This window comes from Canis lupus, chromosome 30 (assembly GCF_011100685.1).
Source record: "Canis lupus familiaris isolate Mischka breed German Shepherd chromosome 30, alternate assembly UU_Cfam_GSD_1.0, whole genome shotgun sequence".
In the NCBI taxonomy this organism is placed as follows: Eukaryota; Metazoa; Chordata; class Mammalia; order Carnivora; family Canidae; genus Canis; species Canis lupus.
The window spans coordinates 33987060-34057867 of NC_049251.1; the positions used below are offsets into that span (position 1 = coordinate 33987060).

At 49.2% G+C, this 70808-nt stretch overlaps 4 long non-coding RNA genes across 8 annotated transcripts in view; all 4 read left to right on the forward strand.

Moving 5' to 3' along the window:
- Positions 1-5278: 5278 nt before the first annotated feature.
- LOC111093385 lies at positions 5279-15304 on the forward strand. 5 transcript variants are annotated; one of them, XR_005381823.1, is made up of 3 exons: positions 5279-5420; positions 13766-14756; positions 14881-15303. It is a non-coding gene; the product is annotated as an uncharacterized LOC111093385 (long non-coding RNA). The 5 variants fall into 5 exon arrangements; XR_005381824.1 differs by lacking the exon at positions 5279-5420 and adding an exon at positions 9447-10536 and having other exon boundaries at positions 14881-15304; XR_005381827.1 differs by lacking the exon at positions 5279-5420 and adding an exon at positions 9447-9848 and having other exon boundaries at positions 14881-15304.
- Positions 15305-29593: 14289 nt separating this feature from the next.
- On the forward strand, positions 29594-38659 carry LOC111093341. The gene is made up of 3 exons (XR_005381384.1): positions 29594-29768; positions 30022-30102; positions 37985-38659. It is a non-coding gene; the product is annotated as an uncharacterized LOC111093341 (long non-coding RNA).
- A 26079-nt stretch (positions 38660-64738) lies between these two features.
- Positions 64739-66468, forward strand: LOC119866842. Its single transcript, XR_005381385.1, has 3 exons — positions 64739-64910; positions 65372-65615; positions 66362-66468. It is a non-coding gene; the product is annotated as an uncharacterized LOC119866842 (long non-coding RNA).
- Positions 66469-66696: 228 nt separating this feature from the next.
- LOC119866843 overlaps positions 66697-70808 on the forward strand; it is a 5788-nt gene continuing 1676 nt past the window's right edge. Inside the window, exon 1 of the long non-coding RNA XR_005381386.1 lies at positions 66697-66785. This is a non-coding gene — a long non-coding RNA (uncharacterized LOC119866843). The remainder of the gene's footprint in view (positions 66786-70808) is intronic.

Below are 70808 nucleotides of genomic sequence, written 5' to 3' on the forward strand. Positions count from 1 at the left end.
GGTTCTAATGAGTAAACTCCCCTCCAGGAAAGAAGTTACTGTGATGAAAGACATGTCTTTGGGATGGGGAAGTCCTTGAACCCCCGATGGCTGATGTTCAGGAGGAAAGACACTTGGGATTCCTAGGGCTGGTTCTGGCTCTGACACTAGAAAGCATCACTATGTGACATTGAATAAGTCACTTCCTATCTCTGGGCTTGCACGTTCTCAAACAGAAAATTAAGGGCTTAGGTTGTATGGAATCTAGGATTTTGATTAGCTCAAAAGATCAACTCTGAGATTCCTGGTGGGTTCCAAAGAGGTGTGATCCAGATGGGTCGGTTTGGTGAAGGCAGAAGCAGGGGGCATGGGGAAGGGGCGGGCAGGGGTGGCCTGCCTGAGTATGGCACCTGTGCTTACACGAACCTACCCAACTTGGTGGTTCAAATCAAGGCCTACTCATGGATTGATTGATGCATTGATTGATTCATTGTCTTTATAAGGCTTCCTCTGACCCCTACCAGCCCAAAGTGCTCTCTCTCTTCTCTGACCTTCTGGGGCCCTTCCATGTGGCTTCACTCCATCTCTTGTGACATCTCCCCACTATTTCTTGCTGGCCCGACCAGGTGACCCCATGCCTGCTGTTCCATGCCCTGGCTCACTCACTGCCTTCTCACTGGAAGGCTTTACTTTTTATCTCTACCCCTCAATGTTCTGGCTTAAGGACCTGCTCAAAAGCCACCTCCTCTAGGACGTCTTCCCAGGCATCTAATTCAAAACTCTCTCTCCATGTGCTCCTTATTAGCACACTTCAGTGTCTGTCCATTGACATAAGGCCAAACCTTTAGCTTAGGTCCTTAGCCTTTTCTCTCATCACTGCCCTCCCACCTACCCAGCTCCAGGTAGGCCAGGGTCTCTCTTACCTCCACGTGGAACTGAAGCTGTTCCTCCTGCCTGGAAAGCCTGTGCCCCACCATGTCCCCATGATGATGACACCCTAGAATTCTAAGACTCAGCCTATGTCTCCTGTACTACTAAGAGTTTCTTGAACCCACCGTTTGGTCTGTATTCTAAGCTGTGTCATGAGCCAGTATCGTACATGAGTCTGGTGACCCTGGGGTATTTGTCTCCAAAGTCACAGCGCCTTGTGTAGGGCCCGGCACACAGCAAGTGCTCTGTGAACATGGCATTGAAGAGTGTTCTTGCATGCATCCATCGCAGTACCCAGCAGAGGCTGGGACCCAGGCAGGTGTGCGGATGGGATTGTAGCTTCAAAGCTTTGTGTGTAGAAACCCTGGACTCTGGGATGGAGCCTTGGAGCTGATGGAGCTGAGGAAATGACTCCCATTGAGTGTGTGTGTGTGTATGTGTGCGTGCTCTGTGGACATGCCTGCTGGGACCTTGGTGATCTGCCAAGTGTGGGAGGAAACTAGCTCCCCAGAGACTGCTGCCTCTCCCTTGACATCCTTCCCTCCTAGGCACCAGGCCTACCGACTCCAGGGTCAGCACCAGAGATGTTCCTGGAGGGCCCTCCACGGTCGTGTACAGACAGTGTCTGCAAAGGCCTGGGGCACAGTCTTGGAGCTGCATGGTCCTGCACTGGATACCTTAAGCAGGTTTCTGACACCTCACATCCTCTGGGGGAGCTCCTCACGCTGGTCTTCTCATGTGCCAGGTCCTGGGTTAAGCCCTTGTGTGAAGGACCTGATTTAATTTTCATCACCACCCTAGTTGCAGAGGGGGAAACTGAGGCATGGGGACATTGAGTTACTTGTCTTAGAGCCCAAAGCAGCTGAAGGGAGAGCGGGGAGTGGGGGGTTGGATTCCTAGGGCTGGGTCTGGCTCTGAGACTAGAAAGCATCACTATGTGACATTGAATAAGTCACTTCCTATCTATGAGGTCGAGTAGACTTAGCCACTGCACATGCTCCGGAGGGTTGCACCTGCTCCCTCTCATGTAATAATGCCTTCTTGAGCGACTGGATTAGTGTAAACATGTGACACTTGTGACGTGACTGGCAGGCTGACATCATCAATCTCTAACTCAAGCTTTCATTATAAAGATAAGGAAACCAAGGCACAGTTCATGTGAGTGACTTGATGAGCACCTGGTGAGTTGGGTGGACTCAAAGTCAGGTCACCTAAGGGCTGGCTATTTTCATTTCTCATTATGCTGTGCCCTGCAGGACGAAAAGAAGGAAAGAGAATGTAACATTTTGGAGGAACTGAGGCGGGGGGGTGGCGGGGGAGAGTGGTTGAGGACACAGGGGGAGCCAGTCCATCGCCGTCAGTTCTCCAGCCACCAGTGAGGGTAGTCCTGTTATGGTCCCAATTTGCAGTCCTGTAGATCTGATCACAGAGGGATGGGTGACTTGCCTGAAACTGGTAGCTGGTAAAAAAAAAAAAAAAGAGTGGAATTTGGATTTAGGAGTGTCTTTTTCCAGGTTTTGTGCTTTTTTCCTGCATTGCCGGCCCAGGAGCGGGGCCAAAGATCAAGGTCTGGAGAGCTGCAATGTAGGCCCTCGACTGTGCCAGAGAGCGAGCTGGATGCTGGGGATGTCCCTTCTGACCACCAAGAGAGCTCCTGGGGCTGGGGAGAGGGTGGTGTGGGCAGCAGCGTGGCCCAGGGGCAGAGGCAGCTCTTGAAACACAAGGTGGCTAGACTTCTTCCTTGGGAGTGCTGAGGGAGCCAAAAAGTGCCATTTCGTCTTTGTGAATCCAAATAGCCTCTTGGGCTCCTTTGGTCTAGTAGGGTCAGCTTTCAAAGGGCAGAGAGTGACTTTGGACCAGCAGGTTTGAGGATCCTATGCTAGTGGTTGGTAGATAGGAAAGAGCTCAGAAATCTTAAGATTTGTTTTGAAAATTCAAGCAGAATTGGCCTTTCCCCCACCATATAACCACATGTGCAAGCAGAACGGATGAGTCTAGCTACATGAGCCCCGCTGAGCAGCCTAGCTGGGGTAGGCCAAGGGACCCTGTCTTTGGCCACATCCTGTTCAACACTTACTAATAACTAGAATGGAATTACCACTCACAGCCGCCCCGTAAGATAGGCTGTGGTACCCCTTTTACAGACCAGGGGAGAGTGAGTGACCTGCCCCTTTCCACAGCCATTGATATCATGAGATTTGGAAGCCAGATAGGTCAGACTCTGAAACGTGGGGCACTGATTCACCCATGGCGCTGAGCTGCCTCGTCATCGAGGGGCATGTGGCAAGTGGGGAGGGTGGACGTTTCAGCGCAGGGGGGAGGCAGGATTTGGAAAGGACCCACCCAGCAGGGCCCTAATGAACACTGGGCCCAAGTTAACGCATACCTAGATGAAGGGCAATAGAGACCTTGGCTTGCACCGGGCTCAGAATCCCACGAGACACACACAGGATGTGGGATAGTTGGGTCAACAGCACAAGTGAAAGATGCTGGGTTTCTAGTTGACAGGAAGTCTCGGATGAGTCAACAGGGGGAGGTGGCAGCCAGCAAAGCTAATGTCACCGTAGCTTCCACAAGCGGAGGTGCAATGAACAGAGGAGGGAGGAGATACCCCCAAGACAGTTTGCATCCAGGAACTGGAGTGTAAGCTGGGACCCTAGTCCAGGTCAGGGACAAGGGTGCTGACAACCTCCAGGCTCTCTGACACAGGGCTTTGGTTGGGGGAGCAGCTCCTGGTGGCTGCTCTACGCGATCCCCGTCCTCTGGCATCACCAAAGCGTAGTGGTGCATTTCTGAGGGATTATAACCCCCTCTTGACCTTCATGCAATTGCCTTACCTGCTTCAGAATATACTACTCATTCAACTTTGATTTTTTTATTCATGTAACCTGAGTAAATGTGGGGATTCCTCGTGACCCAGTTTCTACATGAAGTCACATGCAAAGAAGCACAATCCAGCGAGCAAAAGAAAGGGTTTTCAGACTCCCTGCACATCTCTCAGAGAGATGAAAAAGGATGAAGTCCCTGTTTACTTCTCTATGTTGGTGTCTTATGCTTTGAATCTTCTTTAGAAATATTCACTCTTGGGGATCCCTGGGTGGCTCAGTGGTTTAGCGCCTGCCTTCAGCCCAGGGCATGATCCTGGAGTCCCGGGATTGAGTCCCACGTCGGGCTCCCTGCATGGAGCCTGCTTCTCCCTCTGCCTGTGTCTCTGCCTCTCTCTCTCTCTCTCTGTGTCTCTCATGAATAAATAAATAAAATCTTAAAAAAAAAAGAAATATTCACTCTATCCAGGTGCCATGAACCCTCCCGGCATCCAGTCAACCAGATATGCCAACGCTCTCGACTTTGTGCATCTCCATTGCCCACATGGACTGAACATCCATGTCTTCTTCTTCTCATCCCTCCTTCTCTTCCCCCTCTTCATTCTTCTTTAGTTCTCTTTCCACTTTACCGCTGACCCAAATGCCTCCCTACAAAGTGGGGGGCTCAGGACTTGATTGAGCAAGGCAGGATGCTCATTGGTTGCTTGGGTCTCTCCAGCGTTGCCTGTTCCTTCCTGTCCCCCTGGGAAGAGAGGCGGCCAGCATGGAGCTCTGACGGGGGCTGGCAGAGGAGAAGCAGAGAGGACCAGGGCCACAGTTTTGGAGGGTGTACATGGCCAGTGTGGCAGTGGGAGGGGTGAGGGGGCAGCTGGGAACGTTCCACATGCAACGCCTGTCCTCATCACATTAGCATGTGGTCACTGTGGGGCAGAGAGCTTGGCCACCCAGGCATATGGATCCCACCTCGCTTTGCCACGTGATGGCTACTTGCAGTGAACAGCAGGAGCTAGAGCTCTTCCCCAACAGTGTTCCCTCACCCATGTGGCTCATTCCCATTGCTCTGGGCTCCATTGCACAGGGTTGACTTTCATTTCCTTCATGGGCTATTCCGAGATGTGCTGGGGGGAGCCAGGCCAGAGAGACAGCGCTTGCCACACACTCCATGAGCCTCCCCGACTTCCCCCTCCCCGACCGTGTTCCAGACGGCGGTGTGCAATCTGGGGAAGGGTCTCCCAACTCCCACCACACCTAATATGAGCGAGAACCCAACTCCCCTTCTACGGGGCCCCTGGATGTCATTGTCACTGCCGCATAGCCTGTCCTGTCCCAGTGAATACTCAGAGCATCAGAATTAACTGAGTAATTGCTATTCTTGAGTTCTTTAACGTGATGAAGGAAAAAGCTGTCTCTGGAGCCACCCAGGGCCGCTGATTGACGCTTTCCCTCACTGTCATCATCCAGCACAGATGGCACTTCCTGTTTGGTAACACCTCACGTGGGCTTCTTCATCCCCCGCTGACTCTGCCACTCACCATCCTACACAGTCAAGTGTGCACAGTATTAGAGGTTTGCCAAGAACACATCCTTGTGGCTGCCAAGGAGTGTCTGTTGGAGGAAGAGTATTCTAAAGACAATGTTCAGAGGAGGAAAGGACCGTCCCAGGAGGCAGAAAACTCTGTTTCTAAAGTGAGCAAGTAGAGGTTAGATGCCCATCAGGGATTTGGGGGTGTGTGAGGGGGGCGGGGAGGGACGAGGCATGAAGATGACATGCCACCTGAATGGGGAGGGATCAGGGAGGGCTTGGTGTGAGACAGCAGGGTGGACCAGATGATTAAGTCTCATCCAACCCTGAGAGTCTCCAGCATGGAGTCTATTATTTCATTTTTTTTTAAAGATTTTATTTACTTATTCATGAGAGAGACACACAGAGAGATACAGAGACACAGGCAGGGAGAAGCAAACACCATGCAGGGAGCCCGATGTGAGACTCGATCCCAGGACCCCAGGATCACGCTCTGAGCTGAAGGCAGATGCTCAACCACTGAGCCACCCAGGCATCCCGACTCTATCATTTCCTTTTTCTCTTTCTTTGGAAAGTGGATGAGTGGATAAAGTTTGATCACTAAGAAAGTGAAGAATTATGAAATAAAATAGCCTTGCTTAATGAGCAGGTATCAGAACACTAACATTGCCCTCTCTTAAGGGTACGTGGCGATGAGGTCAGCATTCCCAGCCGTCGAGGGGCTGCCCAGTGGTGACCCGTGGGCTCGAAGGCAGGTGAAGCATGTCTATAATTTACACGGCAGCCACACGGAGGGCTGAGCCGAGGGAGGAGTCACGGCCTCGAGACAGACCAAAGTCATCATGATAACAGCCCCGTAATAAGGACAGCAGTGTTTTATCGCGCACAAAGTGTTCTCCCTGACATCCTGAGTGCTTCGAGATTACTATCTCTGAGCTTATTGTCATATATCATATATTATCATATATCTCTGAACTTATTATCACAGCCCCTGGAGGAGAAGGCCTGCCATTCTCATGGTATAGATGGGCGGGGAGATTTTCAGAGATTTTTCCCACCCAGGAGCCCACACACAGCCAAGCTAAGGGGGGAATCCAAGGCTTGAACCCAGATCCTTTGATTGGAAGTGATGGATTTTCAGCTAAAAGAGCATGTCTACTCCGGCACTAGCTGTGGGGCCAGGCTCAGTTCAGCTCAGTTCACCTGCTCCTTGGTTCCTGAGGCACTTCCACTTTCTGTGTGGTGTGTGTGGGGTAAGGTATACCGAGGGTGGAGATAACCCTGAGCTGCTTACAGGCAAGAAGGATTTTTTTTTTTGGGCGGGGGGAAGTGATGGACTGGGGCTCTGACGCTTTGTCCGACTCATTTCACCATATCCACGGAGCCTGTCTCATCATTTGAAAATGGGAAGAAAGACACTGATCCACTTTGCAGAATTTCCGTGAGAACCCAATAGGAAGATGGGGTGAAAACATTTTTAAAAACCCTACAGAATTACAGTTCTTGTTTAGGAATACATTGAGGGGCAAGTAACAGAACCACCAGCTATAGTGGTTTTAACAGCTAATGTTTTCTCTGTCCCTTGACAGAAGGAGCCCAAGGTAGCACAAGGCAGGGCAGGAGGTGATGTCATTACATCATTGAGGGCCTGGCCTCTTTTGGTTTTCTGCTCTACCTTCATCCTCAAGCTGCTACCCTATACACCCAAGATGGGGGCTGCATCTCCGAGCTTGTGTTCAAGTCCCAGTCAGGACAAAGCAGAGAGACAGAGGAAGAACTTGGCACCTCTATTAGGAATGGAGAAGTCGGGGCACCTGGGTGGCTCAGGGGTTGAGCATCTGCTTTTGGCTCAGATCATGATCCCGGGGTCCTGGGATGGAGTCCCTCAGGGAGCCTGCTCCTTCCTCTGAGCATGTCTCTGCCTCTCTCACGAATAAATAAATAAAATCTTAAAAAAAAGGAATGGGGAAGTCTTCTTGGAAATTCAGGAGCTCAGTGGTCAGGACGGCAATCAGGTGGTCAGCCTCCAGATAGCGCGGGAGGCTGGAGGTGTGGGTGCTTGTGGCCAGGTTGTGATGGAAAAGAGGCCAAGACCTGCAGTGCAGGTGGCCGGGCAGCACCTGCCACGGCTCTGCCACCAAGAGGTCACCTGAGACCCACACTCAATTCATGGGGATCCTTTAAATTCAGTCTCTGGACTGAGTGAAGGCAAATTGGGTTGCCTCATCCATGGAAGAAGAAATGGAGCCATAGGCCCCACTGTCAGAAGGGGAAGTGGAGGCCGGCCAGGGCCTAGGGGAAGGGTGCGGGCTGCTGCAGGTCTGGGCGCTCCCGGGTGTGTGTCCTGCCCGCCCCCCACCACCGTGCGTTGGGCTTCATCAGCCTCCTGCACCACCGGGCAGGGCGGGCTGAAGGCAAGGAGCTCTTTTCTGGCCGCCGCGTTTGTGTACGTCTCCACCCGAAGATGTCTAACCACAGACTTCCTCTTGACTCCTGGCAACAGAGAAAACAAAACCGCAGCAGCTTTCATTGCTGAAAACACAAAACTGACTCGTTTGCCTAATAGGCCCAGACGGAGGAGCTTTATTTCTGGGAGGAAATGCCCAGGACTGCAGCCCCAGGATCTCTCGGGTGGGCAGTCACATCGCCGGGCCGTGCCAGGCACTGGCCAGGTGGAAGGAGCTGCCCGCCCAGGGGCTGGGCCCTGAACCCCGGGAGCCCGCTGCAGGGCATCGGGGCATTGAGGGGACACACGTGGAGCGGCCACCCCCCCCCCAGCCACCCCCAGATACCGTTGGCCTCTCCTGCCAGCTCCGGTTTCAAAGCACCTGTTCCATGTGTTTTGTGTCCCTTTCTCTTATTTCCCGTGTTATTAATTGTAGCTATTGATCAATTTCCATTTTGTACTTTGTACTTTGGTTTTTTTTTTTGTTTGTTTGCTTATTCTGTCCCATTTCTGTTTTTTTTTTAATATTTTATTTATTTATTCATGAGAGATACACAGAGAGAAGCAGAGAAACAGGCAGAGGGAGAAGCAGGCTCCATGCAGGGAGCCCGACGTGGGACTCGATCCCGGGACTCCAGGATCATGCCCTGGGCCGAAGGCAGGCGCCAAACTGCTGAGCTACGCAGGGATCCCCTGTCCCATTTCTTATGATGTGTTTTCAGCTCCTTTATTTTCAGTCTTCCTTCTTCAATAAAGGAGGCATTTCAGGCCATAATTCCACCCCCCTCTGAGTTGAGCTTTTTTGGGGGATCCCAATAAAATGTTCCCCTTTTCATCTGTTTCTAGATATTTTTGATTTTCATTTTTTAAAAAAGATTTATTTATTTGTTTGAGAGAGTGGGGTAGACAGAGGGAGAGAATCCCAAGCAGACTCCCCACCGAGCGTGGAGCCCAACACAGGGCTCGATCTCACGACCCTGAGATCACGACCTGAGCCAAAACCAAGAGTCAGATGTTTAACCAGCTGAGCCACGCAGGCGCCCCTAATTTTTGCTTTAATATTTCTTTTGATCCATGGGTTGTCTAGAACTGTTTGTTAATTCCCACACAGTTAAGAATACTGTCAGCCTCGTTATTTTTTTGTTTGAAAAATCCTAGATTGGGATCTCTGGGTGGCTCAGCGGTTTGGCGCCTGCCTTTGGCCCAGGGCATGATCCTGGAGTCCTGGGATCGAGTCCCACGTCGGGCTCCCTGCATGGAGCCTGCTTCTCCCTCCTTCTGTGTCTGCCTCTCTCTCTCTCTCTATGTCTATCATAAATAAATAAATAAATCCTAAAAAAAAAAAGAAAAAGAAAATCCTGGATTACAGTAAGATGTTGTGACCTATAAAATATCTAATTTTGAACTAAAAAAAAACTTTGCCTTTGTGTCCAAGGATGCGATCCAATTTTTATAAATATTCTATAGGAAAGGAAATGCTGAGCTGGTCGGATTGATGTCTGCAGATAAATCGCCCAGTTTTAGGTCTAGCATCTATCTGTTTCCACTGGTGTGTCCACAGATGAAACAGAATTTTTTTGAGAATTTATTTTCCATCTTTAAAATGGGAACAATAGGAATACTCACCTGTCAGCATTTCTGTAAAGATGAGATTGTGGAAGTAAAGATGCCTAGAGCAGCGTCCGGCACAGGGTGAGCACTTACTAAATAGAAATATGCTATTTTTATTGTTGGTTTGTTATTTTTGCAGAAAGGGAGGAAACTTTACTGTTAGTGCCCCAAGCTTCATACCTGCCCCAGCACTGTAGTTTCTGGTTATCGAGAGGCCTGGAAGATAAGAGGAAATGCAGAGCTCTATGAAGCCACCACCCTCCCTGTGAGGGGAGCCACCTGAAGCCCGGAGGAATGAGGACATTCGCCCAAGCAAACACAGCAGTTTGGTGGCAAAGCCAGGCTTCACACCCAGGTCTTCAGTGGCCAGTCCCTCTCCCTCTGCCGGCAGCCACTCTAGTGTCTCCCTTGAGAGAAGAGGCAGCTGATGGAAGGTTGGCCTCTGTGATGAGGGAGGGCTGGAAGCTCCTGGTGTGTGGCCACCACTGAGCTTTGTCGTGTTCCACCTTCACCATCTGGGAAGGGCAACTCTGAGGTCAGTGAATTCCAGGAGAAGCTAGAAAGAGAGGGTTGGTTGGGAGTAGTTGGATGCTCTGGACATTGCTGTTTCCTTGCTCAGTGGGAGCAGGGGTCCCCCAAAGGTGGCTGCACCCCTCTCGGCCTCAACCCTTTGTGCCCATCTGCCATGCCTCCCTAGCCCTGGGCTGACCTGACAAGGGCAGGTGCTCCTGGGGACCCCATCTTCATCTCTCTGGCAGCTCTCTGGAGCAGACCTCAGGGGCAGTAGCCCTGTGTTAATGATTGGGGTGGCTCGGCAGCATGGATCCGTTCATGGACACTGGAGGGGCTGAGGTGACAGCTGAGTAGCCCTGTGGAGGCCTAATAGAGAAGTAAAGCAAAAGAGGATGTGGTACTGGCTTGCCTGCCAGCTGACATCTGAGAGGCACTGATGCTACACTCTGGTTCACAAAGAACCATGGGACCTTCTCTGCAGTGGGAGGCTTGGGGGGAGGGGAAGAACCACTGAACAGAATTACAAGGCAGAGGGTGGCCGAACTAGCTGATTTGGACCATTGATCTTGGGAGCAAGACCACTGACCGGCTAAGGATTTCCTGTGTCCATAAGCATCATGTAACCATGCGGGGTATGGACCATGGGTGGATAAGGATGCCTGCAGCGTACGTGGATAGGTCCAGGCAGCAGGACTCTGACTTCAGATATGGTATGTGCTGTGGGCTAAGGCTTCCACGAGGTGCAGCCTGGGAGTAGGGGCTGATTCCAGTGGCTCCTCCATATAAAATTAAAAAAAATTATAAGTCCCCTAATGATTATTATGAAAAGTAAGTAAGTCAATGGTTGCAAAAATGCTTTGTAAATATGAACACAAATGCAGAAGAAAGTTGTGGTGTGGAGAATTTGGTCTGAAAGTGCTAGCTGATTCTTTACTGTGTTCCTAATGCTTTGTTAGAAGCTGGAGAGAAATCAAATGGGGTTAAGTCTTGTTCCTCCATCGTGGGGACAGTGGGCTTTCCCAATGTGAAATGCTTTGCAAACATCACCCCTTCCCTGCCTCTTCCTTTGAACACACTTTGATTAAGCACCTATTATAAGCCAGGTTCTGGGCTTGGAGCTCAATACTGTAGTGATCAGTGCCTACTAAGAGACAGACACGAGCACAAGGGTGGGTACCGAGCTCTGTTTGGTAGCCAGGGATTGTCCTAGAGAAATGGAATCGTTCAAGGGATACCGGGCAAGGAGGCAATGAGCAACGAGCTCAGGAAGGTTGCAGGAGAGCTTCGGAGAGAGGAGGAGGCTCTTGATGAAGGAGCAGGGGTGAGGAGCGGGATCCTCATGAGGAACCTGTGCAGAAGGAACAGCACCCACAAAGGCATAGAGGTGAGTAACTCACCCATATGAGGGCATCAGGGAAGCATGGGAGCCTAATTCCAAACTTTGATCCCATTGGAAGTCTTCTTGGAGCTCAGAGAAGTTGATGGCCCTAAATGGGATACACACATTTAAAGAAACTCATCATGGTGTCGACACGGAGCAGGGCCGGGGCCGTTTGATCGATGGCAGGCAGAGTGGGAAAGGCACAGGGTTTGAAGCAGAGAGTCCTGCTTCTAATTCAGGCCTAGCTCTGTGACCTTGGGTCACTGTGAACCTCTCTGAGCTTCAGTTTCATCCTCTCTAAAATAGGGACAGGTGACCTGAACATTCTCTTGGGACTCTTCATCTTTGGCCAGAAGGAGTAGCCACAAGATGGGGTGGGTGAGTGGATAGAGGCCAATTTACACTGAACGTAGCCCCGGAGAGTAGAGAATAGGCTGTGATCTTGGCCCTTGTGGAGTCCACAGTACAGCGGAAAGATAAGGAAGCAGCCGGTTACAGCACAGTCTGGTCTGAGCTTTGATAGGCTGAGCAAGGCCAGCCCACAGGGGGGCCCAGAGGGCGAGCCCCTTTACCCCACTTGGGAAGTTAGCATGGAAGTTAGCCAAGCAGAGATGCAAGCAGCGGGAACGCTAGGTGGGAGGAACAGAATGAGCAAAGGCAAGAAGGGGAAGCCAAGGGCCGTTCTATCCAGCGAAGACAGAATCTGAAGTGAGGAAGGAGAAGGCTGCGGGAGGTCGATGGCGAACTTGAACGCTGTGCTAGGGAACTTGGACTTTTCCCCGTATGCAGCAGGGCGCTGTTTCACGAGACAAAATATTAATCGGGCTTTGCCACCCGTATGGGAATTGCAAGTGGGCCCAGTGGAGGCAGGCTGCAGAAGTCCTAGAAGCCACGGTGAAAGGCGCTTGTCGGGGGGTAAGCCCGGATACAGCAAGCCTAGAGCGCCACGAGCTTCCACGGACTCAGCGGCCACCTTCCCCACACAGCCGTCCCTTGCTCCAGGGAGGATGGGCCCCCAGCCCTGAGAGTCTCCCGCAGAGCCCAGGTCTTCCGAGCAGCCCTCTGCGGGGGTCCCCCTCCAGCCGTGGTGGTCGCAGCTGAGGCTGCTCCAGCTGGGGCCCATGTCGCTGCCAGTGACATTTTGCTTGAGCAAAATGATGACCTTGTGGAAAGGATATGGTGGTATTTCACCAAACCCAGGGGTGAAAATTCAGCTCCGCCTCTGAGGAACTAGAATCAGGAACAGTGGAGTGGTGCCCATGGCTCCTGTCTCACTCTCACGGCTTTTCTTCCTCTTTCTCCTCCCATCTCCGGGCCAGCTCTCTCTGGCAGGGGAGTGTCCGGCTGCCGGGCCCCACTCCTCACCCCGGCTGCCCTGGAGAGGCCGAGGAGGGGATCGGGGAGGGGCCTGTGGCTAGGAGAGGGGGTGACTCCCCGGACCCGCTCCTGTGCACCTGCTGGGGGTGTGCTCGGGCGTGGGGGCTGCTGGCGCTGCCTTGGCCCCCAGGTGATGTACTACAGAGACCCTTAGCTCGAGGTGGGGGGTGGCTAGGGTGGGTCACAGGGCTTTCGGGTGAGCCTGCACACCAGATGCACAGTAGCCAGAGTAGCCAGAGTCCGCAGACACCTCCGTTTACCTCTGCAGGAAGGGAGTTGGACCATGAAAGTGAAACCCAGAAAAATCCTCATGTTTGCTCTTGTGGATGCTGAACGCAGACAATTAAAGAGCCTGAGAGGAGCTTGCCTGTGGGGTGTGGGAGGGCTGGGCCTTCTGCGGCAGGCTTGCGGAGCGGGCTCAGAGCCCAGGGACCTGGCAGGAGGAGGCTGCTCCTGGGGGAGGCAGCTGAGGCCCTGGGCTGGAGGCTGACTGGTGAGGGGTCAGCAGCCTGGGGCTGCGGAGGGGCCCGGAACCCCTGGCAGGGGTGGGGGGTGGGGGCTGCAGTTTTCCTTTGTCTTAGATTCCCCGCAGACCTCACACCGCAGCAGCCTGAGAACCAGAAACCGTGTGGTTGTTTTCCCCAAGTGTGGAGGGATCTGCGCCCTGTCCCACCTCCGGTGTTGCCAGAACCTGGGCTCCCCGGGGGTTCTCGTAACCCGGGGAGGCTCTGGCGTCATTTTCATGCAGAACGGGGTTCCCTGGATTGCACGGAGGCCAGCTGTAGCTGGTGGAATGGGAAGCAGCATGGGCCGCTGGGGGGTGACCGTGGCTCCCATGTCCTGGGAGGGAGGACACCTCGCAGGGGTCAAGCCGAGGCCTCCAGCCCAGGGGTATAATGGCTTAAAGAAAGGTGGTGGGTCAGGATCTACCGAGGCACCCGGAGATGCACTCGCGCGGGGTGAGGGTGGGCTGCCCAGTGCTACCAGGGTCCCCGCTTCGGCACGTCCCGCAGGGCCTCGGCCCGGTCCTGGGTGCTCTAGTCATTGGTTTCCATGTTCAGTTAGAGCGGCCCTGATGTGCCAGCCGTCCCCACCCTCTTTGCGCTTACCGCCCCCCCCCCCCCGCCCCCCATGCTGCAATTTCTGGAATTTCACTGGGCTCTTTCCTCCTCTGTCCGCAGTGCTCGTGAGAGCTGCTGGGCCAAGACCTCGCCGCTCCGCGGGCTGCAGCCCCATCTGCCCTCCTTGGTGACAGCTGGGGGCAGATCTGAGAAAGGACTCACTGCTTCGCCTCCACTCCCCGGGCTCGGGATGTCCAGGACTCCGTGGGAGAAGGAGGCGGCGTCCTGCAGCACATCACGTCTCGGTGCAGCTCTGCGGTTCCCCTACAGTGCCCAGCTCTAGCGGTGTGACCTTGGCTTGGCCATGCCTCAGTTTCCTTGTGAGTCACACGGAGATAATGCAAGCTGAATATTGTGTCCACGGGGCTGTTACGAGACACGCAAAGCACGGACGATGCCGCCCGGTGCTTCTGGAGGGCTCAGCAAAGGTTGGACACCTCTAGAAAATGACCTCCAAAAACACAACTTTTAATGACCATGTAGCCTTCTAATGTGTAGGTAGATTATAATTTGTTGAGCCAGCCCCTTGTTGTTGGGCGTGTAGGCTGCTTCCACTCTTCCGCTTTTATAAATAATGCTGCAGTGAACATCTCGTACATCAATCTTTCTGTTTATCTCTGATTGCTTCCTTAGAAGGACTCCCCAAATCGTGCTCGTCTTAGAACAAAGCCCCGTCCCCTAGGCTTTTCAATGATGCCCCTGGAAATAAAAGCAGAGCCCATTTTCCACCAGGGAAAGAAACATATGGAACGTGTTAACCAAGAGGTGGTTCAGGAGGAAAGTAGAAATAGGTTCAAGATGGGTTTGGATCCCCTTCAGGATGTCTGACACGGAATCAGTCATACAGCTCCCCTCGAGCCGCCTCCCCGGAGAGAGGGAGGCAGAGGCTGATTCTCAGGGGCCACTGACTTCTCTCTTTGAGGGAATTCCAAAGGGCTTTGAAGTTCTTGGTGTTGGAGAAGCACCGATGACAGATCAATCAAGGAAGCCAGTGTGTGTGGACGACTCCTCCAGCCAGGAGGGGGCAATGTCGCCTGCCTCTGCCATCCAGGTGGGACCAGGATTTCTTGCTAACAAGGACTTCCTTTGTTGTTGTCTTAACACTTTGGCTAACATTTTATATATTTCTCTTTTGCCTGTTTTTCTGCCCTTCCTCCCACCTCTACACTTTTCAGAATCGCTTTGGGTTGCCATTTATTCATCCATTCATTTGGGAGAAATCTATTGCGTGCTTCCCCCCAGGCCAGACGTCAAGACTGTTTTCAGACTTTCGAAGACCTAGACACCCTTGCTCTGGAAGCTCCAACTCACACAGATCAAGCATATTGCAATTCACCCAGATTCCATATTAAGTGTATTTTTTTTTCCTGTAAAGAAAAATAAAGATTATTTTTATAACTTTGCTTTTGGAATTATTTGGCGACGAGCAATTCATTCGATCTATGCCTGGCTTTGATTTGTCAGCAGTTAATGGCGGTACTCAAAGAATTCTTGCAAAGTGAGAAAATCTAACCTGCACATCGTTTTCAGATATAATGAAATTTTTATGAATTTTTATGAATGCTAAATGAAACCATTAATGGCGGTTGATGTAATATTTTGTTTTGGAGACGTTTCATTAAAATTTTATTAATTTCTATTGCAAAGTTTTTCCTTCGAGTTTCGGCTCCAATAATTTTGTTTTCAGGTCTCAAACTCTCTTAGGGATCTCTGAAAAGTTCCCAGTGCCCAGTGGCTAGCAGAGCCCTATCAGGCTTGGATATGGAGAAATGAAAGAGTCGGTACAGTTTTTACAGAGTTCCCAGGCCATCGAGTGACAAATGGGCAAACTACTCTCACAAGAGTAAGTTTTGCTATAATGGAGTGTGATCAGGGCCCGGTGAAAGCATCATCTGCTCTAAGCTGGAGCCAGAGGGGGTCAAGGAAGACTTCTAGAGAGCAGGTGTGCCCAAGCCAGAATGTGAACGGTGAATAGTTTTCTTTTTCTTTTTCTTTTTTTTTTTTTTAAAGATTTTATTTATTTATTTGAGAGAGAGAGAGCAGAATGAGAGAGAGAGAGCGTGAGTGTGAGTGGGCATGAGGGGCAGAGGGAGAGGGAGAAGCAGACTCTCTACTGAGCAGGGAGCCCGATGTGGGGCTCAATCTCAGGACCCTGGGAACAAAACTGGAGCCAAAGGCAGACGCCCAACCAGCTGAGCTGCCCAGGTGCTCCTGGTGAATAGTTTTCTAAGCAGGACCCAGAAGGGAAGGATGGTGCAGGCAGAGGACACAGCACATGCAGGTGGACTTGGCCACCAAGTCCAAAAGATGGCAAAAGATCCTACGTATGGACAAGCAGGCCGGCCACTCAGTTTTGCCCACACTGATCACTAGGGCCTTGTTCTTCAGACCAGCAGCTCTGCTATTATCCAGGAGTTTGGGAGAAACGCAATTTCAGGTCCCCCGGACCTCCTCCATGTTGACAGGATCCCTGGCGATTCGAATGAACCCCATGAATGAAGATCTGAGAGGCAGGCTCTAGTTCCAGCTGGATCTAAGCCAGGCCTCCTCGGGGCCTGGGGCCTGGGGCCTGGGGAGCTGGGGAGGGTGACTGGTGGTCGGCCTGCAAAGCTGCAGCCCCAGACAGAGCAGCCGTTGTTCCAAAAGTTGTTTTCAAGTTTGGCCTGCAAGTCCATCTCTGGGGACCCAGACGGTTCAACCATTGCTGGAGGGTTGGGCTTTTCTGTTTAGAGACTCCTCCCACACTGTCCCTTCTGCTGGCCCTCGCTCCAGACGGCCTGTCTTGCCCGTTGGCTCCCTGAGCCGGCGCATCACCGATTACCTAATAGACTGTAGGCTGTGTGCGTAATTTATTTCTGTGAGTAATTGATCTTGTTAGGATGAGCAGGGGAAGTACCAGGAAAGAAAGGGAGAAGAAGCATCGATAACCAGGGGAAGGAAGCCTGTCATAGTCAGCTAATTACGTGGCTCTCCGAGGCAGGTCTTTCAACACGATGGCCCCTCTTGCTGCTGTTGGCCCACCGCCCCCTCCCCTGCCCCCATGAGCCAACGGGCTTTCTGATGAGTGTGGAAGGGGCTGTAGACTGAGCCAGGACACTTAGCTCTTAGGCCAGGCGATCTTAGGCAGGTCACTTCTCTCTGGGCTTCAGTTTTATGGACTGTAAAATGGGAAGGCTGAACCAGTGGTTTCCAAACATGGTTGATAGCAGAATCACCAGAGATACTATAGAAAACATAAACTCCAAAGCCACTGATACCCTAGGATACGGAGTGAGGCCAGGAGCCCGTGCTATACCGAGCAGCTCTCGTGACTCCAGTGCAGTCGGTCTGAGAAATCAGGAGACCGCTGGGTTGGAAAGATAATCTTAAATGCCCCCACTCTGACATTTTCGGGTCGTCGATACGGATGGACTTCCCTGCGACCTCTTCGGAGCATCAGGACAGTCCTGCAGAAAAGAGACTAGAAAGGCAGGCGACCCATCATCTCCTGGTTCTGTCGCCAATTCTCTAGGTAGTAACAGTCCCCCCCCCGTGCCTTGCCTAGCCCTCCTTGATGCATGATGACATCGATGACATCACCACGATGCTTTCACCTGAGCGCCAGATCACTGGGTTCCTGGGGAGATTTTGAACTATAGCTGACCGGTTCCCATCACCTCTGGGCTTCTTCCCTATGTCTGGGGTAGCTCGGGATGCTGCATGTTAAAAGACAGGTGGGTGATTCTGAAGACCAGCCAGGTTCATAGCTTGTCCAAAGTCATTGCGGGATGGGACACGGGTGTTCCCCGAGACTGGGTGGCACCCAGCGCGAGGAGGCCTCTTGGACCGTAAAGGGCAGATCCTCACTCATTTGTGGCCTCCGTGTGAGTCTAGACAAAGCCAGCCAGTGGAGCACTCCGCTTCATTGCACCAGAGCAAACTGGAGACCCATGTGCAAACCTGGTGCTCTTACTAATAGGGCAACGTTGGGCAAGTCTCAGGAGCAACATGAGTCTATTTTTTTGTCTGCGAAATAGAGAGTCAACAGTAACTCCATCTATTAGACGGAGTAAATGGAACAGCTTGAAGCCTGTGCTCGGTGAGTGGTCACAGTCCGTGCAAACTGTCCACCTCCTCCCAGCTGCCCGCACCTGCCTGCCCTGGGACCGGTGGGAACCAGGCTGGCTGAGTCTCAGCATCTCTCCCTGCAACGGAAGCAGGGCTTGGAGGGTCCGCTGCTGCCCTGGGCCAGGGGGCCAGCAAGGAGACAGATCCAGCTTTCAGTTCAGGTGGAAACGTCTGGAACTCCTCTGCTCTGCACAGCCAGCTGCTCGGCCCAGTACCTTCGTGTTTTCTCTCATCTTTCAGAGCCTCGCACCATAGCCCAGGGTCGGCAGGTGCCTGCGCGCTGGCTAGCCAGTGAGGCTGAAGCCAGTTCGATGAAATCTCTCAAATCTGTCACTTTCTATCACCCTCCTTCGTCATCACCCTCATCACCCTACCTTCAAGGGACTGGTATTGCCCTCTGAGATGTGCTCTCATAGTAGCCAGAGAAGTCCTCTTATGGTGTAAATTCGGTCATGCCAGTGGATTTTGACTGGCTTCCCACTCTCACTGAATAAGATCTAAACAGGCATGTGAAGAATGCCCTGGAATGGCTTCTCGCTCTTTTCACACAAGCCTTGTGCTTCTTCCCCTGGTTTCCATGGCCCCGTAAAGCCCGGCCTCTCTTTCTCCTTACATTCCTTGTGAGCTGGAGACATTGCTGTGCCTTCTCCCAACTTGTTGCTGTCCTTCGGTGCATGTGGCTACATGCCGTTCTCCAGCTCCTCTGCAGTGAGGGGGGACCAGATCTTTGAGCTCTAGTCCATGGGATGTGGGTGCAAGTGACATACACCACCTCTGGCCTTGGCCCCCAAGTATCCCAAGAGCTTTTTCTTTTTCCTCTTGGCTGCAGGCAGAGGATATAATGGACTACTCTAAGGAGACCTTAGGGGACAGTAGGGAGCCTGGTTTTGAATAAAGACCACCAACCAAACGCCTGATTGGTAGAAACAAGAAGGAATGAACCTGTATTGTCTGAAATCACTGAGATTCGGGCTTGTGTGTCTATTGGCCTGACTCCTGGCCTGTTCTCAGCTCCTGGAATATGTTGAGCCATCTTTCTTTTGCCAGGCTGTTCCCTCGGCTTGGAATGCTTTTCCCTATCACTCCTCACATGCTTGTGTCTTTAGTCCTCTCGGTCTTCATTTAAAAATCACCGCCAGCTCTTAGTTCTTGTCTGTGTTCTTGTCTCATTTTTTAAGAGAACTTTTTACAACTTGTATGTCGTTTCTCTTAAATTGATTTTCATTGTGCTCTCCCCCCCCTTAGCATACAAGCTCCCAAGGGCACGAATCAAGTGTGTCTCACTCCCCTGTGTATATCCAATGCCTAACAAAGTGTCTGACAAAAAGTAATCATTTAACGACTATTAGCTGATGGATTAAATGAATGAATGAACCAATTATGTATGATTCAGTTCAGTTCAATTCAAATATTTACTGGGTACCAACTTGGTGCCGGGCACTTTGCACACATATAATGCATTCGCTACTCAATCCTCATTAAAATCCTAGAGGGGAGGTAAGATCATTGTTCCCACCCCCCTTACATACAGGGATCACGAGGCACTGCTAGCACCATACCCCAGATCCTTTGCAGTGGCGTCCTCCGGCCCCCATCTTATTTCTGAAAGGTAAGTACTATGATCTCCGCTTTGCCAAAGGAAAGACGCGTGCTCAGACAAGACTGGGTCATTTTCCCAAGGTCGTATGGTTAATGAGGTCATGGAGTGGGGATTTAAACCCAGGTCCAGGGGGAGGGAATGGAGAGAATGGGGACACGCCTCTCTTCCAGTACTATTCTTCCTGACAGCCTCATTAGAAGTCCCCAAAGGATATCCCAAACGTGGGTGGAAATGAAGACGTGCAATTTGTCCAGAGTCCCCTGAGCTTGGTTTGCAGCAGGATTTCATTTGGAATGCAGGGACCCATTGCCCCCCACGGCGTCTGGGATGAGGGGACACCACTTTGCATCCCGGGAATACAGCTTCTGTGACCTTGCAGGAGCCGGGCTGGGCTGGCCACCACCGATAAGCCAGAGGCATGAGCGCCCAGGTTCATCTGGGGAGAGCGGCCGGCGCTCGTGATAGGCAGAGCAAATCTGTGATTAATTATGGCAGATGAAAGGATGAAGTAATGACTCCTTCTTGAGGGCTGGGCAAGCTGAAGAACCTCACTCTCTGGTTGTGTTTGGAGACTGCACAGCCCCCTCTGAAACCAGCAGTAAACTTTCATGGCTGCAAGTTCTGTGACTTGGCGGGCTGCGGATTGGATGGCGCGTAGAACTCATGAATCCTCCGGGGTGGGAGCTAATTAGGGTGCAATTTTTCAATTACGGAACATTGAGCGAGCCTCTCCCCAGACCCCCACACCATCCCTCAATGGATACACTCCATTTGTCTGTTTTCCTTTATTTCTTAATCATTTGATGATATGACAGCAATTATTTGTCATTTGGAAGAGAAAATCGTCACGGAGCTATTGTTCGCCTCCCGAAACCCCGGCTCTTCTGCGGAGATGGTTATAGTTGATAAATGCTTTGCATTCCCGCCGCGCCTCCCCCACTCCCACCCGGGGTTGGTGTGGCAACAGGAAAACATGAGCCTGTGACGCGCCTGCTCTGATTGAAACGCCATTTGTAGAAAGGCCTGGAAAAGAGGAGAATCGAGTTTAAAAGAGCCGCAGCCCAGAGCTCCAGGCCCACCCACGTCACCTAGGTTGAGGCTGTGGGACATTGGCTTGGGGGAAATTTGGTCACTTCTCTGGGCTAATAGGCCAGCCTGAGAACCAGGAATGCAAAACAGAAATGGAGAGCAAGAAAAAAAAAAAAAAAGGCGAAGAAGAAAGCCGGGCTCCGCCAGAAATGGGAAAACTTAAATGACTTTGTTTAAATGTCATGGTACTCTCAAAGCCCTGTTCTCATATGTATGCAAGTTAATTAAATGGAAAAATGTCAAATTAGTTGCTTAAAATATTAATGGCAGGAATTATCCCAGATTCTAGGGCAGGCAGAGAAGAGGAAATGAACCTTTTGGGACTTAACCCTTTTTTGGGTCATTTTCCTCTCACGAAATAGATCTTTCTTTCTAGCGTAAAAAGATCAGTAACCACTGAAGAGTTTTGTGGGATTCAGGACCTGAGCTTTCCAGTGGGTTTGTCACCTGCCATTCTGTCTGTGACACAGAACTCACGGGGGGCATTTATTTTTGCAGCGTTGGCCTCACGTGGGGGATTTGACGGGTCCGGAAAGGCCCAATAATCATGACTATGTCCCAAAGGTCTGCCCTGGAGTCTGGGTCATTTGCCATTTTTCCTTTTGGTTTTGGAAGGGTATTTGGGTTAAAAGAACCCATTGCAACACAGAATAGGAAAAGATGGCATCAAGAGGGGCACCGATGGTCAACTCACCAAATGTTTGTTCGGTACCAGGGGGGAGGGGGGTCCAAGGCTGTGCTGGGCAAAATGGTGGGAAAAGGGAGAATCCCAGACTCAAGGTCTTCGGATCTGGTAGGGAGAGACCACAGAGCCCCAAATCTAGTCTCATGTTAGCAAGTCGGGGAACGGAAGACCCTACAAAAGAAGGAACATTCGAAAAGCCACACAGCTACTGAGTGCTGATAAGCTCATTTGTTTATGCAACACAGTCCCTGCCCCCTTCCCCAGGGGACTTCAGTACATTAGGGGACAACAGGGCAGATAGACACAGGCCTGTGCACACTGCACTCCTGACACCATGGAAGGAATGACAGAGGATGGAAAGCAGGAACACGGTTATCAGGGAGACCTTACCTCTACCAGCCAACAAGCATTTACCTCCCACCGTGGCAGCCAACTCTCCATTCTGGCGAAGGCAGGCAAGGAAGGCCAATGCTGTCTACTGAGAAATGATGGCTGGTCACTGTACAGATATGCTTAAATCACCTTGGGGGATGCGATAAGTTTGACCCTGACAGATGTCATATCTCTTTTACAGATTAGGAAAGTAAGAGAATCTCTAAGCAACATAAGTGGCTGAACTGAATCTGCAGGAATTTATAATCCTATGGCAGGCACTGGGATATGGGTTTACTAATAACTGTAGATTAGCAATAGAGATACTAAATAATAGGGGTAGGGCCCAGTTTACAAAAGTGGTATCCTTAGAAGGAGGGAGGAGATATTCTGAGGTGCTCTATGGGGGAAAAAAGAATTCTAAAAAACGTAGGGAAACCCTATGTATTTTTCATCTTTTTTTTTTTTTGTATCATCCAGTGAGGTCAGCAGAATCACGGACCCCAAATACATCTATCTACATTTTAATCTCTAGAGCCTATGAATGCTACCTTCTATGGCAAAAAGTACGTTGTAGATGTGATTAAAATAAGCATTTTGAGTTGGGAAGATGATTTGGATGATTCACGTGGGCCCAATGTAAGGATCCCTATAAGACGAAGGCAGGACGGTCAAAGTGAGGAGTAAGAGATGTCGTATGATGGATAACGGAAGCAAAAGTTGAAGTGATGCATTTTGAAGGCAGAGAGAGGAGTCCTGAACCAAGGGATACAGGTAGCCGTTCAAAGCCGTGAAAGGCAAGGCAACACGTTCCCCCCTGGAGCACCCAGAAGGAGCTGGCCCTGTCAATATCTAGACTTTAGCCCAGAAAGACAGATTTTGGAACTGTAAGAGAATACATGCATGTGGCCCTAAACCACTCAGTTTGTGATCATTTGTTACAGCAGCGATAAGAAACTGATGCAGACCGTGACCGCTAAGTGCTACTTTCTCATTCCTTGGCAGGGAGAGGTCGGGTTGGGGCAACTCTGTTTCAGATAATAGGCTGCTCTTAAGAAGCCCCATCACCTGCATTCAGGGATGGGGGCTGCTAGGGGCGTGCTGTTTTCACGTCAACAGCAAAAGTGGGAGAGAAAACTTGCAGACGCTTGCCATGTCCGTGGGCATTTCAGCTCTGAGACACTACACTTCTGCCCACTTTCCATGGGTCAAAGGGGTCACGTGGTCAAGCTGAACATCAGTGGGAACTGGAACTGTACATGGCCTGGTCTGGTGGGAGGCACTGCAAAATCACATAGCAAAGGGCAGGAATGTCTGAGTTTAACACTTGGGAGGGGTAGTAAATCGTTGGGACCTGCCACGCTTTCCTTGAAGATTCGTGGTACATCTTAACATGCGGACAGCTCTGAGAAGTCCTGCAGTAAATAAGCCTAACTGTTCACACAGTGTTCCTCAAGCTTCTTGGAGTACAGCCCTACTATTATCCTGCAGGGTTAATATTCTGAGACAGGCTCATGAAGTTCAAGGGAGGAGAAGACAATGGGCTTGACTGAGCCTTGAGGAGTGGAGTCAAGCAAGTGATGAGGCTTTTACCACCGCTGGAGCAAAACTGAAAATTTTTCATGTGAGTAAATGTCCCTTTCCTCAAGGGACTCTTTCTTATGAGAATTTTATCAAATACTCCATTCCCTCATGAACAAGAAGAACCCCAGACTGAAATCCTTATTGTCTAAAAGAGCCAACACCACTGTCTGGGAGTCCAGTCTGTACCAGCCCAAGGGCCTGTTGGAAATTCCTCAAAAGGCAGGCGCTCACCTCTCATCCAAGAACTGGAGCCTCTCCTGCCGAATGGGCTTCCAGCAAACAGGCATGGATTTGGGAAGTGTTGCTGGAAGGGAAGCAGACAGAGGTGAGTGAAGCACGTTTCCCACCAGAGTTGATCATCAGGCCGGCAACTAGAACTTTCCCTCTGCCTGTGAGGACCTAGACTAGGAACAGAGGAGCAGAAAGCAAGTCTCCCAGATGGGTGCCGTCAACTCCAACTCGTGCAGGTGAACAGAGTCACTGACCGCAGGAGGCACCCAGAGCAAAGCGATGAGCCTCTCGCATTGGGGGAACCTCCACTGCTCTGAGAAACAGGGGTTAGGAGGACACACTATCCTTGTGTCCTGCCTGCCTCCTTCCACTGTGCGTCACCACAGCGCTGCCCGGGGAGGCCTGGCCACTCTGTGGGATGATGACTTATTTGACACACTTAATTAGCCTATTTCCATGTAACATGTTTTAACGGAGGCCATTACAGCCTAATAAAAGGAAACAATAGTGCCATAAATCCCAGGATCAATAGAAGGGAAAGCAGCGAGGCCGAGAGTGGCTTCCTCTGAAAGATCCAGAGGGGCTTCGAGAATGCAATTCCCCTTGAACCTGAAGGATGAGGGGCAAGAATGTTTGCCAACTCACCTGCTCACCTGCATACTCACTCATTCACTCACTCACCCACTCCCCCTTTCACCATTCAGCAAATATTCAGGCCTGGTGTCTCCCTTACGCTGCCCCTAGGAGGTAGACAAAAGGCACAGCCTGGTGGAGGAGAAAGACACAAGAGCAAGAAGGTCACAATTCAGTGTGGTCAATGTTATGAGCAAGACCTGGGAAGAGACCTCCTGGAGACAGAATATTTGAATGGGTCTTGAAGGATAAATAGGAGTTTTCTGGGTGGAGAAGGGAGTGCGAGAGGACGATGCTAGGAGTGGGAGGAGCGCAAGGAAAGCCCAGGAGAGGGGCCTGTTGAGAGCAAAGAGAGTGAGAGAAGCAGAGAGTGTAGACGTAGGGAAGGGGAGGGGTGTGGCTGGAGAGGTATGTTGAGGCCCACTGGGGAAGAGCCTTGTTTGCCAAGCTAGATGTTGGATCCTTCTGAAATTTATTTATTTTAAAGATTTTATTTATTTATTTATTTATTTATTTATTTATTTATTTATTTATTTATTTATGATAGACACACACACACACACAGAGGCAGAGACACAGGCAGAGACACAGGCAGAGGGAGAAGCAGGCTCCCTGCAGGGAACTGGATGTGGGACTCGATCCCGGGACTCCAGGATCACGCCCTGGGCCAAAGGCACCACTGAGCCACCCAGGCTGCCCAGATTCTTCTGAAATTTAGAGAAGTTGAAGGAGATTGGAAGGCATAGTCACCAGAGGCAAGTCCTGCAGAGAAAGCTCCTTGTCTTGCTCATTCGGTACCCCTGAAGGACCAGGTGGCACCCTGTAGCTTGCAGGAGGCACAGGTCCTGTCTCCCAGGCAACCTTGAGAGGGACACTGCAGCCACTTCCACTTTGTACCCAAGCAGGAGCGTGCCCTGGCACAGAGATGAGCACAGCTTCAATTCACAGCTTTGGAGGCAGGACCAGAGGAGTTGAGGAAGAGAGCAAAGGAGCAACCTGTCCATTTACTTAGAAGGAAGGGGGCTTGATCAGAAGCTGTGAAGCTGTTCTGAGGGACACAGGAGACATTCACGCTCCGGGTGGCTCCAGGACACACTGTCCGTTTCGGGGATTCAAAAGCCTCATATAGCAAGGTCAGGACCACCAGCTTGGTCTGCTTCCCCATTAACAATAGTCAGAAATATCACAAGTCCATGTGTCGTATTCAAGAGGAGAGCGGGATTCTTAGCTTAGCTTTGCCATCCACCAGTGACTTCACCGTGGACTACCCACTCTGTCTGTCTGAATTTCAGTTTCTTGATGGTAAGCGAATTTCCCTCAATAACACTCTCCTTCACCAAAGCATCTAATCAAGTCCAGTTGGTTTTACCACCCAAAATGCCACCCCCTAGTTGAGGCCACCATCTTACATCATCCCTTGGGAACTGTTGGAATCCCTGAGTTGAGCTTCTTTTCTTTTTATTTTTATTTATTTATGATAGTCACAGAGAGAGAGAGAGAGAGACAGAGACATAGGCAGAGGGAGAAGCAGGCTCCATGCTGAGAGCCCGACGTGGGATTCGATCCCGGGTCTCTAGGATCACGCCCTGGGCCAAAGGCAGGGGCCAAACCGCTGTGCCACCCAGGGATCCCCTAAGTTGAGCTTCTGACTTGCAGTCTTGCTTCCTTGTTAGACAGGATCTGCATCAGGTCTGTGAAGAGCTGGAGAGTGGCTATTAGGCTTCGTGAGCCACATACTTCTATGTTGCATATTCTTCTTTGGTGGAAACAACCCAAATGTCCACCAACTGTTGAACAGAGAAAAGGAATGTGGTATGTCCATTCAATGGGATATTATTTAGCCACAAAAAGCAATGATATAATGTCATCGGACCTTGAAGACATGATACTGAGTGAAAAAAGCCAGACACAAAGGGCCGTATATTATAAATTCCATTTATAGGAAATATCCAGAATAGGCAAATCCATAGAGACAGGAAGAAGGGCTGGGGTGAGATGGGGAAATGGGGGTGGAGGGCGGTAACCAAAGGGTATAGGGTTTCTTTCTGAAGAAATGAAGATGTTCCAAAACTGACGGTGGTAAATGTTGCTGGAGTCTGTGAGTACGCGAAAAGCCATTAAATTGTGTACTCTACGTGAGTGAATTATGTGGTATGCAAATTATTTCTCAGTAAAGTTGTAGTAAAAAGGTATTTTTAGCTCCCAGGCCATACAGAAACAAGCTGTGGACCGCATTTGGCTCATGGGCCGTTGTTTGCTGCTGTGGAGGTTCTATATTGCTGCCAAAATGCAGAGTCTAAAATGCAGATCCGATTTTGTCACTCCCTTGCCAGGAAATCTTCAATGGCTCCCCATTACCCATGGGCTAAAGAACTAACGCCTTGGCTCCCGTACATGCTCTTCCACATTCCGTCCCCAGCTAGTCTTTCTGGTCTCCCGTCCTCCCATCCCTCTCCATGCTTCAACCACACGGATGACTGGTCACATGCACTGCCACTTCCCTTTGATTTGGCCTCGATTGTGCTCTGTGCCTTCAGGAGTTTTGGAAAGCTCTTGTTTATCTCGCAAGCGTTCGCTCAGGTATCCCTTTCCTTTCCGGAACCTCCGGCAGTCTCCCTGGGAGGATGGATTGCTACTATGGTGTGTGTAGTCTTGGATTATATTTATTCGATTAGATCTATGCTTCCCTTCAGAAGACTGTGAGCTCCTTGGCAGCAGCAAAACAGGAGCCATGTCTTTTCTTCTTGGCCCAACCGGTGCTCAGCACTAGTTCCTGGCATGCAATCGGCATTTAGTAACTGCTTTCTTGAAATGAATTGAAGCCCGGTGAGAAGCAGACTAGCTAAATGGTATCCGAGAAATTCAGCAAAATCTCCCTGCAGAAAAGGCTCTTGCAGGATATCTGGTAACCTCAGCCCCCCCCCCCCCCCCCCCCCCCCCCCCCGTTTCATGTGATAAAACTTGCCTGGATGTGATAAAACTTGCCCGGAGTCATCCAGCAACGAGGGGCTGAGGCATATCTCTGGGTCTGAGTCTCTACCCTCCCCGCCCAGGGGCTCTTCTGTGCACACCTCCCTCCGTGTCTTTCTACAGTCCCTTCCAACATTACCTCTCTGGGATTCGAGGCAGTTTGCCACGGCCAGGTTTTATAGCCATCTCCTTGGCTCGGCTGAGCCAAACATCCCAATGGCCAACAGCCCGCTTCTCCTCTCGCCCTCCCATTCTGGGCACTCTCGAGCTCCCTAGAAAGGGTCAACTACCTCAGGAGTGGCCGGAAGAGAAGGCCAGAACCTCCAGGCATTGCTGGCTGCAGGAACAGAGAGTACGGCCCACCCTCTGACGCAACTGGAGGTGGAGGTTGGACCCCGGCTCACACTGGAATCCCACAGTTTGATTTATGGCGTTGGGTACTTGTTCCACACATGTTTTTCCTATGGCTGGGAACACCCTGGGCTGACTGCGGTTTTCTCTTTCTTTTATTGTGTGTGTGTGTGTGTGTGTGTGTATGTGTGTGTGTGTATCTGAGAGAGACAGAGACAGAGGGAGACAGGGACAGAGACTGAGCTATTTCTGAACCAATTGCAGGATTAAGGTCTTTACAGGCTGCTAGAGGTCTAAAGAAGATTCTAGATCTCACTAAGGCTGTTCCTCCCATGCAGGTGCACAGAGAGCCGGCTACCACCTCTGTGGCCTGCAGCTACTACGCACCAGGCACCTCATCCTGTTGAGTTCCACAAGGACCCCACACAGTGGGAGGGATTGCCATGTGTGCAGGACCAGGGAGCCGTGCCTGGGAGAGGTTCCCAGGCGTGCCCAAGGCCCCAGTGAGCAATGGTGCATCCTAGAAACAGAGTCTAGCATTTGTTTCTGCCACCCTAGCCTTTGAACCTTCCTCTCTTTAGGAAGAGCCTCCTTTCACCAGGCGCCAGGCTTTCGGCACGACACACATGTGGTGCCCACCTTCTCAGAGCTTCCCTGGCATTTGTATGGGGCCAGCCTTGTGGACAGCTTGACTAAAACTGACCAAATTCCAAGCTATTTTTTTTTCTTTGCCCACTTTGATGTCTCTGTATTGACTCTCTGACTTCTTAGGCTGCAGATCTATTGTTCCAATGTGTCTCATCAGCGGAGGAAGAAATCCAGGATTCCAGAGGTCAAGCAACACATCCAAGGTCAGCTGGCTACTGGATGACTGAGCCGGGATGCGGGTCCTTGTCTCTTATGTCTCCACTCAAGCCATTTCTGGCCTGCTGTGTTGCCTTCGCACTACGGCCTCTCTTCACTGGAACTTTCTGGAACCCATCTCGTCACTCCCACTTCAGCTGTGTGTCATGTTCCTCCTCATCTTAGGTTGAGCTCAGGAGCCAGGAATCGCAAGTTCTGCTGGTGGTCTCCACGAGGCCGGCTTCTGGGGCCTCAAGTCCTTGCCTAAGCCAGCCCTCACGTGGCCACGGCACAGACTGGAGAGGCCTTCCCTGTTTTAGAGATGACACATGGAGGCCAGAAATGATAGCAGCAACTAACCCAAGCACACAGAGATTACAGTCGATCAAAGACCAGAAATTGTTACCTCTGCTGCAACAATTGTGGCTGCAGGTTTGAGGAGATGTTTGTCTTTTCCTGTGGGTCCTCATGAGCAAAGAGGCAGATGCCAGCTCTTTTGAAGAAGCACGTCCTAAAGCTCAGTATTGTTTGAATGGCAAGAAGATTCTCTGAGAGGTAGTGAGCTCCCCGTGGCAGGAGATGACCAAGTAGAGGCTGTGTACGCGCCTCCCCCCTACACCCCCCGCCCCCTGCCAAGGGAGTGTGGAGCAGGGATCAGATTGAAGAGAGCTCAGTGACTTCAGTGTCTACCCAAAGAACCCAGGCCCCCAAGGTCCAAGACTCTTGCCTTTGCTTCTGGGAGAGCTGGTGAGGAGGGAGGAGTGAGGAAGTAGCTTCAAAGATGGAAAAAGCCTTCTGCCTAACGGGCTCTCATTGTTGGCCATGAACCCAAGATTTTGTGAGACACTCTCGAAATGTTGGTCTGGGCCTTGTCATTTAACCTTAGCCCTCGAGGGGCCGTCTAAGTAGATGAAAGGCCACAGCACTTAGAGGGTGTTACAGAACCTCCTTCTGGGGAAACAAGCCCAGGAAATGAGTGGGGATTGTCCCAAACACTCATTTGAAAGTGATGGGACAGATGAAATTGCAGGAAATGGCCCAGCATTCAATTCTGGGCAGCAGCCTGGACATCTTCACAGACCAGCTCCGCTAAGAGCGTCAGCATCCAGGGGTCCTTGAAGGCTGGAGTCCAGGGAGGCTCCTTCCAGGAGGCGAAGCAGGTCTGGATGCCTGTCCTGGCCTTTTGGGACCTGTGTCCGCAGGTAAGTCACGTGGCACCTGAGTGGGTTCTCGCCTCCAAGTAATGGTGGCAGTGACTCCTCCCTCTCAGGGTGGTGCGCACTCTCTGAGAGCAAGTATATGATGTTCCTAACAAAAAGCAGGGGCGGGGGCAGGGGGAGGAAGTGGTTTGAATCCCACATCTTGATTTACTGAGGGTGTAGTCACTCTTCGAAGTTTCTTCCTCAGCTTGGGGCCAGCCCAGACCAAATGCGGTTTCCTCTCTTTGTGTGTGAGCCTGTGTGTGCATGCGTGCAAGTGTGTATGCGTGTTAGTCACCTGCCCTTCGCTGGCTGCAGGGTTCATGTCCACTTGAGGGGCCCAGGACTCTCAAGACCTGCCCAACGTGCTGGGACCCAGCCAGGTACAATTATCCCATGGTGAGTGCTAATGGGTACATCCCGCAGATGGGTGGAAGTAGGGTGTGGGTATTGCCCCTGGAAAACCGAATAATGATGCAAACCACGGAAAATAAGACCACGTAAGCAATAGAACTCTCTTCATGTTAATTTTGATTCTCACAGATTTTCTTAAATCTCAGATGCTTGCTGTTACCTCCATGTCAGAACCTGGCCTAAGTCCAGGTCTGATCTGACACCAAATCAACCACTTAATCATTTCCTTTGTCTCTAGGTCCTTCAGGGAGCACCCTCATTTCCAGACTTTCTGACCCCATAAAGGTTTGGGAATCACTGAGAGTCACTGCCCGAAAAGGTAGGTTTTTCTTCAGCAGGTGACAAACTTGGGATCTAGGTGTGGTTCTCCACCAGCCCAGCTCTGACCTCGCCGGGGCCAAGGAGTTCTCACCATGCTTGCCTCCCTTCCTCCCTGCAATGCTCTCACCCTACATGCTCCCTCTGCAGGAATGCAGAACAGGAGGGGTTTTTAGGTGCCCTCTTGTCCGTGTGGCAGTGGAGGCCAGTGAAACTCAGAGGAATGAATGACTCACCAAGACCCCATAGCAAGATGGTGGCCGATGGGAGACCAGGTCTCCTGCCTCTTTTTTTTTTTTTTAACAGCTTATCAAGATTTTATGTATCTTTATTTTCAACACATGGGACATACAGTATAAAGATTCCCTACTGGACAAATGATATTCATTAAGCCAAAGGGGGGGGGGGAAGGAGGAAGTTGTACTGTTTTGACTACAATGTTTAAAACACAGATATGCAAAAAAAAAAAAAAAAAAAAAAAAAAAAAAAAAAAAAAACACAGATATGCAGATTTTACCCCCCCCCCCAAAAAAAAATCTGAGTTTTGTTTATCAGGGACATACATTGAACCTCAGACTTTTTCACACCTCAGAAAGAAAACACAACCAAAAAACTCTGGAAAAAATAGACCACAAGGGCTCTTTTGCGCTGAGCCGAAAGAGGTGACATCTGGCCAGAGATTAAATGTCTGTGTCTCACTTTGTGCAGGTTACCAGCTTGCTTACTTGTGACACTATAGAAAGGGGACCAAACTGTGGGGACCGAGGGAGTTACATACAACAGGAACATGGTCATATGGACACATTGCTTTCCTGGCAATGAGTTGTAAAGCAGGGAGACCCAGGAAGCTCAGAGCCCGAGTGGCCCGGAGCTGTGGCTGTGTCCCTGGGGGCCAGGAGGAATGGCAGGCCTGGCGCTGGAATTCCCCCAGCGTGAGGCTCAGGATTAGGGAGGGGGGACATCTAGGGAGGGCCTCCCAGCTTCTGCAGACCCAGCCTGGAGATACGTCCGTGTTGTCCAAGGCCCATGTGCCTGGACCAGCCTTCCCGCACCGAAGGAAGATGTAGCTCCTTCCAAGACTCTCCCAAGACGGTCTCCTTGAGTCCTTCCAACAGAGGTCACCTGCTGCAGACCTGCGGGCTCCGTGTGGGCTGCAGACAGGTTTCAGTTGATGGGATTCTCCCTCAGTGACTGGGATAGCTGACAGCATTGTAGCACTGCGCGTTTTCACATTAAAAAAAAAAAAAATCTGGCCTTTCTTGGGAACTTGGGAAATCTGGCCACACTGGGCTGAGTTCCCACATGACCAGCATCACTGGAGCTGGTTTGAGTCCCCGCCACCCTTCAGCCAAAAGCATGTTTGCCTTGGTCCCCAAGCCAACCGCTCTTGCTCCTTTTCATTATCTGCCTGGCCCCGCCGCAGGCGAATTTGCAACCCTGGCCGAGTTGGTCTTTATTTTATAGGTGAGGTTGTTGACGACCTGGTTTAAAAGTCATGGAAATCCAAGTACTTCCCCCAGCTTCCTATTTGATATCCCCCCCCTGCCCCCACGAACTCCCCCAGGGGTGTCCCCACCCTTTCCAAGCAGCTCCAGGCTCTGCTGGCCAAAAACAGCTGGATCTACCACGGGAGATGCAGAGATGTGGGCCCTCCCCCCACGCTCCCCTCCACCCCACCCCCACCCCCACCGTGGAATGTGCCCCTCCACCCGCCACCCCTTCCAGCCATTGCAATTTCCAGATTAAAGATTCCAGGCAGGCTGGGGCGTATTTCCCACCCAGTGTCTGGGGCCTATTTTCTCCTTCAAGTCATTACAAGTTCGACGTCTCTAGCAACCCAGGGGCTTGAAGGCGGAGCTGCCTTTCCTGACAGCCCGGGGTGCTCAGACACCAGGTTTTCTCTGTTCCTTTTCCATATGCCCCGCTCTAGCCTTTGGTCTGGGTGCAGCTTGTCAACATTAAATAAGCACTTCTTGTGGTTCACTCATAACAATTCTTTAGATCTTGGAAGCCAGGCTGTGGAGCTCTGCATATGCATAGATCTCATTTTCACACAACAGGCTGCTTAGCAGATGGGGACCCAGACCAGCCTCCAACATTTAGCAGAGAGTTAAGATGTGGGAAACTAGGTGGCTTTTAACCAGCCCGGACTGCTGCCAGCGTTCAACCTTAGAGAATTTTCACAGGGAAAGGAAAAAAAAAAAAAAAAACCCAACAACAACAACAACACACACACACACACACACACACAAAACCAACAAAACCACAGTTTTCCTTGCTCCCCCAAACCAGATGGCAGATGGTATGGAACCAATAAAACACAGATTCAAACGTTTGTTTATTTAACTTTGAATGTAATATGGCTTTGTGGTCCCTTGCAAGGAAACACCAACCTTGCAACCAAAGAGATGACGGATTAGTCAAACTTCAGAACAGCATTTGGAGGTGCTCCTGGGGAGGCCCTACAGAGGGACCAGGGACAATGCGTGGCCAGCCCCCAAGCCCCATGGCCCGTTGGCGTCTCCCGGTGAAAACCCAGGAGGTCCTCATGAGCACTGACTGATGCTTCGTTTCTGTTGCTTGTCTTTTGGTCGAGGTTCAGTCCAAAAGGCAGCCAGCCACATGAGGAATGTTTCTGCGTCATTTCGAAAGCAGCTGTGGAAGATGTTGCTCTGGGCCACCAGTGTGAAAGACCATGAGAAAATGGCCCGGGCCCTGGAGAAAAGGCCCTCTTTCATGGGGCTTGGGGTTTGTGATATCAGAGAGGGATATGCAGTGTGGTGCCCTTTTCGCTTTGGCTTCCCAGAGACCTCAGGCGAAATTATATGCTCAGTTGGAATAACTATCTACATTAGTTTAGATTTTTTTGGTTACCAGTGGCAGAAAACCAACCCAAACTACTTTAAATAAAAAGATAATTTATCAGGTTAAGTAAGAGCAGATGGTTTCAGAGATGGCTGGGATCAAGGGCTTAATATCACCCGGGCTCCCTTTCTAGATCTTAGATAGGCTTTTTCTGTAAGTCAGCCCCATACCTTAAACTTTCCCCTAAATCACATCCTTTGAGTTCAGCAACCCCAGAAGACAGTCTCCTTCACCAGCTCTGTCAGCAAAGGCTTGGCACACATGCTCGTTTTTGAACTAATGCAGTGGCCAGAGACTTGGGGTACTCTGACTGGCCTGTGGTGAACCTCCCTATTGGTGGGAAGAAGGGCAAGATCAGCATTACCTTAAACATATGAAATATATTCCCTAATTGGAAATATGGGGTGGGGTTGGGAGAGCGAGGCCAGTAGACGCCAACTTTAGCCTGGGATTCTAGCATAGTTTTCTATCCCCTCCCCTATATCACTCTATGTCTTTCTCGCTCTTCTCTCTCTCTCTCTCTTTTTAAGATTTTATTTATTCATTCATGAGAGCCACACAGAGAGAGAGAGAGAAAGAAAGAGAGGCAGAGACACAGGCAGAGGGAGAAGCAGGCTCCATGCAGGGAGCCCGACGTGGGACTCGATCCCGGGTCTCCAGGATCATGCCCTGGACCAAAGACCCTCAACTGCTGAGCCACCCAGGCGTCCCACTCTCTCTCTTTTTAAATGAAGTTAGTAAATATGTATCTTTCATCGTAAGCAATACTAAAATTATGGAAAGCAGAAGTAACTTATTCTGCATGAGTGAACAGTGAAAAATGGAATATACTCTAAAATATGGAGTTCTTCGGTAAAACTGAACCATCTTGGACTCAGAATGCCAAAGCCAGAGGGAGGTGCAGAGCTCACGCTGTTCATAATGTTGTTGGTCGTGGATGAGCTCACGGAGGCCCAGAGGGGGGCTGCTTGTCCAAAACGTGGTTGCAAATCATCTGCAGAGCCTGGAACCCAGAACCTGATTTCAGATTCAGGATCTCCCCATTGCCTGTCTGACTATGGCCTCTTATCTTCCTATGTTGCTCTCTCAGGGCCTGACCTCATGTTCACTTTTCAGACACTTGTTCTGGAGTCTTCTATGAATTGGTTGGCAAAAAATTTCTGGCCAATGTGTCAACTTTTAGGGGTATAACTTCCCAGGACTCTCCCCGGGACTCTTTGGGTCTTCTATACCTAAGAAAATGCATCTTTAAGATTGATCGCCGCATGAGTGTGTTAACTGCTGAGTAACAAGTTAGCACAAATGTAGCAACTTAAAACAAAACACAGGTTTATCATCTTACAAGTTCCATTGGTCAGGAGACCAGGTATGGCTTAGCTGGGTCCGTGCAAGAGCTCACAAAACTGCAACCAAGGTCTAGGATGGGTCATAGTCTCATCAGGAGGCTCCTCTGGGGAAAGATCCACTTCCAAGCTCACTGGGGTTGTGGCCAAAGTCATTTCCTTGTGGCTGTATGACCAAGATCCCTGGCTTTTTGCTGGCTGTGAGCTGAAGGCGGCCTTTGGGTCCTAGAAGCCACCTGCCCACCACACCCCAGTTTCTTGCCACATGGATTTCCTTGACATGACTGCTAACTTCTCAGGCCAGTGAGGAGAAACACTCATTCTGGCCTGGAGTTTTATATAAAGCTCCATAATACTGTGATTGAAAGCCTATCACCCTTGCCTCATAACAACCTAACCATGGAAGTGACATCCTGTCACCCTTACCATAGTCTTTTGGGAAGAAGCAAGTCACAGATTGTGCCAGAGAGGCTATTTTTTGGGTGATCTTGGGGTCTTCCTCCACAAGCCCTCACACCTAGGTGAATTGTCCTGCGTGTACCCACCTGAATATAACAGAGAGCCCCTGCTCCATGCCAGGGAGCATGCACACCAGTCTGTAGACAGCCAAGTGGGGATGATGGGCCTTTGAGCAGATAATAAGGCCCTACAGTAGGCACACACCATGGCCTGCATGTTTGAAGGGACTGGGGTCACAGAGATAGAGTCTCTCCTTGGGCTAGAAGGGTCGGGCAGAGGGTCAGAGAGGACCTCCCAAAGGAGCTGACCCTGGCACAGCCTTGCTGGATTAGCGGGACATCAAGGAAGACAGATGTGGTGGCAGAGAAGGCCAACGTGGATGCAAAAAGGCAAGGGGAATCTGGGGAGCCACGAGTGATCCAGGGCGACCAACATGAGCGCACTGAGGAGATGGGGGTGAGGCCAAGTCACTGAGGGACTTAGAGGCCAGGCTTGGAGGTGTCCTCCTTCTGTGGCCCATGGAGGGCCACCCTGAGGCCATACCTAGGGAATTGGGGGCAGTGGCATGGTAAGCTTGGGGCCCCAGGGAGAGAGGGCTTGTAGCAGGAGGCTGAGCAGGGAAGTCACCGTGGGCAGAAGGCAAACCTGGCTTGTCTGTCCTAAGGAGCGGCCCCCGCCCCACTCTCCACCACAAAAACCCCGGGGAAGGCAGACCTTCTTAGGGCCCATTTCAGGCAGCCAGGTTGTCAGGATGATGAGTTCTGCAGCCTAGCAGCTGAACCAAAGAAGAGAAAAGTCCCAACAAGCCCCATTTCACTGCCCTTGACCTTGCAGTAGAGCTCTAAGTGCAAAATCTGTCATCTATTAATCTGTTAGAAGTTGACAAAAGGGACTTTGATCAGAGGTTGTTTTTCCCCCCTTCTTAAGTTCCTGATGACACATAATAGCCCATTTCAGCCGGAGGGCCGGAAGCATGGCTCTCATTCTGCTCGCTGCAACCCCAGTGGCCTCCTGCCCCGTGGCTTTCTCCCCGCCCCGATATTAATTGGCCTGTAAGTGGTTACATGTGTTCCTTTTTATGTGTCAGTTGGAGTCTGTTATTTGAACTTCACAGCTATTTGGGAACACAGGAGTGATGCTTTGGGCCCAAGTTGGGAAATGGAACAGTCCAGAATATGGTGCACTGGCTCCTACGTCCCGATTTTTTTGTGAGGTCTTGGTGTCTCCCACCACCACTCCTACTCCCTCCGAGCCATGCTCCTCTGAGTTAGGCCCCCGACGCTCCTGGCCCGCTCTTGGAACCATGAAGTTCACAGCCAAGGGAAGCCTCAGGGAGCCCCAAACTGTAGCTTCTGGTTTTAAAGCCATTAAACCCCCAGAGAGGGGAATGTCTTTTAATAAAAATAACATTTGCCGAGGGGCTATCCTGTACACATTTCTTACATGTGTTCTCTTGTTTCGTCCTCAAAATAACTCTGTGTTGGAAAACACATTGCCACTTTCAGATAGGGGAACTGGAGACTGTGGGAGACTGAGCAAGAAGGCTCCAGGGCCGGATTGCCAAAGATCAGGTCCTGCCACTAACTCTTACCAGCTGTGTGATCTTGAGCAAGTTGTTGAACTTCTCTGTGTCTCAGATTGCTCGTCAATAACGGATCTACTAATAGTACCTACTTCAAAGGGCTGCGGCGAGGATTAAATTGATTTAGTGTTTTTAGGTGCTTAGGGCAGGGGCTGGTGTACAGAAAGCACTTAATATGTGTCAACTGATGTGGCACGGCAAGGGTGTGTGGCATGTGGTACAGAACACCTTTTCTGGAGGGAGATGTCCTTGGTTTGAATCTCAGCTACTCCAGGTAGCTGTGTGAGCATGGGCAAGTTACTTATTGTCTCAGTTTCCCCATCTACAAAATGGGGATCTTCCCAATGGTTGAGGGTCCCCTCAGTGAAATGCTTAGGTCCCTACCTAATTACCCTGGAGTGAATTTCACCAACTGATAAGCCCCATTCAACCTCACAGAGGTTTTCATCTGATCTTTAGTGACCCATTTTATTTTTGTTTACATATTTTTTAAGCTTTTAAAATTTTAAAAATAAATCTCGACACCCAACGTGGGGCTTGAGCCCACGACCCCCAAGATCAAGAGTCATGTACTCTATGGACTGAGCCAGCTAGGCATTCCTGGTGACCCATCTTAAATGTAAATGGACGTCAAAAATTATATGTAATATCTTCGGCGAGATGAAAAGATTTTGCATTCCAAAAAACCAAAACAGAACGTAAAAAGAAAAGGAGGGGATCAAACTTAGAATAAACCAGAGCTCTTGAAAATTGAAATTAACAGACCAAAAACCATGTTAAATAACACAACATTTGGAACACGAAGAGAACTCTCAGAAAGTCAAACAAAGAGATAAACAGATTGAAAGTAGGAAGGAAAGATAAGGAAATTGGAGGATCCATCTAGGATATTCAGCATCCAAATAGAGTTCCAAAGAGAGGAAAACAGAGAAAACACAGGGGAGGCAATATTTAAGGAAATAACACAAAAATAAAATTCTCAGAACTAAAATCATGAGTTTCCTTGACTGAATTCACCACGTGCTCAACACAGCAAATGATGAAAAGATCCACATCAAGGCACATCATTGTGAAATTTTATAATACCATGGATAAAGGAAAGTTATTGAAAGCTTCCAGAAAGGAAGTCTCAAAAACAAAAACAAAAGCAAGACATGTACAAGGGATTTGGGTTACAGGATGGCACTAGATTTCTCAACAATAGCTCTGGAAGCTGGTTTACACCCTAGAATTCTATACCCAGCCAAACTATTAATCAAATATGGGCTTTTTAGTAGCAACACTGAAAACCAGAAGCAAAGAAGCAATGTTTTCAAAATTCTGGGGGGAGGGGGGGAGTGATTTGCAATGTAGAATTTATACCCAGTCAACTAATAACCCAGCAGAGGCTCTAGAGACATTTTTTAGAAAGATTTTATTTATATATTTGAGGAGGGAGGGGCAGAGGGAGGAATCCCAAGCAGACTCCCCACTGAACGTGGAGCCCCACACGGGGCTCGATACCACCACCTTGAGAGCATGACCTGAATCAAAATCAAGGGTTCCTTACCCACTGAACCACCCAGGGGCCCCTCTAAAGACATTTTCAAAACATAAATTTCTCCTAAATTTGACTTCCATTTTTCCTGTTTCAGGATGCTACAAGAGGGAGTGTTCTGCTAAAATGAGGAAGTCGATCACAAAAGTGGCAGATGTGGATTCACAAAGCAGATAATCCCGTGGTGGAGAAAGTGAAGGGGTCCCTAAAATTATGTGTAGAGATGCCAGGACGGTAACCGTGGGCCAGACATAGCGCTCCACCTCTTCCTGCCATCGAGGCCACCCCTTATTGTGGCTGGCTGGCACTGTGGGTTCCCTGACAACTGATTGGCTCTCGATCAAGTCCCATGTCCTTTCCTGAGCCATCCCACCACCACAGCTCCCAGGCCAGCCTCCTCTCATGCCTGTCACAGGGCAATAGACACTTCCAGAGCCCTCCTTGTCCCACGGGAACCGAGGTAGTCCCTGGTGCTGCCATCTGTTGCCTTGATTTGAACACCCATCCTGGTTGCCTCATCTTTCAAACAGGATCATCACAGCATCCATGATGTCACCAGGTCATTGATAGGATTAAACGAGTAGATGTTTTTGAAGCGATGAGAATGGCATCTGGCATGTAGTAATGTGATACTGGTATTTGTTAAATGAAATACATTATGTGTGATGCCTGGGTGGCTCAATGGTTGAACATCTGCCTTTGGCTCCGGGCATCATTCCAGGGTCCTGGGGTCGAATCCTGCATCGGGGTCCTTGCAGGCAGCTTCTCCCTCTCCCTATGTCTCTGCCTCTCTCTCTGTCTCTCATGAATAAATAAGTAAAATCTTTAAAAAAATACATTATGTAGCGACATGAAGGTAAACCTGTCCTAGCTTGGAAACACATCGGTTTAAACACCAGCCACAGCTGAGAGGAATCTGCAAGCTCCTCATTGTATAGCTAAACACCCCCAAACTGGGAGCACCCCCAAATCCTGAGGCATTTCAACTCAGGATGCCAGTACATCTCTGACCATGTCAGTTCCTGCTCAACATGACTTAGAGATTCCTCATCCCGCTGAGGAGGAAGCTGGAGTCCGGAGTCTTCTCCTCAGCCCAGTCTTGCTCAGCTGTCCCCTTCAGAGTCACCTTGAACCGGCCCTTCCTTGCCAGCCATCCTCCCACTCCAGACACCTGCTTCAGTCAGCCCCTCATGAGCTGAGCCATAGACCTTCAGCTATGCTGCTCCCGCTGCCTGCACTGCTCTTCCCAACAGCACCTCCTTTTTCCTTTAGCTGCTTCCTACTTACCCTTTGGATCTTAGCCAAGTCATCATTTCTGCAAAGCAGCCTTCCCTGCACCCAAAGGCGATTAGAAATCCCGTGGCACATTCTCCTGGCCCCGGGGAGGTTTAGTTCTTGCGCTCGGTATGGCATCTGACACTCCTCGTGTTCTTCGTTCATTCAACGTAGACTTACCGAGTGCCTCGACTTACCAGTATGTCAGGCCTAGAAAATGCAGCCATGACCACATAGACAGAAGCCCCCGCCCTCGGTGAGGTGAGTGTGCTGTCGAGGGAGGCTTTTTGGTTACCATGGGCCTGACAGAAAGCAGGCTTTAAGAAGTATTTGCTGAGAAATAAGCCCCAGGAACATTGCTGCCTTCCCTGAGAGCGAGGAGGGGGCTGGGGCCGCCTTCCCCCTTCTAGCAAAAACGTGCAAAGCTCTCCCAGTAGCCCCAGCAGGAAACAGGGGTGCTGACAGGCACTTTAGAGCAGTTTAGTGGCAGGTTAAGAGCACAGAAGCCCCACCCAGGCGGAAGGTCGCTGCGGTTTCTTTGGCGAGTGTCCCCCCATCGCCCCCCTTCACCTCCTGTTCATCTGGCCTGGCCTGTAACCAGGCCAACCTTCCAGATTAACTGGGGCTGAAGGGGGAGCCGGGGGGAGGGGACTTCATGAGTGGGTAACCCTGTGACTAATCCAGAGAAACAGCTCTGGCTCCGTGGTTCACCCCAGGCTTGTTTGTGTGTCTAATTTCCTTGGGCAAATCAGCCCCTTCATTTCACTCTGAGGTTTAGGGTTTCCCCTAGAGCTCTCGGGGAGTCAGGCTGGGATGTTTTGCGTAAGTGGGGAAAGTCTTGGAGATGGAAGTAGGAGATGGGGTCGCAGAGGTGACACTGGGTGAGGGGCACTTGGTGGGGGGGCTTTGTTCTGAAGGGCTTTGGCCTCATCCCTGCCTGCTCGGTTGCCCCTTCCTGGGCCACGCTGCAGGATCTAACAGAAACACCTAAGGAGACAGAGGATCTAGCCCTCCTCCCCACTTCCTTGGTGGGGAGGGGAGTAAGAATTAGGAAGCAGGGACACCTGGGTGGCTGGCTCAGTGGTTGAGGATCTGCCTTTGGCTCAGAGCGAGATCCCGGGATCCTGGGATCGAGTCCTGCATGGGGCTCCCTGTGAGGAGCCTGCTTCTCCCTATGCCTGTTTCTCTGCCTCTCTTCCTGTCTCTCTCATGAATAAATAAATAAAATCTTTTAAAAAAAGAGATTTAGAAAGCACGAGGCTTGGAACAGGCGAGAAGCAATAGGTTCCATCTTTGGTACCCGAGTCAGGTTTGCAGAGCGCTTCACTCGCCTTTGTAAGTGAACTGGAACAACTCAGGATCTCAGAGCACATCCTCTGGGGCTCAGCTCGATCACTCCTGTCCCATAAACAATGGGTTTCTTTCCACATGTCCCCTCTGTGCTGGGCTCCAGCAGTACAGACACAAAGGAGATCATTCCTTGGCATTTATCCTTGAGAAACTCACTGTATGTCCCTGATCCTCACTTGCCCTTCCTGAAAGTCTCCCCTGCCTGCTTCCGAGGGTCATGGGGCTTATGCAGGACAGTGCTCTGCACACGACAAAGGGGCTGCAGCATATGTGCTTACACAGCAGAACCCTCTTCAACAATCTTCAATTAAGCAACGCTCCAGATTGCTGGAGGCTGTCCATGTCCCTCAGTGAGCACTGTCCCCATGCCCAGGACACATCAAACCCTCAAAGCTAGCAAGTATTCTGATTTTCCTGGGCTCGTCTGTTCCCGGTCAGCTGAGCTGTGTGTGCTTATCAAGTGTTATTTGTGTTTGTTCTCAATCTGTATCAATTACTCTAGTTAAATAATGCAATAATTATTCCACAGTGCAATGAAATATGAGTGCAGAAAATGGTGTTTCTTTGGAGGCAAACTTGAGTGCTTTGGAGAGAATCGAAACAACACTCTGGTGAATCAAATGTAGGTGAGATAATAAAGGTTAGAGGGGGGAAACTATGAAAGTCAAGTCCTTGGCATTCAGATTTATGGCCTCACTCCTCTTTAAAGAAACAGAGACTAGTAATCACCAATGACACTTTGTGGGTGTAGTTTGAGGAAAATACCAAAGAATCAGCCAACAGGCACGATTCCCCACTTTCCATGACTGGGCCAAGTGACCCAGTAAAGCTGGATCTCATCGGGTTCAAGAGGGCTTGTCCTGTAGCTGTAATGCCTCTTTGGGAACTAGAAGAGGAGAGTGTCAGGGCTGACTCAAGCCACATAGTTGGCGTGAGAGCCTCAGAGCTGGGAGAGGCCTCGTGGTCTTTCCTGGGGGCAGACACGTCCACCACAGCCCCATGGCTAAGTGGCTGTGCAGGCTTTCTGTGAATGCTCTTGTGACTCAACACCCCGGAGTCCAGAGCCCGGCTCATTTTGAATCGTATTCTGGGAAGCATGCTTGACTCATTTCATCTCCCCTTACTGTGCTCCTTGACGAGCCCTCCTTTGTTTACAGGTGAAAAATCTCTATTACTTACATTCAGTTAAGAAGAAAGCAGGTTGAGATAGAGCCTCACACTCTAGGATAAATTAGCTTAATATAATCTCAAGGTATCAACTTTCCCAGCAGGACAGGGTCTTCTCATCCCTTGAGATGAGCCTCTATTTTTTCCCAGGACTTTACCACCCAGCCCAACCCCACGATCCAGCCCTTCTGGCAAAAGATCTACCACTGACTGCATTTATGCAGATTCCTGCATAAATCCCTTATTCAAGTTCATAGGAAAATAACGTATCATGGATACAGATAAAGTCTAATTCTAGCACTTTCCTTTCTTTTTTTCCTTAAAGATTTTATTTATTTATTTATGAGAGACACGGAGAGGGAGGCAGAGACACAGGCAGAGGGAGAAGCAGGTTCCATGCAGGGAAGCCTGACATGGGATTCGATCCCAGGACCCTGGGACCACGACCTGAGCCAAAGGCAGACACTCAACCACTGAGCCACATGGGTGCCCCTAATTCTAGCACTTCCTGACTCAGAGACCTTGGACCGTATACTTATCTCTTCTCACAAACTGTGGTTTCCTCATTTATGTAAGGAGAATTAAAAGAGCCTATTGTGATGGTTCATTCTGTCAATAATTTCTTTTAGTACCTATGATGTACCAAGCACTGTGCTGGCAGGTGCTGGGGGTACAGGAGTGGGAGAACTGGAGACCTTCTGGAATGCCCTCAGGAATGAAGCTTTGCTGGTTGATTGATGGGCTAATGCAGGGGTTGGCAAACTTTTCCGTAAATGGCCAGATGGTAAATATTTTAGGCTCTGCTCTGCCGCTGTAGCACAAAAGCAGCCATAAACAACATATAAACAAATGGAGGTAGCTACTTTCCAATAAAACTTTACAAAAACAGGCAGCAGGCCAGACGCGACCTGCAGATAGTTGTTTGCCTTCTTCTGGGCTCAAGTGTTAATACTCTTGGACTGAGTTCCAGATCAGTCTAAGAAGGAGACTTCCAATTGTCTCCCTCGATGCAGGGAGTTCTCCTGGAGGGTCTCCAGATATCTTTACTGCTCTCCAGCAACCGTCATCCCCTTTGCTTATGTGGAGCTGGGTGTGATGAGTCCCGAAGTGTTTTCCTGATGGCAAGGTTGAACCCAATCGCATTCAGCAGTCTCTTTCAACAGATTCAACCAGTGTGCCAAAGAGACAACAGATCTGTACTACTAGGGTGGGAGGCAAAGTCACTTATCCTCTCTAGGAATCAGTTTGCCTCTCTTAAAATGAGAAGGTTGGACCAGTGGTTTTCCAAGCTTGAACACTCATCGAGTGACTAAGTGTATTTGCTAAAAATGCAGATTCCTAGCCCCCCCCCCCCCCCACTTTGGAGGCATTGTCTCCAATTATAGGGATGACCTGGGGATTCTGGACTATTAACAAGTGCCCCAGAGGGTTCTGAAGGAGGACACTCCAAGGACCACAGAATTAGGCCTCATCCAGCTCTGACGTTCAGTGGTTGCCAACAGAGTAAAGGAAGTCCGTCTGCCTGAGCTGGGCTGGGCTGTGGTGGGACAGAGAATGGTGGTGGTGGGGATCATTATCTTGTCTGCAAGGACGTGGCAGGATGTGGTTGACCCAAGCTTCCTGTGAATGGGGGAACCAGAGAGCAGTGGGAGAGATTCACACCCCAGCACCGGGCTCAGACCACATGTTTAGAATGTGCTCAGCAGGTATTGGGAAATGAGAGCCTGGCGCCACCTCCTCCCTCTGACCTTAGGCAGGTCATTTGATCTCCTAGAGCTTCAGTTCTTTTGTGTATGAAAGGGGGATGATAGGTCATTTCAAGTACAGCATGAGCAATAAATTGAGTAATACTTATAAAATCTCTCTCCTAATTGATAGTAGGAAACTCTCTTTCAGTGGAATGAGTGTCCTCCTAAAAAGACCCAAGGGCCAAGAGTCAGACCCTGCTTCACAGGCTGGGCTTTTTCAATGATACACTGCTCTATCTCGGAGTGACTGAGACCCTTGGCCTTGTTGGACCTCACTTTGCTTGAGTGTAGAATGAGATGCTAATACACCTGTGCTCCCCCTTTCTCAGGACTAGCTTAATGGCTGGATGAGACTGTGAGAGGCAAATTGCCCTGGGGCTGTCAGGGACTGTGGCAAAAAATGTCCAAGACCATTCTTGTCAGGTAGGGAGGATGCTGACTTCTGTAATGTCCCTGCTTTCCACTTTTTTTTTTTTACATACAGGAAGTAAGAAAATGGGATCTCTGGGATCATCCTTGTCAAATACAACCTTGTTCCTTTGATTTTTTTTTTTTTTTCTGAACTTTTCAGTTGGTTAAGTGTCAGTCACAGATGGATGATGACACAAAGCAATGGGAAGACATTCCAAGCTCATAGATTGGGAGAACAAATACTGTAAGAATGTCCATACTACCCAAAGCAACCTACACATTTAATGCAATCTCTATCAAAATACCATCATCGTTTTTCACAGAACTAGAACAAATAATCCTGAAATTTTGTATGGACCCACAAAAGACCTCGAGTAGCCAAAGCCATCTTGAAAAAGAAAAGCAAACCTGGGGGCACCACAATTTCAGACTTTAAGTTCTGTTACAAAGCTGTAGCAAACAAGACAGTATGGTACTGGCACCAAAACAGACATGTAGATCAATGGAACAGGATAGAAAACCCGAAAATAAACCCACAACTATATGGTCAAGTAATCTTCAACAAAGCGGGAAAGAATATTCAATGGAAAAATGACCGCCTCTTCAACAAATGATGTTGGGAAAACTGGACAGCAACATGCAAAAAAAAAAAAAAAAAAGAGAAAGAAAAAGAAACTGGACCATTTTCTTACACCACACACAAAAAGAAATAAGTTCAAAGTGGATGAGAGACCTGAATGTAAGACAGGAAAAAATCAAAATCCTAGAAGAGAACACAGGCAGCAACCTTCTTCAACATTGGCCATAGCAACCCCCTTCTAGATACATCTTCTGAAGCAAGGGAAACAAAAGCAAAAATAAACTCTGGGGACTACATCATAATAAAAACCTGCAGAGCAAAGGAAAGAGTCAACAAAACTGAAAGACAACCTGTGGAGTAGGAGAAGGTATTTGTAAATGACATATCTGATACAGGGCTAGTATCCAAAATATATAAGGAACTTATACAACTCAACACCCAAAACCCAAATGATCCAATTTTAAAAATGGGCAGAAGACTTGAACAGACATTTCTCCAAAGAAGACATCCAGATGGCCAGTAGACACACGAAAAGATATTCCATTATTATTCATCATCAGGGAAATACAAATCAAAACCATGATGAGATACCATCTCACACCTGTCAGAGTAGCTAAAATCGCTAACACAAGAAACAACAGGTGTTGCCAAGGATGTGGAGAGAGGGGAACCCTCGTGCATTGTTGGTGGGAATGCAAACTGGTGCAGCCACTGTGGGAAACACTACGGAGGTTCCTTAAAACATTAAAAATAGAACTACCCTGTGATTTAGCCATTATGCTACTAGGCATTTACCCAAAGGATACAAAAACACCAATTCAAAGGGACACATGTACCCCCTATGATTATAGAAGCATTATCTACAGTAGCCAAGATATGGAAGCAGCCCAAGTGTCAATCAATAGGTGAATGGATAAAGAATATGTGGTATACCAGCAATTGCGCTACTGGGGATTTACCCCAAAGATACAGATGCAATGAAACGCCGGGACACCTGCACCCCGATGTTTCTAGCAGCAATGTCCACAATAGCCAAACTGTGGAAGGAGCCTCGGTGTCCATCGAAAGATGAATAGATAAAGAAGATGTGGTTTATGTATACAATGGAATATTACTCAGCCATTAGAAACGACAAATACCCACCATTTGCTTCGACGTGGATGGAACTGGAGGGTATTATGCTGAGTGAAGTAAGTCAATCGGAGAAGGACAAACATTACATGTTCTCATTCATTTGGGGAATATAAATAATAGTGAAAGGGAATAGAAGGGAAGGGAGAAGAAATGGGTAGGAAATATCAGAAAGGGAGACAGAACATAAAGACTCCTAACTCTGGGAAACGAACTAGGGGTGGTGGAAGGGGAGGAGGGCGGGGGGTGGGGGTGAATGGGTGACGGGCACTGAGGGGGGCACTTGACGGGATGAGCACTGGGTGTTATTCTGTATGTTGGCAAATTGAACACCAATAAAAAATAAATTTATTATTTTTTTTAAAAAAAGAATATGTGGTATATATTAGAATATTATTCAGCCATAAAAAAGAATGAAACCTTGCCATTTGCTATGACATGGATGGAGCTAGAGAGTATAATACTAAGCAAAATAAATGAGTCAGAGAAAGACAAATGCCATATAATTTCACTCATATATGGAATTTAAGAAGCAAAACAAATGACCATAGGGGAAAAGAGAGAGAGAGAGAGAGAGAGAGAGAGGCAAACCAAGACACAGACTCTTAACTCTAGAGAATAGACTGATGGTTACCAGTGGGGAGGGGATGAGGGGGTGGGTGACAGGTGATGGGGATTAAGGGGTGCACGTGTCATGATGAGCACCAGGTGATGTATGGAAGTGTTGAATCACTATATTGGACACCTGAAACTAATATCACATTGTATGTGAACTAATTGGGATTAAAATAAAACGTTAAAAAAAAAAGCATAAAGCAAAAACAAAACAAATAGAAACAGTCATGGGATACCAACTGTGTACCCTGCCCTGTGCTAGGGGTCAAAGCGGGGCGTCCCTAACCCCGGAGGCTCACAGTCCAGTTGGGATGATAACATGTGTATGTGTGGGAAGTGAAACAGCAATGTAATGCTGCTTCTGGGAATGATGGAGAGAATGAAGAAGATGGAGATACTGATCATTGTGCAAATTTGCATCCCCCTTCATGCGGTTCACAGAGCATGTTTATAACCATTACCTTATGTGATATTCAAAACCATCAAAACAAGCCTCCCCCACCTTAGTTCTGCTGAGGAACAAACTGAGAGTCATAACTTCTCCGAGATCAGATAGGAAGAAAGTAGCTGAGTTGGTTGGACTCCAGCTTCTTTCTTTTGGCCCCAAGAGCGCTACTATCACCGAGACACAACTTTCCTCCTTTCCGTTGCAACAGAACATTGCAAAACGCGCGTTGTCATTAGCTGGCGACACGAGTAACTGCCACGTGGGGGGTGGATGTAACAGGGTCCCACCATTTTCACTGGGATGTGCTTGTCCCCTTCCCCCCTCCCCACTTCAGTTTAGAATCAAATCAAAGGGCTGTCTGCAGTCTCAGCCCGAAGACAGCGTCTGCCACTTCCGATTTTTTTTTTTTCTTTTAAAAATGTCAGTGTGCTGCTGAAACAGGAACAGCACTGTGGCAAACAGCAGCTCTGAGTCACACAGAGTACATCAAAGAAACAGCCCTGATAAGGGGCCGGCAGGAATTGTGCGTGTGAGCAGAGTTTTCCTGACAATCTTTGAGGCTTGGGGGCCCCTCTGGGCAGCCTCGTTGTGGAAAGAGGCCTGTGGTTTTCAGAAATTGGGTGACTCACCACACAGGCGAGGCTTGGGAACAGAGACACGGTCCTGGTCTGCTGCAGCTCTCAGCCAAGAGCTGTGGCCTGGGGCCCTGAGTCCCTGCACATCTCAGGTCTCCAGCCAGCTAGACTCCTCTGTCCGCCCACCCAGGCTTCCAGCCTCATTCAGGCATCCATTCATCTAGTTGTTCAACAGATACTGCAAGCACAGACTTTGTGGGGCCCTGTGCTGGGCCTAGGAGGGTAAGGCGGTGACCGAGTGAGACCCCATCCTCCTGCAGCGGCCGTAGTGTACTGAGGGAGAGAAGTATTGAACAGATAATGCCATGGGCAACTGAATCACGACAGTAAGCACTGCGAAGGGAGATAGAAGGTACTCTGAGGACAGGCAGGTGTAGGACAGTGGGGGGGGATGGTCAGTGGAAGTGCGGGTACGCTAAAAGATGAGGCTGACAAGTGGACAATCAGCTCTTCAGCACCATCTCCATCCCCATCTCTCTCTCCCTACACACCACGAGCACACACACACACACCCCACAAACACACCCCATGATGAGTTAATGGAACAACCGTGGGCTTCTGAGTCTTATACACCCGGTTTCAAATCCCATAATCTCAACATACTATCTCAGTGACTGAATAAATTACTTATCCTCTCCAATCCTCAGTTAGAATTCTAGAAATCTCACAAAACAGCAAAACAAACGCCTACACTGGGAGCAATACATCTTGTCCTGAAGAGCCATGGCATCTCTTTTGCCTCTGTAAGCCTCATTTTCCCTATCTGTCCAATGACGGAGTAGGATGCAGGAGTCTTTCCAAACTGTTAGTTTAGGATTCTATAATCCCCCCCAGGAGGCAAGGTGCTGGGCAGAGCTGATGCACCCTGCTGCCCCCAGCCGTGCTCTTTCTGCTGACTTGCTCCACCTGCCGGGGCTCCCACCTGCTCAGGATCCTCCAGATACAGGAGGGAGGAGAATCAATAGCCCAGGTTATATACATTGTGATGGGGATTAACATGCTTTCTCTCCCCTCTGGAAAGTGCCCCTGGAAAGATGCCCCTGGAGAGGATGATGCTTACCTCTACCAGGACCCTCGATAGCGGGGGAACTCCAGAGCTTGGGAGGGAGAAACGTATGGCTCCACTTCATTTTGTTCCCAAGAGGGAGCTGCTGATTCTGTGAGTAGGCAGGGTACCAACTTGAGCTGAGCGGGGGACGGGGTGGGATCTGGGGGTTGGAGAGGGCAGGGGTTGAGGGTGCCTTCTTCCTGGTGGACCCTGACAGGGAGCAGATGGATGGAGGTCCAAGCCTCTGTTTAGTGGCCTGGCATCCGGGGACCAGCCAATGTGGCACAGGTCGAGGGTCATCTTGTTCTAGATTCCATCATAGCTTAATTCAATTCCCTTAATAGTTACAGGTCTATTCAGATTTTCTATTTCTTTTGATTCAGACTTGATAGATTATGTGTTTCTGGGAACTTGTTTTTTTCATCTAGGTTATCCAATGTGTTTGTGTGTAATGGCTCAGAATATTGGCCAAGAATCTTTCTTATTTCTCTAGAATTGGGTGTAATGTTCCCACTTTAATTTCTGGCTTTAGTAATTTGAGTCTTCTGTCTTTTTTTTTCTAGTCTATCTAAATGTGTATCAATCTTGTTGAAGTTGAAGAATCAGCTTTTGGTTTTGTTGCTTTTTCTCTATCATGTCTCTATTCCTGATTTTGTTGAATCTCTGCTCCGACTCCAACTAATCTCTTTTATTTCTTTCCTTCTACTAGCTTTGGGTTCAATTCATTTCCTAGGGCCTTTAGTTGTAAATTAGGTTGTTGATTTGATGGCTTTCTTGTTTTGTTTTGTTTTTTTAATATAAGTGTTTACAAATTTCTCTCTTTGCATTGCTCCTGCTGTAACCCACATCTTGGTATGTCATGTTTCCAGTTTCATTTGCCTTTAAATATTTTCTAATTTTCCTTGTGATTTCTTCTTTGATCTATTGGTTATATTAAAGTGTGTTATTTAGTTTTCACAAGTTTGTTGATTTTCCAGTTTTCCTTCTGTTATTGATTCCAGTTGTCCTTCTGTTATTAAAAAGAATTGAACACTAATTTGTGGTCTAATCTGTATGTCTGTTAGAGCTAGTTGGTTTATTGCGCTGTTCACATCCTCTGTTTCCTTATATGTCTGGTTGTTTTAACCCATTATTGAGAGTAAAATATGGATGTCTCCAATTATTATTGTAAAACTATTTCTTTCTTCAATTCTGTCCATTTTTGCTTCATATATTTTGATGGCTTGTCTTTAGGTACATAAATGTTTTTAATTGATATCTATTTTTGATATATTGAAACTTTTATTAATATAGTCACCCTACTCTCTTTTGGTTTCTGTTTGCATGGAATATATTTTTCCGTCCTTTCACTTTCAATCTGTTTGTGTCTTCGGGCCTAAAGTGAGTCTCTTGTAGACAGCATACTGTTGGATCACTTTTCTTTAAAAAATTCATTCTGCCAATCCCTGTATTTTCATTGGCAAACTTAATCCATTTACATTTAGTGGTATTACTAATAAGGAGGCTTCTTTTTGTTATTTGTTTTCTATAAGCTTTATAGCTTTTTGTCCCTCATTTCATGCATTACTATCTTCCACTTATTAATTTTTTTGTAGTGAATTGTTTTAATTATTTTCTCATTCCCTTTTGTATATATGCTATGCCTATTTTCTTTGTAATTACCATGGGGATTACATTAACATCCTAAAGTTATACTATTCTAAGTTGAATTAATACAAGATTAACTTCAGTAACATACCAAAACTCTGCCTCTTTATAGCTCCATTTCTACTCCTTTCAGTTATTGATATCACAAAATTACACATTTATACTTTGCATATCCAAAACCATAAACTGATGGTTATTCCGTGAGTGCTTCAGTCTTTAAACACAATATGAAATTATGAACCAAAGGTACAATAGTATTTACTTTTAGGCTAATAATTTCTACAAAATGTTTCAATCTCATAAATCATGTAGAAAACCAAAATTGGTGTTACAAACAAACAGTCGTTATAATAGCTGCTTTTAGAATTGTCAGTTATCTTTACTGAGATCTTTATTTCTTCACACAGTTTGGGATTATTATCTAATGCCCTTTTATTTCAACCTGCAGGACTCCCTTGACCATTTTTTTTTTGTAGGGCAGGTCTAGTAGTAAGAGACTCCCTCAACTTTTGTGTATCTGAGAATGAGAATGTCCTAATGTCTCCCTCACTTTTGAAGTGCAGTTTTGCTGGATATAGTATTCTTGGTTGACGGGTTTTTTTTCTTTTACCTCTTAGACTATATCATCAGCCCACTGCCACTGGCCAGTAAAGTCTCTGATAATAACTATACTGAAAACATTATTAAGGAAACGTCGTGTTTGAACAGTTACTTCTCTTGTTTCTTTCAGGATTCTTTCTTTGTTTGTTTTTCAATAGTTTTATTGCAATATGTATTCGTATGGGTCTCTTTGTTCATCTTGGAGTTTGTTAAGCTTCTTAGCAGTTTATATTCATGTCTTTCATCAAACTTAGGAAGTTTCAATCTGTTTTTTCTTCAAATATTCCTGCCCTCTTTTCTCTCTCTTTTCTTTCTGGGATTTCCATAATGCATATGTTAGTATGCTTGATAATGTACCTTAGGATCTGTTAAATTTTCTTCAGTATTTTAATTTCTGCTGCACAGACTCAATAATTTTGATTGTCCTATCTTTAAATTCATTGATTCTTCTACTTGCTCAAATATGCCTTGGGTCCCTTCTGGGGAATTTTGCATTTCAATGAGTGTAATTTTTAGAGCTAGAATTTCTTTTTGGCTTCTTTTTAGGTTTTCTCTTTATTGATATTTCCATTTTGTTCATACAGTATTCTTAACTTTTCCCCTGTATTCCTTTGGTTTTTTGAGCATTTTTAAAACAGTTGTTTTTAAGCCTTTGTCTGGTAGGTCCACCATCTGGTCTTTCTCAGTGACAGTTCCTGTTGGCTTATTTTTTTTCCTTTCCATGAGCCACACTTTCCTATTTCTTGGCATGTTTTGTGAATTTTTGTTATTGTTGAAAATTGGACATTTAATATAATGATATGGTAACTCTGGAAATCAGATCCTTGCCTCCCTCCCCTACCCCAGATTTATCATTTTTTATTTTTGTTTTGACTGTTAGGCTCTCTCCATACTGAGGATCAGTCTGAGGTACAAACTTAAGGTTTTCTCAGTTTTTTCTGTGCCTTTTCCTGAATATGCTCAGTGACTTTTGACTTTCCCCTTTAAATGTAGTTGCTTTTGAACATCCTAGTCTGGAAGTCTAATGGCTTTAGTTTTTACCAAAAGGGAGAGAAAGAAAAATAAAGGGAGGAGAAAAAGTGCTGGGCTCTGAGAATTGGCATCAGCTGGAAGGGCAGGGGTTTGCAACAGTGGCAGGGAGATGCAATGACTATGGTTGCCTACCTCTGTGTCTGCATCTCTGTGATCAGAAGCAGCAATTGGCAATCACAGCACAGATTCTCAATATTTGGATCTTTTGTTTACCTGGGAATCTCTTAATTTCTCCCTCATTTTTGAAGGACAATGTTGCAGGATATAGGATGCTTGGTTGTGGACAGGGTACTTGTTGCCCACCCTGACTCCCACAAGCTGTCTGCAAGCTGCTCCAGGAACATGTGCACAGCTGCCTGCCATGGGGCTGGGCATGGGTCAAGGGTAGCTTCTACTATATTAAGGGCTGAAATTGACCAAAGTTATCATCTAAGCCTTCCCTGGAACTTGCAAGCCTTCAATGGTCTCTGAAGTTCCAAAACAGTTATCCTATACAGATTCTGCAATTGTTGTCTAAGTAGAGAGACAGATTCCTGGTGCTTACTACTCTATCATCTTCCTGGAACCCTCCTTGTACAACATATCTTTAAAAAACAGGATCATACATGCTGTTTTTAAACTTTTTTCCATCTAATCAAGTCAACGGTCATTTGTGTCTTCAATTTGTTATGGCTGAGTGATTTTACATTGTAATTATTTAATTAATTCCCTATTACTGTACTCTTCAGCTTATTTCTTTTTTCTTCTTTTTCTTTTTTTTTTCTTCAGCTTATTTCTACTTTGTCATCACCATAAACCACACTGTAATGAAATATATATCTCCATATAGATATGTATCTATAGGACACCTGGGTGCTCTGTGATTGAGTGTCTGCCTTTGGCACAGGTCATGGTTCTGGGGTCCTGGGATTGAGTCCCATCTGGCTTCCCATGGGGAGCCTGCTTCTCCCTCTGCCTGTGTCTCTGCCTCTCTCTGTGTGTCTCTCATTAATAAATAAATAAATAAATAAATAAATAAATAAATAAATAAAATATTTATTAAAAAATACATATCTATAGTTTTTCACCACACAGAAGTACATAGATTTACACATATCTTTGCTCACTTGTCTGATTATTTCATTGGGAAAGAAGAAAAGGAGACTTTGAGGTACTTCTGGGAGAGTGAGGAGGACAATTAGTACACAGAGGAGACGGAAATTTCTAGGTAGAGAGGACAGCTTTAGCAAAGAGCCAGGGGGCTAAAAATGCATCTCATGCTCAGAAAATGCTGAGAATTATAAAAATATACAGACTTTGCTATCTTTCAAAGTTCTCCTGACCACACCAGCCCCTGTACAATGTCTATACTCTTGGATGTCCTGGACCATGCTGCTCAAGCCTTCTCCTTGTGGGCCAACTGACTCCTCCAGAATCCTGGGCTATATCCTATACAGTTGGTAACACACAAACCAATTCCCCTAAAACACTAGACAGCCATTAAAGACTGGGAAATATTTTAAGGACAACCTCTTTATGTCTTAAAATAGTGCCCAGCCAGAGGGAAACATATTCCACATGTGTCTAATCCAGTGTGTAACAAAATACAAAGGTTGGAGGTCTCCCCTTCCCCTTTCTTTCTTTTTAATTTAAAAGGAGCTATTTGATGTCCCGGAAACCCTTTGAGGCTTTTTATTGCCCTTGTAGACCTAACAATAAAAGACTCTAAGAAGCAGAGCTTTTGGTAGTTCTGGATGAAAAACCCAAGAGCCAAAAAGAATCTAGTTATATGGAGGTTGAGAATCTCAGAATTCTGCAAATGGTTCAGGCTGGGGTTCCAGGTTAGTGTTCTCAGGGGGACAAGTGGCCAAGTAGCGGTTGTCTCTGTGCTATGATTTATAAGGCACCCAGCCAGCAGCAGCCTGCCTTCCCCACAGTGCCAGAAACTCCCTGTTATGACTTTGGGTGAAGATCAAGAGAGGGGCACCCATGCCCTCCCCCACACCAGCACACAGTACTTTATTGGGGAACACATGAAACCATAGTAGTGGCTCTCACTAGGGCCATTTTGCCCTCCGGGAGACATTTGGCATTTTGTTTGTCACAACTGGAGGGGGTGGTACTACTGGTGTCTCTTGGGGAGAGGCCAGGGATGCTGCTAAACATCCTGTAGTGCACAGGAAATATTGCCCCACGATGAAGAATTATCTAGCCCAAAATGTCAATGCCAAGGCTGAGAAACCCACGACTATGGGACAAATGGATCAATTTAGGGCATCTCCAGGAGCATCTATTTTACTCCATGGCAAATACTTTGAAACTATCTCATATTAAAGTAAATACACCTTTTAAAGTGTAATGAGGGGCACCTGGGTGGCTCAGTCATTTAAGCATCTGCCTTCGGTTCGGGTCATGCTCTCAGAGTCCTGGGATCGAGCCCCAAGTGGCACTCTTTATTCAGAGGGGAGCTTGCTTCTCCCTCTCACTCTCCTTCTGTGCTCTTCTCCCCCCACACCCCAATAAACAAATAAAATCTTTAAAAAAATTAAGTGTAGTGAGGCAGGACAGGTTTCTTCCTTCCCCTCTGGCCCTGCTCTCCCTCCACCCTCCCATGCCCCTCACCCTCTTCCAGGGACATAACACCCATCAAAACCTCAGTGGGAGCCTGCTTGAGCTAGGATGAAGAGGGAGTCCATTTGTAATCTATCTCACAGGGCTCCCTCCCGGGTGTTACCGGGAATAGGGGAGCGCAGTGTGCATATGAGGGGGAGGCAGTAGTGCGGGCTGAGACGTCAGAGCCAGGTAGAGGAGTGAAGAGGCTGTGTGTGGGGTGAGAGGGCTCCATCTGGACGGGAGTACCGGGCTTGTGGGAGAGGGAGGACGGGGGACTGTAACCCAGCAGATGGAAAGAGAGTGGTATTTGAGAGACCATGGCTAAAAGAGAAACTCTGCACTGGCAGAGGACAGAATGATTCCACAGCTCACCTGGAAACTTGTGGGATGTAATGGGGTAGGAACAGTGAGAATCATCCAGACTGAGGAGGATGAAAGAGGCTTTTCGTGGAGTAACCCTTCTTTGCCCACCCACCCCCACCCCAGGTCCCCTGGGTGTGTCCCACCTGCCTAGTGACTTGCATGCCTCAGCCTGGCCCAGCTTCCCAGCTTCCCAGCTCCTCTCCCTGCTAGTCCTCTTGTCCTCCCTGCCAAATACCACTTGTAACTGTACTGTCCTGCTCAAGAACCACCAGTGGCTCCCCATGGCTCATCTCATCACACCCCAATGCCTCTCTCTGGCTTCCTACTCTAGTTATTATTTTTTAAGAAAGATGTTATTTATTTATTCATGAGAGACACGCAGAGAGAGGCAGAGACACAGGCAGAGGGAGAAGCAAACTCCTCGAAGGGAGCCTGATGCCACACTTGATCCCAGGACCCCAGGATCACACCCTGAGCTGAAGGCAGCCACTCAACCGCTGGGCCACCCAGGTGTCCCTCCTAGTCCAATTATTAATTCAAAGAGTATTTGTTTATTTTTAAATTACATGTTCAAACTGAAAACGTAACCCATGAACACGGTAAATACCCAACAAACACACAAAAGTATAAACAGCGAATACTGGCTCTAGCTCAGACCCTCATCACCCCAATCCCTCTCCCCAGGGATACCAAAAATAGGCTACAATATCAAATGATACGTGTGCACGCTTTTTCCTTACAGAAATGGATATTATATACTTTCCTCTGCACCTTGACTTTAGTGCTTATAAATATACCTTTGAGATTACTCCTCCTTTTCTTTTTTTGGGATCCCTCTTTTTTTGTTCTTTTTTTTTTAGCAAATATTCCATCATATTAATTCCCCCCCAGTTTAGTCAGACCCTTACTGAAGATGAGGCTTCTAATCTTTGCTAAGATAAGCACTGCTGCAGTAAACACCCTTGGGCGCACCCCCTCTTTTGCATATGAGCAACACAGAATTCTGAGAACAGATTCCTAGAAGCAGAGTGGCCCTATCAAAGGGCACACACATTTTTCCGCTCTGAGTGGTGTCACACATCCCCGTCGGGGATAGGGCACAGCCCACTACCAAGAGTCGAGTCACCTCGTGTTCTCAGCAAACGTTGTGATCTTTGCCAATCTGGTAAGTGAAAACAGCTCGTGTTTTATTTTGCATTTCTTTGATTATGATTAAGGCTGCCTATCTTTTCATCTGTTTCAAAGTCCCCTGTATTCCTTTTTCTGTGAACTGGCTGCTTTCAAGCCCTTTGACAATTTCTTCATACGGTAGAGTACAAATATTTATAGACATCCACTTACGTGCCAGATAAATCAGAGACGGCCTCTGCCCACCCTCCGTACGCGGTTCTTGTCCTCTCTTATCTGCTGTTGTCACTTATTCCCGGCTCCAACCCGGGAGACCTCCCCCGTGCAGGGCGAGGTGCACGCATGTCATGACTACCTCATTGTGTGCGTATCATCTTTCAATCTCTACAAGTCACTGGAAGAAGTGATACATGTTTTTGGTGGAGCATGTAGCTGATCTAGAGAAGCGTAAACAAGAAAATTAAAAAATCCCATGTGATCCCAGTCCATCTTCGGGGACTTCTTTCAATAATGTGCGTGCGTGTGCCCTTCTTATAAAACTGGGATCATACTGTATATATAGCTTGGTTTTTGTCTTTTCTCCTCCATACTTTGCTATCGTAAAGTCTAAACTTATTCAGAAACCTCATATTTATTGGCCAAAAAATTCTTTCATATGAATGTCCCAAATTTATCTTTTTAAAAAAAGATTCTATTTATTTATTCATGAGAGAGATGGAGACAGACGCAGAGACATAGGCAAAGGGACAAGCAGGCTCCTTGCAGGGAGCCTGATGTGGGACTCGATCCCAGGACCCCGGGATTAGACCTGAGCCAAAGGCAGATGCTCAAACACTGAGCCACCCAGAATTTATCTAACCTGTCCCAAAATTCATCTAACCCATCCCGTTTGTGGATTTTTTTCCCTCTGTCTCCCCCTCCCTCCCTTCCTTCCTTCCACTTTATAGAGAATACTATTCATATCTCTATTTCCTTCACATGGATCCCTAGAAGAGCAGCTACCAGGTCAAAGGGTTGAACATTTTTATAGTTCTTGATTTGGTGGATTGGCTAGTTCAAAACATATTTCACCTCCTTCTAGTATGTCTAGATATTCGATAGCGAAAAACCAAGATTCCTTTACCGCATGCGTCCTAGATGTGATTTTGTTTCTGCTAATGAGATAAACTTCTCTAAGCATGACCCAGAACTGAGTTATGTGGGGTTGGGGAGGGGAGGGCAGGTGGCGTGGAGCATCTCTGGCAGCACAGATCGGGGCACAAGTGGCATGGCTGTGGAGTCACGAGTGGGGGTGGACATGCCTTTCTGATGAGGGCCGAAGCAGCAGTTCCCATGGCAGCCAGCTCCACTTGGTAATTTTGGGACACATCCCTGGAAGCCCAGCCTAGGATATGTTACTTCCCCTTCTCGATGATTCTGAGACTCATCTATTTTCCATTAATGATTCCCTTTCTGCTTAAGCCAGCCGAATGGCTTCTGTTGTTGACAACGAGGAACACTGACCAACGAAATCCCTGTTTGGCAAAATGTCCTGCAGGAAGGTCGTACCCCGCTAAGTGTGACAGAGCACATCGTGCCAAGAGCATTGTGGGAAAGCCTGATTCTCTCCTCCGGGGAATGTGATCGGAGAAGGCGTTTCTGAAGGAGTCACATTGGAGCTGGGATCCTGGCCTGGATGGTCAGCGCTAGGACTTTGTTTCTGAACACTTACCACATGCCAGAAACTGGGCCACGCTCTTTGCATACATGAATCTACCCAACCTTACAACTTTATGAGAGATGTGGTATTAGCCTCACTTCCCAGAGGCGGAAACTGAAACTCAGAGAGATTATTTGACTTGCCCAATGACAAAGAGCTAATTCATGCAGAGTATGGGGCACAAACCCGGATTGGCTGGACCCCAAAGTCCACACTTGGCTCACAACCACGGGTCTACCTTACTCATCCATTTCCATTCTCCAGGTTATCTGCCTTCAGAAGAAATGTGTTCCTGTCTCCTCTGAGCCCAGGTCATCACGACAGCACCAGTGACACCAGGTTCTCTCCTGTGGCTGTTTGCTGGGAGCTCCTTTCATCAGTCCCATCCTGAGCCTTGGGCTGATGTGCGTGGGGCACTTCCTCCAACTGTGCCCAATGCTTCTCATGCGTGGCCTCATCTGCTCCTGCAAAAGGTCCTGAAAGGTCCTGGTCCAATCTTTCTTCCACATGCTCAGAGAAATTAATTTGACCAAGGCCACATGGCTGGTAAATGTTGAAGCCCAGTTACAACCCACCTGTTTGACTCGAGAGCCTGGGGTTAAAATGAGATCATGTTCCCCAAAGAATAGGAAAAATGGTACCTGTGGCCGGGGAAGGCGCCATCCTGACCCAAAGCCAATTGGCATGAACTTCCACATTGTTGGGCGAATTGACATTGCGTCCTAATGAGCTGCCCTGGGAAGGACTCGGCATCTCTTCTGTGACATTTCTGCCCAAAGGGCAGGACCTGGGTCTAATCACGAGGAGACCTCATCAGACAAGGCCAAAGTGAGGGACATTCTACAAAATAGCTGGCCTGCATGTATCACAAATGTCAATGTCACGAAAGACATAAAAGCACAAGAGCTCTTCCAGACCAAGGAGACCTGGCAGTCGATGCAAGACCTGGTCCTGGATTGGATTTCGGACCAGACAAACATTGCTCCAAAGGACATGATGGGGACAACTGGCAAAATGTGCATGTAGACTGCGTTCTAGAGAGTGACCTTATATCCTTGTTAAGTTTCCTGTGTTTGCTGATGTATAAGAACATGTCCTTGTTTCTTTTTTTTTTTTTTAAGATTTATTTATTTATTCATAAGAGACACAGAGAGAGAGGCAGAGATACAGGGAGAGGGAGAAGCAGGCTCCCTGCAGGGAGCCTGATGTGGGACTCGATCCTGGATCCTGGGATCACTACCTGCACTGAAGGCAGATGCTCCACCGCTGAGCCACCCAGGTGTCCCAATGTCCTTGTTTCTAGAAAACACATGCCAGTATGGTTAAGGGGAAGGGGAATAGTCATAACAGTGGAAGAACGGTGTGCACAAATAGGGAAGTCATGTTTGGCACAACACAAGCCTTCTGTGAGTGGGAATCAATCACCTTTCTTTTCCACCGAGGACTCGCAATGTGCCAGGCACTGATCTACTTGTTTACCTGATGTCGCCCATTTTACAGATGAAAAAGCTGATGCTCAGAGACCCGAAGTAACCAGCCTAGGGCACACAGCTGTTAGCGGCCGTGCAGGCTTTCAAGCCCCCAGCTGCCTGACCCTCTCTGGGCGGAGGGGCAGTGGAGGAAGGGTGTGGGTGGGGATGGCAACCTCTGTGGCTGGTCCCAGGCTGGCCCCCCCGAGGCCTGAGGGGGCAGAGACACCAAGCAATGGAGGGGCACTCTGAGTGCCCAGTGAGGGGCCAGGATGTTGGGAGAGGGCCCCAGGCTACCCATGCTGCAGCTCCAGGACACAGCCCCATGTAACCGAGGCTTCTTCTGAACAGGGCTGCCAGGAAGAAAAAGGGTCAGTATCTGAGCCAGCAGGAGCGCAGGGCTACTGCCTTTCACAGGGAGATGACAAAGTCTGGTAACTGGGTCTGAATCCCAGTCCCACCTGCCTTTTATGGACAAGCCTACTGTATCTTGCTGCAGCATTAACTAATAAAATGATGTGATAAATGAATAATGGCCATTTTTAGCTCCCACCCTGTCACTTTGCAAGCAAAGCGTCTTGTAGTTTCTTATCTTAATAATTCTTCAAAGCAAGTGTTGCTGTTCCCATTTCACAGAGATGGGGACCGTCTCAGAAAACGTAGATAATTGGCTCAAGGCTGCAAGTAAAATAGGAAAAGCAGAGTTGAATTCCCTGAATAGGTTGGGAGGACCCTTGGTCCCGACCCTACACCCTGTCATGGGGAGGGTCCCTTGGAGACAGCCCATGCCTCCTCTTGTTCGGTGGTGGAGGGAGTTGAGCTCTGCAGAGCAGCATAACAACAGCCAAGGGCGCCTGCCAGGGAGTGGCCCAGCTAGGGCCAGTGGCCGGGTCTCCAGACTCCAAGTCCAGCGCTCCCTTTGGGAAGCGGAAGATGCTTTACAGATGCTGGGCTTCGGGACCAGGCAGGGTTGCCCTGGGCCAAGCTATGAATCAGCCAAGCGCAGTGTTGATGGTTTACCTACTTTCTCCGAGTCTTGCGTACCTCAGCTCTCCTGCCACTTGTACCCCCAAACACACTCTGCCTTCTGGGTGGTCAGAGCCCTCTACGATGGTGACCGGTACCCCAGTAACCCCTACCGCCAGCCACCTGAGAGAAGGATCTGCTAAATGAATTGACAAAGAAGAGTCAATACCTATGACATTATGTGGCATCCCTTTATTTACCTGACATCCCCAGGAGATCATGATGCCTGACTTCCAGTGAAGAAAATCCTAATGGTAAAATTGTGAGGCCCAATGGTAGGCTCCCAGGGAGAAATGTGGAGATGGAACCAATGGAGAGAGGACTCACACTGTAGCCTGGAAAAAAAAAATCACAGTATCATAAAACCTCCCCTAAGCCCACCAGTGCTCATCTGGCTTGATTGCCTGTGGTGTTGGGGAGCTCATTACCTCATGAGGCAGTTTTTTCCATCTCCAGCAGCTGCTCGATAGCTTCATTGTGTAACAGCTAGCTAGCATGATCCATTTTTTTCCAGGACTCCAGCTGGTCTATCTGAGGGTGGCTGGCTGGGGCTGTGTTCCAGCTGGAACAGGTGTGCATTTCTCCCTGTGACAGCACAAAATCAGTCCGTCTTCCTCACACCCGAGGTCAAACATTTGTCGCCTCTCCATGGCAGCGGCAGTCAGCCTGCCTTATTTTTCCACATCGGAAGAATCCGATTATAGCACGCCTTTTCTTGGGTTACATGAGTTCTCTGACATCAGGTTGTATTTAAAGGCACGGCGCCGGGGCTGTCCCCTGCCACACCCCACCAGCCTTGGCCGGCCCTCCTTCCCCATCAGTTCTTTTCGGTGAGGTGTTAAGTCAAGCCCCCAAGTCTCAGTTATGTGCTCTATGCTGTGAATGGTGGCGACAGAGGTCTGTGACCCGGCCCTGCCCTGCAGAGGCATACGACACTGTCTGGAAGACACCATGCCCACGGAAGGGACACCAAACCAACCATGACAAGGGAAGGCCATGCAATTGTCTTTCCATGCCTTCCCGACGTTCCCTCGCTCTGTCCTAGAGTGAATGACACTAAATAAAATAGAACTGGGTGCATCGAAATTTGGTTTTGATAATACCTTCTGGGATGGGCGATGCGGAATATAAGGCCGGAGACCATTGGCAAAATCAGGGGGGTACTTCCTGGGGTGGTGGCCTTCGGGTCAGTTTTGAAGAATGGCTGGAAATTGCCATGCAGAGAGAGGGGGTTCAGCTGCCCTAAGTAAAGGCCAAAATAACAAAGGCAGAAGCACAAGGGAAATTCACTCCCCCGTCACGTAACAGTAATAGTAAGGGGCTAACACGGCGGTTTTATGGTTTGGGAGACCCAGGATCCATCCGTTTTATTGCTCTACTATAGTCAATCAGCAACCTCTATGGTATGATCCAAGCCGCTCCAGCACCTGCCATCCTAAGTGGAGGTTAGGGAAATGCTGCTCCCATCCCATTAAGGCCGGGCTCGGCCAAGACCTTGCACACACGACGGCCCCTCAGAGGTCACTGAGAGAGCAGGTGCTTGAGGGGAAACAGCTGGCTTTGCCATAGGAGGAGCCAGTCCCGGGCAGCAGGAGGTTGGCATGAACTTGGCCTGGGAATGTGTCAGGGGGGTGGGGGGCGGCGGAGCTGACCCGTGGGTACTCCCATGGGGTGGCTGCCGGAGAAGCGCTGTTGGAGAGGTAGGAGGCACGGGCCTGGCTTACCTGCGGGGGCTCATCCGGCCTCTCTTCCTGAGGCCCCAGAGATGGTGAGCATGGGACCGAATTCACAGAATGTCACACCTGAGCTTTGTGTTATAAATACACATGTTTCTGGTCGAAGTATTTCCAATTGTCCCGTGGCTTAAATCAGTCTGGGGGAGAGGGACCAGCGGAGGTTTGCAAGTTAAAGGAACCCGGCGGGTTGTCTCACAACTCAGAGAATGCTTGGGTCAGATGAAAGCTTCCTTTTCAGCTAATCGTTCTGTTTGAATCTCACGTCACATACACCTTTTCGGATACCGGTGTGCACTCCTGTGTCAGGACTTGGCTTGACTGGCGGGATCTGGGCCCTCTGTTACTCTTTTTATCTTGGAGACCAGCAGACTATCCCCATTTGAAAGATGCAGAAACTGAGGCTTTGGTCTCCCCCCAACCCCCCGCCGCCCGCCCCTCGGGGCCCCAGCCCCCATCTACCTCCCAGAAAACAGGTGGGTGTGTGCAGCCACATTTCCCAAACCCAGAGCAAAGGAACACTAGACTCTCACATAGGCCTACGAGGAAAAAAAAAAAAAACCTGCGATGCATTAAGTCTGCATCCCCATCTCCCCTTGGACAGCCACGGAGCAAGCATGGCAGCATATGGATGGTTCTGTTAGAGGCGCAGAATAGAACCCGATGGGACTTTCTTTCTTTCGTTCGTTCTTTCTTTCTTTCTTTCTTTTTTTTTTTTTAGAACTCGATGGGACTTTCTTTCTTTCTTTTTTAAGAACCCGATGGGACTTTCAACCAAGGTCGATTCCCAAACCTACAGGACCAGGGAGCTAACTCAAGTGCCTGGGCCCACCAGGCCGCCTCTCCGGAGCCTCTTGTTCCTTTCTGGTGGGGGCCGGTGGGGCTGGAAAGGCTGGGAAACTGAGTGCCAGGGGATCTCAGGTGATTATCTGAACCAGTTGCTTAACATCCCCAGTTGGGGGTTTGCAGAGACAACGCTCCTCTTCCCCCACTTGAGTTCAGGACGCGTGGAGGGACCACTGCAGGGTCACTCAGGACGGAAATCAAACTGTCAGCTTTTTCTGAAGTGCGCCACATGCAGATGAGCCTCAGGTCTGGGGCAGGTGGCGGCATGTGCCTCCCGGATCGGCCAGATTTTCCTACCCAGGTGCAGACCCCAGGGGCTGCCCGCCGGCCCCACTCTCAGCAGTGGGACGGGGGTACCCTCGCTGCAGGCAGGCAGGGGCCCAAGAGGAGGAACCAGGAAAGGCAGAGCCATGGGATTCATGGTCCCTCCTACCACGCTTCATGTCCTCAGTTTCCTTAGATGACAGACAGGATTAGTGAAACCCGTACGATCTGCCTCCAGGGTTCTTAAGGGGACAACCCAAGTGGTGATAGGGGAAATGCTTGAAAAAGCGTACAACATGAAATTATCTTATTTGAGTATGAGTTTTCCTAGTTTCCTCACTGGGGTGGTGTTTGTCTTCTATCACTCGCTCACTCATTCACTGAAGGAGTGCCCACATTAGGCATGAGCCGGGTGCTGGGAGAAGAGAGCACAGATTTCCCACCTGTGGCCCCAGGCCCCTGTCTGCGGACGAGGCCGCAGACCTCAGCTCCGTCAGGGGCCTCACCCACGAGCTGGGGCCACTGGGCCCCTGAGCCACCCCTCTGGCCTGCCTTGCCGCCCCCTGCCCCCCGAAGGCCCTCTCCCCTGCAGTCTCCCCACACCGATCCTCTCTTTCCTTTGAGAAAGCTCCAGACCCATTCCCTGGAGAAGCCAGAGTTTACTTTGGCCACCGCTCTCTTGCAGCTCACCAAACCCTTTATTATCTTCAAGTGCTCATCTCAGCACTTGACTTTCTCCTGTGGTTTTATGAGCCTGTGTGTCACCGCCTCACTTAAACGGCCCGGGGCCCCTGTCTCGGGCGCAGGACCGGACAGGCAGGAGGGGTCAGGGAGGGCGCGGAGGCAGGCGGCCTGCTGGCGGCCTCGGCCGGCCGGGGAAGGTGACAGGGTGGCCATGATCTCATTTTCCCCTTCTGCTGACATGCTTCTAATTCGGCTTTATGAGATTTTTCTGGAGTGTCAGCTGTGCTGTTTTGAGCTGGACCGCGAAGGGCAGACTGTCCAGAGGCAAGGGGAATGGTATGTGGGAAGGGCTTGGCAGAGGGAAGGCAGGCTCTAGCCTTTCCCAGCCTCCGGCAGGGTCTCAGAATGTTCTGGCCCACTTTGGAGTCTTAAAGGGACAAGTCAAGGCAAAAACACCCGCAGACACCTGGGGAATGCGGACCACGGGGAGAACTTCACCCAAGGCCAAGGGTTAGGTCTTTCAAGGCAAGTCACGTAGAGCCCGAGGCGCGGGCCTGGGTCCAGGTACGTGCGGTGCAGTGTCAGGCAATAGCATCTCGTGATTTGTGCGGCGGCACCGGCGACCCGGATGGCATCCCCCACTAGTGACTCGGCGGCCCCAGACGGTGGTCTCTGTGTGGTCGCTGACGGGCCACCACCCCGGGTCTCAGGTTCCTCATCTATAAAAAGGGGATGGAGTTGGATTCCACAGCCAGTCACAAGGTCGTCTCTGTCGGGTGTTTTATTTTTAAACTCGAATTGTTGTCTATATTTAAGAGCTGAAATATTTTACATTAAAAAATTGTAGCTCGAAAATAAAAATAAAAATTGGAGTTCTGAGATGTTCTTTTAAAATAAGTCAGAATGTTCCAGAACTCCTGGTCCTGCGGGACATTAAGCTGTGTGGTCCTGGCTTGGCCCGTCCTCTGACATGAGCTTGGCCCACACCCTGTGGCTTTCGGGTCTGTCCCCCGACTCTCACCCGGCTCTGACCACAGGCTGCCCCGTGGTGGTTCCTTCCAGTGAGGGCGCAGGGATCCGGATCCGCAGGGGAAAGTGGGGAAAGTGGGGAGGGAGCCCCAGCAGGGCAGCAGGGCCCAGGAGAGCCGGCCCGGGTTGTCGCCCAGACCCTGTGCTGACCCTCCAGGCCCCCCCGGGGTGAGCCGCCCGCCCTCCCCGCCTTCATCTTCCTCATCTATTAAAAGAGGGAGTTGGTCGTAACCATCAATAAGATCCTTTCAAGTTCTCGCATCCTGTGACCCTGTGAAAATGCCATTCGCCCGGGTGAAATGGGTTATGACTTCCATGTTCTGGAATCCGGCTGCCCTGCCCGCACAGGCTTCACAGGCGTGAGGCCAGAGGGAGAAGAAGGGGCGCAGGGGTGTCTTGGGGGATCCTCGCCGTGAGATCCGGGCAGGCCTGGCTCACGCAGACCTTCTCCAGCGGCTGGTGGAGTCCAAGAGGCGACACGGTCTCCCAGGAATTCCTTCCAGGTCAGAATCCCAACGCTACCCTTTCCAGAAGCTCCAGGCTCTGGGGGTACAAACCAAGCATTCACTGGAGGGGACACACAGCCAAGTCCTCGGCTGCTCTGTGCCAACAGAGACTTCTAGACAGGCCCGGGGCGAGGGCAGAGTGCTGGGCCATGGCGCTCAGCAGGAGGCGCCGGCTCTGGGGTTGGTTGCAAGGCTTCTGCGTTCTCTCCAGCTCCGTCCTAACTGGCCATTACTTAATTATCTGGGCCTCAGTTTCTCCATTTGTCCAATAGGATTGAAACAGACAAAAACATAGACCTGCTCTCTCTGTCTTCTAGAGGGAAAAACGTCAGAGAACGGAAGCCAAACTCCTGGAGGAGAGATGGAGTGCCCCTCCAGGGGACCTATGGGGTTTTTGGGGGGTCCCTTCTGTGGTTTATATGTCATGGTTTCTCTGGGTTGCTTCCACTTGCCAGCAGACAGGTGCTGCCCCACTGAGCCCCCAGTTGGAGAGGCCTCTGGGGTGGTGGGAGCCCTCGGAAGGACACACTGTATAGGGGCCCTGCACCCCAAGCTACAGGGGCTCCTTCACAGCTTGTGCTGCCCTGGGACGCCTCAGTCACTGAACAAGGGGCCTCCTGGCTGGTGGAAGAACTCCACAGGCCCACGGAATCCTGGTAGGACCTGGCAGGAGAGCCCTCGGACGCAGGCAGCGCCTGGTAGGTACGCTGGCCACCGTGCGCCAAGGGACCTTAAAGACATGTGTGGGGGCGGAGTTCACAGGCAGTGCTGCCTACTGTCCTGGAAGAGGTAGAGGCCTGGGCTGTCCCACTGTGTCCTGGATGGTGGGTGTTGGCGGCCCTGAGCTTGGGGTTCCTTCCCTGCGAGGCGAGGGGACGTGCCCATCCGGCCTCCCTCACGCCAGGGTGGTGAGAGCAGATGGAAACAGACAGTGCTCAGGCTTGTAGGCTTGCTGCTGACGATCGGGTCAGAATCCGGGTCACTGAGGGCTGAGTCCTGGTGTGCTGTGTAGAAGCCGCACGGCCCCAGGCCAGCCACTGAACCCCCAGGGGCTCTCGTTGCCTCTGTGAGATAGGGAGAGCTCTCCAGGCCTCCCGGAGCAGCTGGGAGGAGTCCATGGAGAGTGGTCATGTATGTAGAATGTCTGGTGCAGGGCCTGGCACACAGTAGGTGCCTAATAAATGTGGCGGCTTGTCTCCTACAACTTCTTGCTGTGGCTCGCTTTCCCCAACCCGGCAGCTCCGGGGAGGCCCCAGCCTGAGACCAGCTCTCGGCCCTGCAGAGAGGACGTCAGATGCTTCCTAGGCTGAGGCAGAAACGACTTCAGGGGGAGGTCCCTCCCGGGGTGGGTGCTCGGAGCTGCTGCCTTGACTGCTGGCTGGGTGCTGGGTGGCCACCAGCACCAGGTGGCCGCCTTCCGGACCTGCCCTATCCTTTCCTGACTCCAGGGCCTGCCTCAACTGTTCCCTCTCCAGCCTGGCTCCATCCTGAGTGCCAGGGACTGATGGTCCACGGGCCTACGTACTCCAGCCTCAAAGGAATCAGAGGAGGCTCCCGTTCCCTACCTCTCTGCCCTCCCTCCATTCCCGTGCTCCCTGTGGAAATGCCCTCACAGCTGTCTGGGGCAGCTGATTTCTCACCCCCTGGACTTCCTTCCACAGGCAGCCCCAACAGGACCACTTTGGATTCCCGTGAGCTGCTTCTGTAACATCATCACCAAGAGGACAGGGAAGCTCCGGAGACGGACTGCATTCAAGACCCCAAGAGCAAAAAAAAAAAAAAAAAAAAAAAAAAAGTAAAATAAATTAAAATAAAATTAACAAAATAAAAAATAATAAAAAAAAGACCCCGAGAGCACCACTCTGGCAATGGGTAAGTCACATCACCTCTGTGCATCCCATTTTCACGAGCATCATCTTAACAAATCCTGGGGGCGCCCCCCCGGGAAGGGGGGTTTTGTCCATGTGGGGCTGGCCCAGCGTCACTCGGTCCATGGGAGCGGAGCTGGGACTCACGGACACAGCTCTTCTGGTTCTAAATCCCCGCTCGCCCCAAGGTCCTGTAGTTATAGAGGTTCAGCTTATGTGTGCAGCGCAGGTGAAAAACGGACTAATTCATTTAAGAATGTTTTTATTACTTATTGATGTCCTGACCTCCTCCAAAGGATTTTAAACCGACTTACAATATGTAGCTTAGATACCATAAATCTGAAAATAAAGTAGCGTCAAGTCAAGATCTTGGTAGTAAAAAACAGAGGCAAAGGGGGTAGGAATGAATAAAGGCCAAAAGGTGAGTGGCCACTGAGGGCCTCCAGGTGCCCAGCACCAGGGAAGGTTCTGGGAGACATTCAAAGTGGTTGGATGCCCCCTCCGAGATAAGCCACCCCTGGATGTTCACAGCGAAAATAGAATGGAACAGTCAAATAATACATTGTGTGCGTACTTTGCGTCAGGCATTATTCTATGCACTTTGCTTTCCTTTCCCAATAATTTTTTGGTTTTTTTGGTTGGAGTGATTTTAGATTTACAGAAAAGTCGCAAAGAGCATATAGAGTTTCCTTGCCCCTTATGTGATTTCTCATGACGCTAGCATCGTCCATAACCGATACATTTGGCACAACCGAGAAATCAACATCTAGTATCTTATTATCAACTAAACTACAGTCTTTATTTGGATTTCCCGTTTTTCCACCATTTTTAAATTTCTGTTTCAGGATAAAATCCAAGATATCACATTACACGTAAAAGTGTTTTACTTCCTTTTCTTTCCTTCTTTTTCTTTTCTTTTTCTTCCTTTCTTTCCCCCTCCTCCACCTCCTCCTCCTTCTTCTTCTTCTCTTCCTCCTCCTCCTCCTCCTCCTCCTCCTCCTCCTCCTCCTCCTCCTCCTCCTCCTCCTCCTCCTCCTCCTCCTTCTTCTTCTTCTCTTCTTCTTCTTCTTCTTCTTCTTCTTCTTCTTCTTCTCTCTCTCCTCTTCCTCCTCCTCCTCTTCCTCCTCCTCCTCTTCCTCCTCCTCCTACTTCTCCTCCCTCCTCTCCTCCTCCGCCTCTTCTTCCTCCTCCTCTTCCTCCTCCGACCCCTCTTCCTCCTCCTCCCCCCTCTCACTCCCCCCCCCCCCACTTCCCTTCCTCCTCATCCTCCCCCCTCTTCCTACTTTTTTCCAATAAAAACTTCTTTTCCTTCTTTTTCACTCCTCCTTTCCTCCCCCTCTTCATCCTCCTTCTTCTTCTTCTTTCTTCTTCTTCGTCCTTCTTGCTTCCCCTCCTCCTCTTCCTCCTCATCCTCCTCCTCCTTCTGGATGGCTGCTGATTTTTAGTCTTCGTCTGTTCCCCTCGCGTCGGCGGTGTCGTACAGTTACTTCCTCTTTTTTTCCTGACCTCAGTTAAACCTAATTTGGAATAGTTTCCTCCAGTTTCCGGTTGGTGTCTCATCCATATTGTACTTATTATGGCGAGGGTTTATGGCATTTTTAAGAGGCTTCCATTGCACTTAGTGATGAAAGGTTTGCTAGGTATCTATATTTCGCTCCAAATGATCCTTTTTTTGAGGCTGGAGCAGTTATGTGACGGCGGGTCTTTTTTTCGTATCTTTAAGTTGTCTATCAGTTCCGTTTTATATTATTGTTATTGTCCTCCCATTGTCTTAATTTTTTTTTCTTTTTTAAGGTGTCCTGATGTGTCCTCTGGGTTTGTACACTTGGTCGTTTTGAAAGTTTTGTTCCGTTTTTTTCCTGTTAATCTGGTTCCCTGGTTGCCCTCGCTGTCTTCTGGAAGTTCTTCTACATTGATCTATTCGTTAACCATTAGAATACGCCTCTTTTCCATCTGAGGACGCCTCTAATAATCGCTGGCACAGGTTTCCGTCCTCCTGTCTAGTTACTTTGTAATATATGTTGTCCTTTTGTTTTCCGGGTTTGTCCTAATTGATCCGCTGTCAATAAGTTTTTTGTTCACTCTTTAGTTCTATTTGCAGTTGCTTCATTAGTTTGTGAAGGTTCCTTTTCCTGATTGTCTTTTCGCGGGAAGCCCCCTCGTTGTGTCCTTATATATGGTTGCTCCCTATAAAGGGCTTCCAATCCCTTCGTACATAGCCTTCAGTTCCGTTTGTTCCTACGTGGTCCTCCTTGACTATCCTTGTCTTCCTTACCTGCCGTCGCTCCTTCTGTCTTGTTGGAGTTTCCAGTCATATCCCACTTCCCCTACCTCTTGTTTTCTTCACTGTAATCTTTGATCCTATCCGGTCCTCAGGTCCTGAAAGAGGATGTCACGGAGGCAGCATAGCGGAGGAAAGGGAGGGTCATGACACGTAACGGCAGGAAGGGGGAGAAGGAGTGGGCGGAAGAAGGGGGTGGGGCGGAAGAGAAAGAGGAGGTGGTAGGAGGGAAAGGAACTCTTGTAAGGTCCTCTTCTTTCGCTTGTTTTTCCTGCCCTGGGTGCTCTGATTGGTTCCCTAGTCCGTATTGGTGTCTTCCCCTTCCTATCTTATATATGACTTCCTCCGTCCTTCTTTCCGCTTCTGTCGCCTAGGTATATTTCTATCAATCTTTCCTCCGACTCCTATTCTCTGCTTGGTTTCCTGTACAGGTATTGCGTGTCCTGCCTATCGTTCTATCTTCTTCTTTCGTTCTTCTTCTCTTTCTTCTCCCTCCTCCTCGCTCTTCCCTCCTCCCTCCTCCTCCTCCTCCTTCTCCTCTTCTCCTCCTCCTCCTTCTCATCCTCCTCTTCCTTCCTCCTCCTCCTCCTCCGCCTTCTTCTTCTCCTTCTCCTCTTCCTCCTTCTTCTTCTCCTTCTCCTTCTTCCCCTCCTCTTCCTCATCCTTCTTCTCTTCTTCCTTTTAATCCTCACAATTACGAGGAACCAAGGCATAAAAAGGCATTTTCTGACTGCTCATGCCACACTGCTGGGAAATAGTGTTGCTAAGTTCAGACCCAGTCAGCCAGGTTGCTGTACGAGAAGTGGGTGAGGAGAGGGAATCAGGGGGAGGTGGGCTAACAGGTGGGGAATGACAGGACACAAGAGGGTCTGGGAGAGAAAGGCTTTCTGGGGAGTGCTGGTGGCACATTTTTTACAGAGGGAAAAGAGAAAGGTGTCTGGCTCCAGGATTTATCCCTAAACATTCACCTCTTCTCCCTCATTGCTTCCCCCTTCTCTCTCCACTGGCAGGGGAGGGTTTTGTGGGGGAAGATACAAGGCTGGACTGGTTCTCCAGACCACCCCCTGCTTGGGACAAAGCAACCCTTTCTTTGGGCTGGCGTTTCCTTTTTGCAATGTGTAAGTAATACCTCTTTATATAGGAAATCAGAAAACGTAGCTAAATTATTTATAAATCATCCAGAAGTCTGCTCATCTACGATCCATCATGCTCCATAACAGTGTGCCTTTCAACAGAAATGAAATGTCGTCCTACTATGGACTGTTGCGCATGCTACATTGTTTTTTTCCACCTAGTGATATATCGTGAACATCTTTTTTATGATAACGTGGACATTTTTATGGCATTAATTCTGAAAGACTTCTATTGCATGGACATACCACATTTAATTGAAGCAGTCTCCTTTTGTTGGACAGTTTTGTTCTTTCTAATTTCTGTAAGTGTAGCTGAGTTTAAATACTTGTGTCTAGTCTTTGTCATTCCATTGAGATCATTCCATTGGAGTCCAGGCTCCCCTGGACATAGAATTGCTGAGTTCAGAGGCAAGCACCTGGTAAGAGTTGTGCTGCTCCCCTTGCTCCCCAGAGAGGTGGTTCTGGGTGCCCACCCAGAGGATCTGCTGGTCTAGGCGGAAGCCCACCTCCCTACAGCCTCCTCCCATAGAATATTACCTCCCCCCTTTCCATCTTCGCCAATGGCATAGGACTATTGTCTTATTTTGCATTTTTACTTCTTTGTCATTTATTT